This window comes from Poeciliopsis prolifica, unplaced genomic scaffold, assembly GCF_027474105.1.
Source record: "Poeciliopsis prolifica strain line A6 unplaced genomic scaffold, Auburn_PproV2 SCAFFOLD034, whole genome shotgun sequence".
In the NCBI taxonomy this organism is placed as follows: domain Eukaryota; kingdom Metazoa; phylum Chordata; class Actinopteri; order Cyprinodontiformes; family Poeciliidae; genus Poeciliopsis; species Poeciliopsis prolifica.
Window position 1 is genome coordinate 127850 of NW_026562409.1, and position 66584 is coordinate 194433.

Here is a 66584-nt window from a genome sequence, read left to right on the forward strand (position 1 = left end):
CTAAGTAAGTGACCTCCAGCTTTCCTCAGAATCCTGGCGGGAAGCCTGCAGTTACTCATCACACCACTAGGTGGCTCTAAACATATGCATCAATTAAAAATCTCACCACAAATACATATTACTATTATTATTATTATTATTATTTCAGGAAAAATTCAATCATCTTATCAATATATTCGTACACACATCTTCCTCTGTGTTACACCTGCAGCTAACCCTCACATCACAAAACTCCCAAACACAAAAAGCAATCAAGGTTATATTTAGGTGCCCTAAATCAAAGTACCACCAGTTGATTCCTTGCTGAAGCCGTGAGTAAATGTTTCACTGTCCAACAGGTCGTAGGTTTTACGTTCACACGTACTGTCCGACACAATCTTATACAATTTTGCAAGACGTTAAACGTAAGATTTTGAACATCTTAATCTGCAAGATGAACATAAATCCTGCACAAATAATTTTGCAGGATACAAAATATAAGATTTTGAACATTATATGGTGAACATCTTATGTTGAAGATGTTCTTATGTCAAACATCTTCAACATGTCATGGTGAAGGATGTTGCATGAGAGAAGTATTCTCATAATTGACGTCCGAAACAGTATGAAAGAATTAACTGTTGACCTCCAGGTTAGATTCTCCAGATCATCACCTTCCTGTCGGATAAAGTGATTCAAACAGTTTTTGCATTTCATAGATTCGGGTTTTAAAGTTACAGATTCTCTAAAAGTTGGATGGTTTTGTTTAGGACAAGTTATATTTGGTCATAAGATTTTAATTTTTACAACTTTCAAGACAGATTTCCCACTTCAGGATGCGAAGTGACGAGTTTCTAGAAAGATTTATCTTTATGATTTATGAAGTTACATTAAATATATCATGAAATGCAGCGTTGCTGCTTTTTGTTGCTAAGCAACGGGTAACGCTGTGTGTTGACGTGGTAACGTGCCGTGTGAAGTAACAGTGAATTGGTGATTTGATTTCCGGTTAGTTTTACAAAATAAAAGCACTGGTAGAATACTTGGAAAGATCAAGTTTTTCAATCTTTGACGTATTTAAAGCATCTTTGAGTCCAAATCATCTTTGTTACATTTATTTACAGAATATTTTAAAATTAGACTCACTGTTATGAACTGGCTTTTAGTCCATGTTGATCCAAATAATTATAGCTCTTTAACTGATCCTGTTGACTTATTGCCTATTTAAGCACTATGCTATATTTAACTGTACTACAGATTTATTATTAATATTATGATAATCATTTACTTTCTCTCTTCTTCTGCTTTTCTGTTTTATACCCACTATGAATCATAAGCTTTTAATGCAGTTTGACTTGATATTTATTCTTAACTTGTCAAGTTAAATGAAAACAGTGTGAGTCGTTTTAAATGTGCTAAGTAAATTCCAATGACATTAATGACGTCAGAGAAGGAGGGAACGGCCCACTTTAGGATCAGTGAACCCTACAGAACCGGTCCTCTGCCCATCTGGAGCGGTTCTGGAGTACAGAGTGACATTCTGTCTGGAGTTCACGCTCACTTAGAGCTCTATAAAAAAATAATACCAAGAAGAAACAACTAGAATAATTTGTTTTCTGTAACAATAATTTGTTACAGAAATTAACAAATTAGTGTTCAAAGAATGCTTTTCTCTAGATTAATAAACTGAAGTAATTAACCGACACTAAGTAACGCAGGATATTTTTATTTTTAAATCATAAAATTCCCCAGAAACACATCGTGGTTTGACAGGAAGTTTATTTTGAAAGGTTTGTGACGCGTTTCCGCTGAATGCTGCCAGCTTTGCGTGCTGACCTTCTGGATCAGTTTAACGGATCCAGGTTGAATCAAAGTTCCGAGATTTTCACGCAAACGCAGTCCAGAACCGCAGGGCTGCTCACTCGCACCAGAACCGGACCAGAATTACTTCTACGTAGCAGAACCGGCCCGTGTTCCGGTCCCAAAGCCCGGGGAGGTTGAGGTCTTCTCGCCGCCGATGCTAGCGTCTGTTTAACCGTCCAGCCGTTGGTTCCGTTGGTCCAAACATGGAGAGGAATGTCAGCCTGTTCGAGCTGCTCAACCTGTCCATCGGTTCCCCTCACAAAAGTTCGGTGGACTTCAGCGCCCTCCACGCGCTGCTGCTGGAGATGCTGAAGCTGCTGGACCTGCGGGAGGCGACGACCCGCTTTAAGGTCAGCCCTCCCAGGGACCAAGTGGCCGACGCCCCGCCGGGGGCTCCGGGGGAGGTTCTGACCCACCCCACCGTGTCGGACCAGCTGGTTCCGCCCGGTTCCGACCTACACAAACTGACAGACTCGGTCTCTGTTCTGGATGGAACCGGAGGGGACGACTTCCGAACCTCCGGGGACGGAGTGTCACAGGTGAGGAGAACCCGTCCAGGTGAAGCCAGGAGTGATAATAAGTATGATAATAATAATGATGATGATTATAATAATAATAATAATAATAATAATAATGAAAATAATAATGATAATAATAATGATGAAAATAATGATAATAATAATGATGATGATGATTATAATAATAATAATAATAATGATGAAAATAATAATGATAATAATAATGATAAAAATAATAATGATAATAATAATGATTAAAATAATAATGATAATAATAATGATGAAAATAATAATGATAATAATAATGATAATAATGATAATAAGAATGATAATAATAATGATGATGATTATAATAATAATAATAATGATGATGATGATGATTATAATAATAATAATAATAATGATGAAAATAATAATGATAATAATAATGATGAAAATAATAATGATAATAATAATGATAATAATAATGATGATAATAATGATAATAATAATGATGAAAATAATAATAATGATGATAATAATAGTTATTATTATTATTATTGTGTGGATATTAGTTGAAAGTTTACTTTAGTAAAGTTTACTTTTCCACAGCACTGTAGTTGCCATGGTAACGCAGGACGGCCCTCAATGATGTGTCACATCATAATTATTCCCCAGGAAAACGGACGAAGTGTTCCGTGGAGCTCCAGGGGTCAAAGGTCATATTTCTAATGAAGGTCGATGGTGGAGCTGCTTGATTCTGTTCAAGTTCTGCTTACTGGACCAGAACCGGAGCCGGTCTGTTTAGGTGATCTCAGATCCCGGTCCGTCTAGCCACCAGCGGCGGACCGGAACCAGCTGACCCGCCGGGCCCACCCGCCGGGTGACTCGCAGGTTAATGAGTGACGGACCTCTGGAGCCCCGAGCTAACACCAGAACCGGACCGGCTGAATGTTCATCATTTTAAATGAGACATGATTAGACTATCTGGTCTATCAGAACCATCAGCAAGGTCCAGATTGACCCGGTTCTCTGTGTCCCTGCAGGCCTTGAATCTCATCGAGGAGCTGCAGAAGAACAGAGACGAGATGAAGCAAAAGACGGAGCACCTGCAGTCCAAGGTGTGTTCATGTGTTCATTTCAAACATGTTTTGTAGAAACAAATAAGAGGAGAAACAAACATTCATAACTACAACAGATTAATGAGCTTTATGGACATTTATTTTATACCTTTAATTCAATATGATGAAATTTGAGTCTCTGAATTAATCAGAAATGAGTCATTAAAACATTCATGAACCTGTTCAATTCACTGCTAAAGAACCAACAATAAACTATTTTACATCAAAACAAAATACAAAATGACTCATAGCAGGACAAGCAAATTTACCGTCTAAAGATGATGATAATAATAATGACCCTTGTCAGTAACATACAGCATCGGAGTAATGACCAACAACCAGTTGTTTTTCCCAGTACCGCCATCATGGCTGCTGGTTCAAGTTGAGCTAATCAGTCTGAGGAAGTGGTATCTACAGACGGTGAGCTCAATGTGTATGTACACAGCAGTAGCTGTGTACATACACATTTTTATTTGTTACTGAGTTGTTTGAAGTAAAATTAGATATATTTAGATGTAATTTAGCTAGTTTGGCAGTAAGTACTACAGAAAATCTGACTGATATGTGTCTTAGTATTACACAGGGGTGGGTAGAAGGCTCATTTCCCACCTGATGCTGTCTCTGTCCTCCTCTTTGGAGTTTGTTTCACTTCACCACTCCAGCTATAGCCTGGTTGATGCATCTCTGCAGGTCTTGGCTCTTATGATGAGGGAGCTTGGACGAACTCTACACTGGTCCACACTTACTAATGCTTGTAGGAGAACACTACAGGCCCTTCCTGTGGCTCCTGTTTGTCTCTGGACGCCTTGGATCATACAGCTCCAACCTCTCAAACAAGGCAGAAACTATCAGGGCTTCACAGATGTGATCACCAACCAGTTGGCACTTGGGCGGCTGCTGGTTCCTCACGGAAGTCCCCACTTCCTTCTACTTCGTTCATTGACTCCCAGGGTCCAGTTCCAGGTCAGAGATCAGTCCAGAGACCTGCTCCAAGTCATGCAGATTGGGCTGGTGTCCAAACTTCATTCCCCTTTCGGGCTGCACAATCTGGCTGGTGTCCCCACAGGCATTCAAAAGGCCAAGGGGCCTGCAGAGTATATTTCAGTCAATTATTTTACCCGGACAGCTCGGTGGCTGGGTTGCCCAGACTCTGGCCTCGTGAGTGCTGTCCACCATGTCCCAGGGGTACCGTCTTTAATTGTGATGCTAGTCCCCTGTCCCCGACCAGGTCAGGATGATGACCATCCACGACCTGATGAAGGCACTGCAACAGGAAATCTGCAGCTTGGTGGCAGAGGGTGCTATAATGTCTGTAGTATATTAAGTGGATCTATTTACTTCAGCGGAACCACTCTGAGTTTACCTGGAGGTTATCCGCCAGTGCATTGATATGTAACATTGAGACTGAAGTGAAGATCAGTAAAGTCACGTTCATTTGTACCTCTGAGTTGAATCCTTTATTTAATTATACTATGTTGGAGTAAAGACACAAAAAGTTGGCGACGAGTAATCTGGACCCTAAACAACTGCATGAAATGAAAATTTAATCCGGAGGGACGGAGAAAAGGACGAAATAAAGCTGGAGACAAAACGAAACCTAGCAAAGCATCCGTGAGTAACAGTGCATAGCACACAGGGAAAGGACAAACGGACAATATCTGGATTTCATGTCCAAAATGGCTTACATTGGAAAAGTAGAGGAATATGATAGCTGAACTGGAGACTGGGAATCATACATAGAGCGAACGTGGAGTTGTACTGCAACGCTAATGATATCAAGGATGAGAAAAAAAGTCCCTCCTCCTCAGTCTAATGGGAGCTAAAACTTGAAGTCTACTCTGTAACCTTTTGAACCCTGCCAAACCGTTGAGCAAGTCATATAAAGACATTGCTGATACGTTGCAGAAGCACTTGAATCCCGCACCACTAGTCATAGCGGAAAGATGAAAGCATTTCTGAGTATATGGCCGAACTGCGCAAACTCTTGCAGTCACTCTGTGACTTTAAAACGCGACTTGATGATGCCTTGAGAGATCGACTGGTATGTGGCATGCACTGTACAAGCACACAAAAAGGCTACTGTCCAAAAAAGAGCAAGATTTGAAGAAAGCACTCGAACTAGCTATCTCAATGGAAACAGCAGCTAGGGGTGCATCAGAGCTACAGAAGAAAAGCTTAGAAAACAAAGTGCATCAAATGTCTTTGAATGGAAAAAAGCAAAAATGCTACAGGTGCTACACAATGCAAACGACTGCTGGTTCAAAGAAAAGACATGCAGGAAATGCCACAAACAAGGCCACATAGAAAGAGCATGCCAATCAGACCAAACAAATACTCAAAAAGGAAAATCTGAAAAGAACAAAGGTTTTACAACTAAATCAAAGGCCAAAGCAAATGAAATGCACAAAGTTACAGAACATTCTGACAACACAAACAGCAGTGAAGACGATGACCTGTCATGTGCTTAGAGCTGCATAGCATAACCAAAGAATACAGAAAAATAATATGGGTCATGACTACAGAGTCTGGAGTGAAACTAAAGATGGAACTGGACACAGGTTCAGCTTTGTCAGTGATCTCTGAAACCGATTATGACAGGCTGTTCTCCCACTTACCACTGAAAAACACATCAGTGATGTTAAAAACCTACACAGGTGAAAAAGTGTCACCAAAAGGTAAACTTAAAGTGAATGTGGTCTATGGTGACCAAACACACAAGCTAGAGCTCTATGTTCTGAAAACCACAGGCCCAGCTCTACTGGGGCGTGAATGGCTGAGAAGAATTCAGCTTGACTGGCATGCAATAAAAGCCCTGAATATCTCAACAGGCCTCAAGAGCTCCACCCGGAGGCCTGAGCAGAGATTGCCACAGTTATTGGAGGCTAATGCACACGTGTTCGAGAAAGGCATTGGTAAACTAAAACACATAAAAGCAAAAATTGAACTTGACAAAGATGCCAACCCACGATTCCACAAGGCGCGCCCGGTGACGTATGCCCTACGTCCCAAGATAGACGCCGAACTACAAAGCTTGGAGGCATCCGGCATTCTCTCAAAAGTTGACTGGAGTGACTGGGCTACACCCATTGTCCCGGTAATGAAGAAAGGAAAAAGTGAAGTGCGTATATGTGGGGACTTCAAAGTGAGCATCAACCCGGTGCTGCGCACGGTGCAGAACCCCCTGCCACAAATAGAGGACATCTTCTCATCATTGGCTGGTAGGGAGAAGTTTTCAAAGATTGATTTGTCACAAGCCTATCTCCAGATGGAAGTGGAGGAGTCAAGCAAAAAGCTCCTAACCATCAACACTCATAAGGGACTTTACCAATACAATCGTCTTGTGTTTGGTGTTGCTTCAGCCCCAGCCATCTGGCAAAGAGCCATGGATCAGGTGCTCCAGGACATACCTGGAACACAATGCTATGTGGATGATATTATTATAAGAGGAAAAGATGATGGTGATCACTTCCAAAACCTGAGCAAAATACTCACCAGGCTGGATGAGTATGGCCTACGGGCAAAGAGAGAGAAATGTGAGTTTTTCAAAAGTGAAATCTCATACTGCGGACATGTCATTGACAAGCACAGCTTGCACACGTCACAAGAGAAAATTGAAGCAGTGCTGAAAGCACCTAAGCCTGAAAATGTGTACCTGGGTCTTGTCAACTATTACCACAAGTTTCTACCAAACCTTGCCTCAGTGCTGTATCCACTAAATGCACTGCTACAGACAGGAGTGGAATGGCATTGGTCAGAAAAACGTGAAAAGGCATTCACAGAAACAAAAAGACTAATTACATCTGACGAGCTACTTACCCACTACGATCCATCCAGACCTACGATCCACCGGATGCGGAGACGCGTCCGGTGACGCGTATTCCGTACAGCATTGGCGCAGTCCTGTCGCACACAATGGATAATGGACTTGAACGCCCAATTGCATTCGCGTCAAGGTCCCTGTTAGTACCGGCAATTATGCACAGATAGACAGAGAGGCTCTTAGCCTAGTATGGAGTATCAAAAAGTTCCATCATTACCTCCATGGCCTATGGTTTACCTTACTGATGGATAATCAGCCCCAAGTGTCAATATTCAATCCACGAAAAGGAGTTCCAGTGATGTCAGCTGTGCGACTACAGTGATGGGCCCTGTTCTTAGGAGCACACTCGTATGACATCACAGTACAAGGCTGGCCTGCCCATGGGAATCCATGCTTTCCTGAGTTTTCAGCAAGACGTGATCAGCTGTCAGTCTGCCAGGGAACCTTAATGTGTGGATCACGTGTGGTAGTGCCCTCCAAGCTTCGCATCAGAGTGTTGAACAGCCTGCATGAGGGTCATGTAGGTACGGTGAAGATGAAAAGTCTGGCCCGTAGCTATGTATGGTGGCCAGGATAGATAAACAGATTGAGGACATCACCAAAACCTGCCCAGGATGCCTGAGCGTTCAAAATGCAACACCCTCACTTCACACATCCATCAGGCTCCTCCAGTGATTCAGTGACAAAGCTGCAAAAGGTCAGTGGCATACTTCCATAACCTTAGTTTCATCATAAACAAATAAAACAAGGTGGGTGAGAACCTGTGTCAGAATCGGGATTAGAACCTCCCTGTTTGGACCGCAGTTGAGCCGAGTGTTTGTTCTGCAAATAAACCCTCTGCCCTTGCAGGAAATCAAAGCCGTTCTGTTGAAGTGGACTGGTGTCTGATCCGGTTAGACCCAGTTTATCAGAACCATCAAGAAGGACCAGATTGACCTGACGGCTCATGTTCTCCCTGCAGGCCTCGATCATCATTGAAGACCTGCAGAGGAACAGCGCAAACCTGAGGCAGAAGGCAGAGGAGCTGCAGCACAAGGTGAGTCAGAACCGGCTAGAAGCTACCAGAACCAGGGTTAGAACCAACCCACACTCTGTTGATATAGAAACGGTGTCTGAACTGGTTGATCAGCACTATCAGGAAGGTCCAGATTAACCAGAGGGTTCATGTTCTCCTGCAGGCCTTGAAGGTCATTGAGCAGCTGGAGGACAGCAAAGATCTGAAGGAGACTGATGACATGCAGCACAAGGTGAGTCAGCAGTAAGAACCTGAGTCAGAACCAGTCTAATTTGATTTGCTTTGACATTAAATTGTTGAACAATATTCTGTCAAACATGGATACATTTACTGGTTTCAACCAGCTTAAACCAGTAAAACCAGTGGCTGCAGTTTTTTTCATTCCTGTTTATATGAATAAAAATCCAAAATATAATGATTATTCCCAGTCCTCCTTCTGTGTTCAGGGGGTAGCGGAGCAGATGGAGATCCAGGCAGGACTGGAGACGTGCTGCCAACGTCTGGACGTCCTGGACAAGGCAGTGGTGAGTCTGTAGGGCTGCACTCTGTCACGCCCCCACCGGTAGGCAATGACAAAAATGGGAGACAGACGAGCGAAAACATGAAGAACAATCATTTAATCTGTTCAAAACATGATCCAGAGAACTACACAGCCAGTCAGAGAGAAGCGTGGACTAATGCTGCTCGCTCCGGTCTGGTCCGGAGGCCAATCAAGCAGGCCGGTAACTGACTAAATGTCAGTATTTAACAGCCTACTGTTGCGTTCAATTAGCAGCTAATCTTCTGCTTCCTGAAAAGAACAAAAGAATAAACTAATTGTAGATTGGAGACATCTGCTGGACAGGAGGGGATCGTCACAACTCTCACCTGTGAAGGTGCTCTAGACAAAACTTCTGCAGATGGTCTCTGTTTCTGATTTCTACTGGAATCTGGAGGCTATGGTTGCTGAGCTGAGCAGAAACGGAACCATGAACTGGACCCGAAGGAGGTCCGAACTGCTCTCATTCTGCGTTATGGTTCCAACAGGAATCCATCCAGGAACTCTTCCAGATGTATCCAGACCCAGAGGAGCTCAGCGAGTGTGTGACCTGGGTCCAATTGGTTCAGAAGGACATGGAGGTTGAGAAGGTAAGGAGAAGAACCACAGAGTGGAACCAGTTCAGTGAACTGTTCGTCCCAAAGGCATCCATATTCAGAATATCTGAAAACAACAATTTCTGGCAGTCCTGATGACAGATCTGGGAATTAGTCAGGAAGCGATGCACACTTATTGGTTCCATCAGTGGAAGTTACCCTCAGATCTGTGTTTCTGCAGGACCTGGAGACTTCAGAGGTTCTGGACCAGCCCTGGTTGGTAGAACAGACTGGACCTGACCCCTCAGCACTGTCCTCTGGTGTCCCAGTCCCATCAACTGGTGGACCGGTGCTATACTCCGGTGCCGCTGCGCCAACCTCCGATGCCGCTGCACCGACTTCCGGTGCCTCTGCACCAACCTCAGGTGTTGTTGCGCCGACCTCTGGTGCTGCTTTGCCGACCTCCGATGCCGGTGCGCCGACATCCGGTGCCAGTGCGCCGACATCCGGTGCCGGTGCGCCGACCTCTGGTGCCGGTGCGCCGACCTCTGGTGCTGCTTTGCCGACCTCCGATGCCGGTGCGCCAACCTCCAGTGCCGGTGCGCCGACCTCTGGTGCCGGTGCGCCGACCTCTGGTGCCGGTGTGCCGACCTCTGGTGCCGGTGCGCCGACCTCTGGTGCCGGTGTGCCGACCTCTGGTGCCGGTGCGCCAACCTCTGGTGCGCCAACCTCTGGTGCGCCGACCTCTGGTGCGCCAACCTCTGGTGCGCCAACCTCTGGTGCGCCGACCTCTGGTGCGCCGACCTCTGGTGCGCCGACCTCTGGTGCGCCGACCTCTGGTGCACCGACATCCGGTGCTACTGTACCAACCTCTGGTGCGCCAACATCTGGTGCGCCGCCCTCTGGTGCGCCAACATCTGGTGCGCCGCCCTCTGGTGCGCCGACCCCCGGCGTGCCAACCTCTGGTGTTCCAACCTTGGGTACCAGTGCGCCAACTCCCGGTGCCGGTGCGCCAACTCCCGGTGCCGGTGCGCCGAGTGCCAGTGCGCCAACTCCCGGTGCGCCGAAATCCGGTGCCGGTGCGCCGAGCCCCGGTGCCGGTGCGCCGACCCCCAGTGCGCCGAAATCCGGTGCGCCGACCTCGGGTGCGCCGACCTCCGGTGCGCCGACCTCTGGTGCCAGTGCGCCATCCCCCAGTGCGCCGACCTCTGGTGCGCCAACCCCCAGTGCGCCGACCTCGGGTGCGCCGAAATCCGGTGCGCCAAAATCCAGTGCGCCGACCTCCGGTGTACCAGTTCCATCCCCAGGTGCCTCAGCCCCATCCTCCCATCGCTTAGCGCCATCTTCTGGTGCCTCTGCAACATTCGCCGGTACAACTGGGCTGTCACCCAGTGCCTCTGCACCACCTTCTGGTTCCTCTTCACCGGCCTCTGCTGTCTCAATGCCGTCGTCTGGTGGTCCCCTCCACCCAGAAAGCTCCCCCACGTCTGGTGCTCCGTCTTTTCCAAGCATCTCTGCCGAGGATCAGTCCTCGGAAGCAGCAGCAGACTCCACTCAAGCCTCCTCTGATGGGTCTGAAGGCGGGACAATCGCTGGGGACCAGCGCAGGGCCACAGAACCACAACCTGTGAGCTCAGCTGTCCTTCCAGAGTCCACCGCAAAACTGTACCACAACCTGGAGTACAACGTGCTAGGGTGGCTTCCAGCATCTCTCCTGGAGTGCTTCGTGGAGATCTAAAGAGACCCTCTGAATCTTCTGCGAGTCGGCTCCACAGCCAGCAGATGGAGGAGTTTGTGAAGAACATCAGAAAGTTACAAGACAGGGTCACCCAGCTAGAGGCCCAGACAAGGATTCTGGAGGAGGAGAAGGTGGACTGGACCGGGCTGGACCAGTTTCTCAGCTCCAGAGATAATGTCAGAGGTTAGCCGAACATCTCCAGGTCGTACCTGGTCAGGTATTTCACTAGGCACCCTGCCCAGGTGACCAGGTGTTTTCTCCTCAGGTTCTCTTGAAGTCCCTGACAGCACGTCGGATCAGGAGCAGCAGCAGCAAGCTCTGATGGAGAACCTGAAGACTGAACACAAGAAGGTGAGAACCTGCTGCTCCACTCAGCCTCCCATCACTCTGTTCCGGGTCTGGTTGCGGTTCTGGCTCCAGTTCTGGTTCTGGTTCTGACGGATGACATGTCTTCTGAAGCTGGAGCATCTGGAGGACATGTTGGGCAGCCTCATGAGCCAGGAGACGGGCAGCAGCCCAGCAGGAGCGGCAGATCAACCTGATCCAGGGATTAAAGATCTCACTCAGCAGGTTTCTGACCTCAGGTAGAGATAGAGAGGCAGGGCAGAACCTGAAACCTATCCCACCAGGTAGACCAGGTGGTCTTCAGGTAGACCAGATGTTGGTCAAGTGGGCTGCTCTCCTGTGCAGGTCTTCCCTGGTCCAGGTGGAGCAGGAGGTGGAGCTCCTGAAGGAAAAGCAGGCTCAGAGTGAGGAGAGAGCTGCAGACCATCTGCAGGACCAGGTCAGAGGAGAACCTCCTTCCTACCATCCTGCACCCTTCCTCCAGTCTAACCTCTCCCCTTTGCCCTCAGCTGAATGACCTGCGGGGGACGTTGGAGGACACCATTGTGTCTCTGACCTCCCAGCTGTCCAGCAGCCTCCAGCAGGAGGTGGAGCAGGAGACGGAGGAGGCGGAAGAGGAGGAGGAGGAGGAAGAATTCGACAGCTCGGTGGAGGTGGGCCGGAAGCTCAGCCTGCTGTTCCAGAACTATGAGCAGTTGGAAGACACGGTCAACCTGCTGGTCCAGCAGCAGCAGCAGGGCGCAGCTAGGGTCGGCCTGGACGACGACCGAGAAATGGGCAGGGTCAGTCAGGGACAGGGACAGGGACAGTGGCGTGTATGCCACAGGGACGCGGCTGGACTTTATGGACTCTCTGTGTCTGTGTGTGGGTCAGAGCCTGGACCTGGTGTATGACGTCCAGAGGGCCATCCAGGAACTGCAGGCCGAGTGCGAGCGCCTGCAGGAGGCAACCAGGAGCCTGCATGAGGACAACCAGCAGAAGCAGGGACACATCGAGGTAGGCAGGCCATCACCTGGGTACTGACAGACGCTGGACCACGGTGGACTGACGCCTTACTGACTCACGGTCCACATGGAAACACTCAGTGATGCGGCTGCTTCCACAGGAGCTCTACAAGACGGCAGAGGAGCTGCAGGTGAAAAAGGCCGACAAGCTGATGGTGGAGAGCGAGATTGTGAGTTCTGGTTCTGGTTACCTTCGATCTTTAGTTCCAGTGGAGATGCTGTGAGCTGCATCAGGTTTACTGTCCCCTCGTCTGTCCCCTCAGAAAGCGGACAAGTTGGCCCTGGACAGCAAGGTGAGCCGTCTTCAGTTCGACGCGGCGACGGAGCAGCTGACCAGTTCCATGAGCTGCTCAACAAGATGACGGGTCAGGAGCACGACTGGCACCAGCTGGTGGACAAGCTGTCCACCGACATGGAGTGCAAGGTACCGGTCCTCGCTAGAAACCCGGCCCGGTTCTGGTCTGGTGCGGAGGTTCTGATCCGTGTGTGTGCAGCTGAACCGAATTGAGTTGGACTCGGTGAAGCTACAGCTGGAGGAACGCTGGCGCAGCATCCTGAAGAAGCTGCAGACGCAGAGCGCGCCGCTGGAGGACGACGCCGCCGGCATCAGGAAGTGAGTCCGGCCGGTTCCGGTCCAGGTCCGAAGTTCCGTTCATTATGGAACGGTACGATTTGAGCCGACTGTCTGTCTCCCAGGAAGCTGCTGGAGCGGTTCCAGTGCCTGTCCTGTGACCGCGTCATCATGAAGCAGACCCCCGGCCCGTGAGTCGACCCGGAAAGCCCGGTTCTGTTGTCGTGGCATCCTGTCCCTTTAATGTGACATCACAGATCTGTCTCCTTCCCCAGCATTGTGCCGACGCTGCCGACTTTCCCACCTTTCCCCCCGCCGAAGTTCACCCGGCCCTGGACCATAGATCATATCCGCCAGCACTACCGCAGGTGGGTCCGGGACCAGAACCAGAACCAGTCCCACATTCTGTCCCAGCAATAGTTTTCTATCAAGATTGATCTGAAAAGTGCGGCATGCATGTCGGTCTGGCCGACTCCACCACACTTTTCAGATTTTTCTCACTGAATCGTTCAGTCGGTTCTGACCCGGTTTGGGTCGATCTCAATGTCAGAGAAAATGTGAGGTTAGTTTATGGAGGAGGACAGAATAAACAGCAGGTTCTGATGCATTGGACCTTCAGAACCAGCTGTGTGTTGTGATTCCAGTGTGACGCCCGGAACCAGCCAGCGCCGGGTCCAGCTGCAGAAGAACCACGCCGACATGGTGCGGCAGCTAGACAGCATCGAGCGCCAGCGACGCCTCCGCCAGCGGTGAGTCAGGCTGCCGGTTCCGACCCGGTCCATTCCAGGATCCACAGCAGAACCTGCGGTCGGGACCAGCTCTAACCTCCTCCCGGTCTCTGTGCAGCCCCAACCGGGTCGCTGAGTCGCCATCCCGACCAGTAGGAGTACCGCACACCAGCACGTCTGCGGGTCAGCGCCGCAGCAACCTGCAGCACCACCGAATGATGCACCGGGCCGTGGACGAGGACCTGATGCAGGTGCGGTGCTAAATTTATTTTCCGGTTCGTCCACGAAGCAACACTAAGCGTGTTCAGTCTATCCGCTCACCTGTGCTCATGCACCTGCCGCGCTCTTCACTGCGGGAGGACGGCGACTGGCATCGCGCCCGTCATTCAAACGAGGCTTTTTGGTCCCCTGAAAACCCATGAAGAGTTGGACATTAACAACTCAGTGAAATACCAGACTGAACTTGAAAAGTGGACATTATGCTGCTAATGCTTAGCAACAACTCCCAGGTGGAACATGGTGCGCTAAATAACAAAACGTAATTTAACAAATTTGCCCCAAGAGGAGGACCAGCAGGGGGCGCCTCTCTGTGACTGCCCCAGGGCAGCTGTGGCTACTATCCAGTAGCTCCACCATCACTGTTGCTGTGGTTACATGTAACCCAGTGTTAAAAACACAAGTGAAAGTTAATTTGATGTCTTTTTTATCACAAGATTGGAAAGTATAAATAGATTTTGTGTTTTGTTTTACTCAGAAAAATAGATCAAAAAGTGCTGAAAATCTTTAAAAACTGTGAAATAAGCCTTTAATGATTGTTTTACTGATGGATTGGACAGCCAATGGCTGGCGTGGTCTGATATTTCATCAGCCAATGGGGTTGATTGTCCCGCCCCTTTCACTGCTGCCCTGCGATTCTGCTCAGAACCTCAGACGCGTTTGAGAGCTCACAACTGACCGTTGTTTCCGTTAAGAGCCTGAAAGAGACGATAAAATCTGGACAAATGTTTCTTTGAGAGCAGCTGAGAAAAGAAATCTGCGCTACCGTCAGAGCATTGGTCAGGTTTTTTTTTACGGTGCACTTTTGGCCCAGAGATTTCAGGACCCACTTCTTCGGAGAACCCAGTGAACCCAGTGAACCCAAAGAACCCAGTGAATCCAGTGAACCCAGTGAACCCAAAGAACCCAGTGAACCCAGAGAACCCAGTGAACCCAGTGAACCCAGTGAACCCAAAGAACCCAGAGAACCCAGTGAACCCAGTGAACCAAAGAACCCAGAGAACCCAGTGAACCCAGAGAACCCAGTGAACCCAGAGAACCCAAAGAACCCAGTGAACCCAGTGAACCCAAAGAACCCAGTGAACCCAGTGAACCCAAAGAACCCAGTGAACCCAGAGAACCCAGTGAACCCAGAGAACCCAGTGAACCCAGTGAACCCAAAGAACCCAGTGAATCCAGTGAACCCAGTGAACCCAAAGAACCCAGTGAATCCAGTGAACCCAGTGAACCCAAAGAACCCAGTGAACCCAGTGAACCCAGAGAACCCAGAGAACCCAGTGAACCCAGTGAACCCAGTGAACCCAGAGAACCCAAAGAACCCAGAGAACCCAGTGAACCCAGTGAACCCAAAGAACCCAGAGAACCCAGTGAACCCAGTGAACCCAGAGAACCCAAAGAACCCAGTGAATCCAGTGAACCCAGTGAATCCAGTGAACCCAGTGAACCCAAAGAACCCAGTGAACCCAGTGAACCCAGAGAACCCAGTGAACCCAGTGAACCCAAAGAACCCAGAGAACCCAGTGAACCCAGTGAACCAGTGAACCCAAAGAACCCAGTGAACCCAGAGAACCCAGTGAACCCAGTGAACCCAGAGAACCCAGTGAACCCAGAGAACCCAAAGAACCCAGTGAACCCAGTGAACCCAGAGAACCCAGTGACCCAGTGAACCCAAAGAACCCAGTGAACCCAGAGAACCCAGTGAACCCAGTGAACCCAGTGAACCCAAAGAACCCAGTGAACCCAGTGAACCCAGAGAACCCAGTGAACCCAGTGAACCCAAAGAACCCAGAGAACCCAGTGAACCCAGTGAACCCAGTGAACCCAGTGAACCCAGAGAACCCAGTGAACCCAGAGAACCCAGTGAACCCAGTGAACCCAGAGAACCCAGTGAACCCAGAGAACCCAAAGAACCCAGTGAACCCAGAGAACCCAGTGAACCCAGTGAACCCAAAGAACCCAGTGAACCCAGAGAACCCAGTGAACCCAGAGAACCCAGTGAACCCAGAGAACCCAGTGAACCCAAAGAACCCAGTGAATCCAGTGAACCCAGTGAACCCAAAGAACCCAGTGAACCCAGTGAATCCAGTGAACCCAGTGAACCCAGAGAACCCAGTGAACCAAAGAACCCAGTGAATCCAGTGAACCCAGTGAACCCAAAGAACCCAGTGAACCCAGTGAATCCAGTGAACCCAGTGAACCCAGAGAACCCAGTGAACCCAGAGAACCCAGTGAACCCAGAGAACCCAGTGAACCCAGAGAACCCAGTGAACCCAAAGAACCCAGTGAATCCAGTGAACCCAAAGAACCCAAAGAACCCAGTGAACCCAGTGAATCCAGTGAACCCAGTGAACCCAAAGAACCCAGTGAACCCAGTGAATCCAGTGAACCCAGTGAACCCAGAGAACCCAGTGAACCCAGAGAACCCAGTGAACCCAGAGAACCCAGTGAACCCAAAGAACCCAGTGAATCCAGTGAACCCAAAGAACCCAGTGAACCCAGTGACCCAGTGAACCCAAAGAACCCAGTGAACCCAAAGAACCCAGTGAACCCAGTGAATCCAGTGAACCCAGTGAACCCAAAGAACCCAGTGAACCCAAAGAACCCAGTGAATCCAGTGAACCCAGTGAACCCAAAGAACCCAAAGAACCCAGTGAACCCAGTGAATCCAGTGAACCCAGTGAACCCAGTGAACCCAAAGAACCCAGTGAACCCAGTGAACCAAAGAACCCAGAGAACCCAGTGAACCCAAAGAACCCAGTGAATCCAGTGAACCCAGTGAGATGGTAGATAGTGACCCGACTGTTCACTATCCTTGAAATACTGAGAGAATCGACTGACACATTGGAACGACTGTTATTTTATTTTTGTGTGCCATTTTGTTGCAATTGTATATGTGGATCCACAATTGTTCATATTATTGAATTTTACTCTTCCTTATTAACACTTTGTTCACTCCTTGTTGTTATTCACACCTCGGCTCCCGAGAAGTTAGAGTCTTTTGATTAACTGTACTTTCATAGTGTTAGCACTAATCAGAGAAGTACATTGAATTACCTGCCTTTTACTATTATCAGGTGTATTTAACTACCACCACTCTGGTGGTAGTTTAGAGCTCTCTCTCTGAGACGTTTCATCAAAAATCAGTGCAGCTACACAGACTCCAAAACAAGAAGGAACGATTGTCCAAAAAAAGCTAATTTTCCCCCAGGCTTCAGGAACCAAAGTTTCTTACAAACAGTAACAGACCTACCCTGCCTGCCACCTGAGCAACCTTTGACCTCTGGGTTCCAGGAAGCTGACATCATCGGACGAGACGGACGGATCTACAAAGGACGCTTCAGCATCGGCCAGCAGCAGAGCCCAGAAACCAAGTTGCCCAACATCGTCCAAAGATGGTGGGTTTTACCGAGTTCGTCTGGACCCGGGGCTCCGGTCCGTCTGGACCCGGCGCTCCGGTCCGTCTGGACCCGGGGCTCCGGTCCGTCTGGACCCGGCGCTCCGGTCCGTCTGGACCCAGGGCTCCGGTCCGTCTGGACCCGGCGCTCCGGTCCGTCTGGACCCGGCGCTCCGGTCCGTCTGGACCCGGCGCTCCGGTCCGTCTGGACCCGGCGCTCCGGTCCGTCTAGACCCGGCGCTCCGGTCCATCTGGACCCGGCTCCGGTGGTAGTTTAGAGCTCTCTCTCTGATGGCTGCAGGTAAACTGAAGGAGAGAACCAGGGTCACGCCCAAAGCCCCTGCTGTGTCTCCAGAGGCGGAGCCCAGCCCTCTGGCCACGCCCCCGTCTCTCAGCACCAAAAGCCTGCAGCCCAGCCGACCAGGTGAGCCCTGGAGGTCCAGTTCTGGTCCGGTCGGTGTTCACCAACTCTAACACCATGCTGTCTTCTCCTCTGCAGCCTCCAGCGGTTCTGGTCCGGACTGGGGCGCGTCGTCGCCTCTGGGCTCCGTCAGCACGATGTCAGCAGCAGAGAGCGAGCCGCTCGGCCTGTAGGGGGCAGCGCTGTGCTATTATTTTCATATCAGCTCAGGAATAAAGCTCACTGAACACTTCTTCCAGAATTCACCCCCAGCAGAACCTGATGGGTCCAGGAGGTTCTGTTACTTATTACATATTAATCCATGGTGGTTCTGTGGCTGCAGGTTGGTGACCCAGCCGTTGGATCACCAGGGAAAGTTCACGGCTGCAAGCAGCTTTCTGTTGCCAGAAACACCAGGCGGCAAACTGAAAGGGTTTGACTGTGGAAGCCCAGTGCATTCCGGTTCCACTCTGGTTCCACTCCGGTCCATGTCTGAACACAGATCAGATGTTTTAACACTTGCATTTACGATTCGTATCTGTGATTTCTAAATGTGACCCATGTGACATGCGTCGGCGTTCTGCGTGCTGAAATGGGACGATGAGGTTTTATGTTGTTAATGTTCCAACTCTGGTTGGACAACTTCAAAATCTCACAATATGCTCCACTGTTAGCATCCACATTTACTGAGCTCTTCTTTTTCTTTGTGGTGTTTGGCAAAGTACTGAGCACACTCTCTATGTGTGATGTCATGGCGCCCTCTACTGGGCATGCGGTCAGTTTCTCAGGCGATCACAAGTTGCATCTATTTGGAAATATGAGCGACAAAGCAAAAAAATTGGATGTGTGTTCCTTCAGGCTGAAGTGTGAACGTGGCCTAAATTTCTCATTTTTTCATACAGAGAAGCTGAAATCTTTTATTTGGTGATAAATGATTTTGAACTGCTGTTCAGAATCAGGTCTGGGATCTCGCACCAAAGCGGCGTACGCACAGAAAGTGTGCAGCAAGTTGGTATGTATGAAAATGAACGTGGTGTGAAAGTTTGCATAAATATATACAAACTTTTGACCTGCCATGAAAATGTGCTGCAGCCTCGCAAACTTTTTTTATGGACAATAAGAAACTAGATGGCGGCAAAATTTGCCTAAACACATTGAAACACGACTACAGAGTTTATCATGACTCTAATATTTTATTGTTTAAACGATGAAACTGAACCGATTTCTCCTCAGACAATAAGCCAACACAAAATAAATAACATAAAGATGTGTAACATCACAACATGTAAATAAGAATTGAGCTCAGTTTGTCTCATAAAGACAAAACGATTCGTCTGAATGAATCTATGGCTCATTTATTCTCACTGCAGAGAAAACAGGGCTGATCAATAGGTTTGATTACTGCAGGTGATCAATAGGTTTGATTACTGAAGGTGATCAATAGGTTTGATTACTGAAGGTGATCAATAGGTTTGATTACTGAAGGTGATCAATAGGTTTGATTACTGAAGGTGATCAATAGGTTTGATTATTGGAGGTGATCAGGTGTGTATAATCTCAGGTATATCAATAGCTGCCATCTTAGAAACTCCGCTCCTTCATTTTGGCTACAAAAAACGTCAAGCTGCCAAATAGAAAAATAACTGACCAATAAGATTTAAGCTTTGGCCTGCCCTTTGACCCCCACAGACTCAGATGTGCGCTATGTACAAGATGGTTTGATACAGAAAAGCTTTTTTTTCTCAACAATTTTGTTCATAGTAAACAGGGTTTGATAATAAAGATATCAGCAATTATTCTTTTCTTTTTTTACTTCAAGGAAAATCTTAAGGTCGGCAGAGCGATTCTGAACTGTAACCACAGAAAAGAGTGATTCATAAAGCAATTTATTCTAAACATTTTTTTATAATTTGCTTTTTTTTTTTAAATCTAAATATAAACAAATGTTATTACTTCAATGTAAAAACATGCAATTAAATCAATTAACTAACAATTGACTAAATTTTATAGATCTAGTCTGGCTATCAGGATCTATTACAATCTGTACATATTGTAATAGGTTACAATATGTACAGATTAATAAAGTCAAACTGAAACAGTAAAATGCTTTCCTCAAGGCTCAGTAAATTATTTATACTTTATTTTAATGATATTTTTCAGTGTGCAGTATTTTTATGTTTATAATGTTTGATGATACAAATTAATTGTTTTCTGGAAAAAAATTTGATGAAATAATGAAAAGAGTAGAAAACATGGTTAGATTACAGTAAGTTACCAGTAAATGAAAGAAAAACTAAATTCATGTTTTCTCTGGTAATCGGACCCATAATAATGTAAAGTTGAAAGTGATTGAGTTTATGAGACAGTTTTAGGGATTATTATAGACAATAAATTCACCTGGAACCTCATACTGAATATACACTACTGTTCAAAAGTTTGGGGTCTCCCCATTCAGTACTGTAGCTTCTGTGAGGAGCTAAACTGTTTTCAGATGTGTGAACATGATTGCACAAGGGTTTTCTAATCATCAATTAGCCTTCTGAGCCAATGATCAATCACATTGTACCATTAGAACACTGGAGTGATAGTTGCTGGAAGTGGGCCTCTTTACACCTATGTAGATATTGCACCAAAAAGCAGACATTTTTACCTAGAATAGTCATTTACCACATTAGCAATGTATAGAGTGTATTTCTTTAGTTAGGACTGGTTTAGAGTTATCTTCATTGAAAAGTACAGTGCTTTTAATGACATTTCAATGTGACCCCAAACTTTTGAACGGTAGTGTATTGTAAATAAAGTCACCAAAACTATTGGAACGTTGTTTAAAATAAAATATTTAATAAATGCTAAAGGCTTGCAAATTATATTTTCCTCTTCAATTTTGCTTTATTTGTCTCAGAAATCTGAGAGAATGTACGTAAAAAAACATTGATATTTTAGTTAAGTTGCAAAAAAAACTATAAGGTTTATTAATGTGGATATCATGAAACCAACTAACAAATTCTTTATTCAAAGTAATACTCTGAAAGCTAACTACATGCTAGCACTCTGAAAGCTAACTACATGCTAGCACTCTGAAAGCTAACTACATGCTAGCACTCTGAAAGCTAACTACATGCTAGCACTCTGAAAGCTAACTACATGCTAGCACTCTGAAAGCTAACTACATGCTAGCACTCTGAAAGCTAAACTACATGCTAGCACTCTGAAAGCTAACTACATGCTAGCACTCTGAAAGCTAACTACATGCTAGCACTCTGAAAGCTAACTACATGCTAGCACTGAAAGCTAACTACATGCTAGCACTCTGAAAGCTAACTACATGCTAGCACTCTGAAAGCTAACTACATGCTAGCACTCTGAAAGCTAACTACATGCTAGCACTCTGAAAGCTAACTACATGCTAGCACTCTGAAAGCTAACTACATGGCTCCATACATTGTAACCATCGTTATTTCATAGATCCAGCTCAAATGTTTTTAATTTCTAAAACTTTATTGTTAAGTTTTTCTCGTCAGAGATCAAACAGTTTCCTATAAACATTGGAAATTTTAAATCTTATAAAAATCTACCATAAAGTTTCCCTTTGACACTGGAACACACGAGAGAAAAGCCGGCCTGGATGGCTCTGGTTCCGGCTCGGCTGGCTCTTTGGACCAGATCAGAATGTGTTTTATTAAACATATAAATAAAATCCAACAACAGAATTAAACGTACAGAAACTAACCCGACCCGGAAACTAAAACCTGAAAATGTTCATGTTCACCGACCCATAGAACCCCGGCATCATTCAAAGGGCTAAACATCCGGGCCAGGACAGAACCGAACCCTTCTGGTTCTGGATCTTTCTGGTTATTAACTTTCAAGTTTTTTAGATCTGGAAGCAAAGATTAAAAAAAATTCAGATTAATTGATAATCTGCTGATAGTTGATATAGACCCGGTTCTGTGACCCGGTTCTGCAATTTGGCCTCATGTCCAAGGAGAGTCAGGAGATTCTGGGGATTTGCGGGTCGGTTCTGATCTGAGTCCAGTTTGACCCGGAAGTGAAAAATCAACCGGAACAGAAAGGTGCTGTGAAGGAGTGTTCTGGTTCTGGTTCTGGTTCCATGTGCAGCACAGAAAGGACACTCAGAGGTTCAGCGTCTCAGGAACGTTCCTCTGACCTCTGACCTCTGACTCCGTCATGGCCAACATTCAGCATGAAGGAGAACCGGTTCTGAACATCTGGACCCAAACGTCTCCCAGTCATTGAGCGAACAAAGGTTTGGTTCTGAGTCTGACCCAGGTCCAGGACCAGAACTGGGTCAGGTTCTGATGAATCCACTTTCAGAAAGTTTAAAGTTTGGAAAAATAAATGGAAATAAAAATAAATTTGAAGCAGAATCGGGTCGGTTTCCCTCCAGGCAGAACCCGGCCGGACCCAGACCCGGTGCCGGCTATTCGGACCTCATGGCTTTGTGTTCTGAGTCCAGCGGGCCGGGACAGAATCCCCACAGAACCTCCGGACTCTCCATGAATCCGTGGAAGCTAGCATACCGACCCGATCAGAACCGACCCAGTCCTCATCTCGGGCTGTGGAGCGCCGACATGGCGGCCGGCTGCTGGGGGCCGCCCGGCGTGGCGCCGGGGGGCCACAGGGCCACCGGGCGGCGGTGCAGGTGGAGGTGACCTTGATGGTGACCTTGATGGTGACCTGTGGGGGAGGGAGGGGGCAGCCAGGGGGGTTGGTGGGTGGGGGGCGAGGCGGTCCATGTTGGGGGGGGTGCTGGGGGCGAGGCGGCCTGGGGGGGGCAGTCTGACGCCCGTAGCCTGGAGAACATGGCGATGGCGTCTGGGAAGTTGGGGGGCGTGGCCGGCGTGTTCCTGGGCGTCACCGTCTGTGGGGGGAGACAAACCGTTAGATGCTGCTACCCCTCCCCAACCCGCTGCTGCCCCATAACAGATGTGAAAACCAGACCAGCGGATCGACGTCAGGTCTAAAAATCAGCTGCTGGTGCTAGCCCCGCCCACCCGGTTAGCCCCGCCCACACGCTCATGAAACAGTCCTGTCACAGATTGGACATTGAAGTGGCGCCCTCTGCCACCTCATTCTGGTACTGCAGCCTCTGTTCATCACCAGAAGTGAACCACTGTGATAACCCGGTTCGGCTCAGTTGGTTTTGCTGGGACCTGGACCCGACCTGTGAGTCGTGCTCGTTTTAAAGTGATGACAACATCTGGACTTTGGTTCTGTAGAACCAAACTGGTCCAAGTGAAGGTTCTGCTTGTTAGGTACCATGCAAGGTTCTGTTCCAGGTTTCTGATGCTCCAAACAGAACCACCAACTCTGACTGGTTCTGGTCCAATCCTAATGGTTGGGTTTTGGTTCTGGAGGGGATGAAGCAGCTCCTTACCATCTGGTGCTGACCCGGAACATTGGCCTCCTGGAAGAAGGAGCTCAGCGCCGTCTGCAGACACAGCAACACAGCAACATCAAAATGAACCCAGAACTGGGTCAGAACCAGCACAACATTCCCCTTCACATGGGCCCTGACCTCTGACCTCAGGACCAGCAGCTATATCTGAAGGCTCAGAACCTTCTGGTCCATCTGGAGGTCAAAGGTCCTTCAGGTGAGTCACGTGTTCAACCAACAACTGAACTCAGATCCGAACAGTCAGTGAACGGTTCAGTCTAACAACTGAAACGATTCCTCCCCGGTTCCAACTTTCGTTTTGACTGAAGGTGAATCGGTGAGTCTCTCCGGGATGATCCGGTTCTCAGGCGGATCCGGATGTCGAAGAACTGTTCATCCATCACGGAATGACTCGGTTGCAAAATGTAAACAAAGGCAGCCATTGGTGGGACACCGCGTCCTCTCAGTGGCTAATGTTAGCACGAGCAGCAGCGCGATCCGAAGCCGAACCGCAGAACCGATCCCCTGTTAGTCATTCCTGTCGGTCCGCTCCGAAACCCGAACCCACTCCCGCTGGTCCCGCGACAGGAAGCGGGCTTAAAGCCTCCGCGGTCCGGACTCACCTCGAACTGCCAGTGGGCCGCCTGGAGGAGCTGCTTGGCCTGATCGGCGGCGCATCCGGCCGCCAACACGAACTGGTTGATCATCACCTGGTGCCTCAGCTCCTCCATGTTCACCGACATGCCGCTTCCGCCTGTCACAAAGCCAAACTGGAGAACCCGTCGGTGATCCGGGACAAGCACCCCGCAGCGACACCGCAGCTCGCTGGCCGTCCGAGTCCTGTGGCCCGAAGCAGCAACAACAAGGAGCTGCTCGCTGCTGATTGGTCCGGAGCTCAACAAGCTGGAGCAGGGAGGCGCTGATTGGCTGATACAGTAAACCGATTAAACTCTGTGAGTTTGGTTTAGTACACGGGGACTAAATTCATGGGCGGCGTCAACAAATCTGATCGGAATTACGAAGCGACCCGCCCGGTTGGATGAGCCGGTGAAACTACAGAAGGTCCCTCGCTCTGTGACGTCATGCGTGAGTGGATGAAATCATTGAGCTGATTGGCTGCTTTGCCCAAGTCAACCTCGCTGCAGCTAACAGGAAGGCTGTCAGTCTGAGACTGACAGCCATTGCACTCCGGAAGTGAAGGGGGCGCTGTTTCCTATATTTTTCACGGTCTCCCGTTTTTATTTTCTTTTTAAATCTGTGATATATTTTCACCTTTAGTAAGGATTTTCTCTCTCAGCATTTATTTGAACTTCTCTCTTTTATTTACTTGAGTGCAGCTCACAGTGTAGCTTTCTGTGTTTTTCTAAATCTGGGTCTTTTCAGGCCTGATACTGCCCCTAATGGCTAGGGGTGGTAACACAACTAATATAATTACATTACTAAATCAGAATAGCAGAACTTTTGGCAAGATGGCGATGTGGGCGCAAGTGTTTTTCTGAGCTCCATTGTGCAGCCCTCAAGCAGCTAAATAACCCTAACCCTTGATGGGTTAGGCCCTTTACACACCTCTTCATCCCCAAGGTGGACCCGAACATCCATACTTTACACTAAGAAGAAAGAATAAGAGTTTTATAAAAGATGTCGGTCGTTAATGAGAAAGATTTCCCCAGTCTGAAGAGTGCTAACGCTGCTAAGCTAAACACGCATAACTGCGCTGCTGCTGCTAGCGCTGAAACACCGATGGAGACGTCAAATAGCTCCGGTACAAGACGGAAACCAACCAAACCACCTTAAAAACAAGCCACTGAGTCAGAGGCCTCCTTGGCTGCCGTCTTAGCAGCCATTAAAAGTTTGGATAGCAAGGTTGATGACTTTGGCAAACAGCTAAAAGAAAATTCGGACTTGTTTGCCCGCATTACTCTCCAAGTGGAGCAGAACGCACTCGGCGTGGCTGAATGTAAATCTGCAACGGAAAACCTTGAACAGAAGTTTGCCGTAATGAATAAAGAAAACGCTGCTCTGAAAGAAAAACTCCTGGAGGCTGAAAGATACAAGCGTCGATGGAACCTGAGGCTGTCGGGCCTCAAAGAGCAAGAAGGAGAAAACCTCAAAGAAAAGGCAGAACAACTTCTCTCAACTATCTTACCACAATGGGCGGACCAGATAGGAGATGTGATCGATACAATCCATCGATTAGGAAGAAAAGAAGAGGGTCGAACCCGTCAAGTCATCCTGCAGTTCACTAGGAGGCGCCATCGAGACACAATCTGGATTCAGCAGTGTGCAAAGAACAAGGTCTGCGTTTTGCTCAAGATTTTCTGAAGGAAGGCCGGCTGGCAAGAGAAGAACTGCGGCCTAAGATCACCAAGACCAGATCCCAGGGTCAGGTGACCTTTTACAGAGGTCACATCGCAGTGATCAAAGCTTCACCTCCCTTCTGAGACTACAGATTACTCTGTTTATTACATCCTCCCATTATAGGGTTAAACAAAAGTCAGCACAGTTTTTCATTTTAATATTGATTTTTATCTCGAAGTTGCTTGTCATAGTTAAACTGTTGTCTGTGCTCCTCAGGGTATTTTTGTTTTTATTCAAATTAAAAGTTTTAAGTTAAGTTTAGAGAAGGTTGTGGATGCAGGTTGATTTTTCCATGTCATAATGTAAAGGCGTTCTTAAACTTCTCTTTGGTCTTTAGTTCATTCTATCTAAAAACCTTTAAGGTTTATGTCTTTACAAAATTGTTTCTTTTGTTTTCATTTTATGTCTTTAAAAGTTAATCAAGTTTTTGTCGCTAAATGTAAGGGGCTTAAGAGAAAATGTCAAAAGGAAGGCAATGTTTATGTATTGTAGAAATAAGAATCCACATTGTGTTCTTCTTCAAGAAACCCATTCAACGGACTCTGATGAAAAGTTCTGGTCAAATCAGTGGGGAGATCAGATGACTTACTCACATGGTTCATCTAAATCAGCAGGTGTGGCTGTATTACTGAATAACTTTCCAGGGAAGATAATTTATACAAAACATGACAGTGATGCCATTGGTCTCTTTCTGTATTACATATTGAGGACTCGTTAATAATTCTCGGTAATATTTATGGTTACTGTAACATTTCCAAGAATAAAGAGCTTCTTACAATTATTGAAGCAAATATTGAACAACTTAAACAAAGATTTTCTACTAAATATATTTTATTAGGTGGGGATTGGAATATGGTTATGGACGAAGCTCTTGATAGATATCCAAGTAAGTCTGTAAACGTCCATCCAAACCGGACTCTGTCTGATTTCTGTAACAGATTGGAACTTATTGACTTATGGAGAGACAAACATATTAATGAAACTCAGTTCTCCTGGTTTAAATCAGATGCTTCAAGCAGATCTAGAATAGATTTTTGGCTAGGAACAGATGATGTTCTCAAACTAACATCAGACTGTAATATGTCTCCAACCCCTCTCACTGATCATTGCAGCATCAATTTATTAATTAGTCCTCTTCCTGAGAGTTTGAGACATAGAGGGTATTGGAAATTCAATGCAGATCAATTAAAATATGAGCTGTATTGCAGAGAAATCAAAGATCTAGTGAATAAGATTCTGTTAGATGAGTCAATAATAACCTACACCAAAAATGGGAATATCTAAAATATAAGATACGGGCTTTCTCTATCTCGTTTAGCAAAAACCTAAAAACAAACAATGACCTGGAAGAAGTAAGGTTAGTTAAAGAGTTAAACCTATTATACGTTAAACAGATGTTGACTGATGCTGACAAAAATAACCTCCTGATCCTACAAGCTCAATTGGACAACATCTATGAAAGAAATGGCCGAGTGGATAGAAGAGGCAAGTTAAAAATCACATTCAATCCCTTATTATTAACAGCACTGAATGTACAGACCAAATTCTAATTGCAAAAGAAATCAGCAACTTTTATAAAAACCTTTATTGCTCTTCGTTTTCAACCCAAGACTGCGACCTTCTGCTAAACCAAGTCAAAGACTTTGTCCCTCAAATCTCTGAGGATTTTAAGGGAAACTGGGACAAAGATATTAATATCGAGGAATTAGACAGCGCCACCAGGTGTTTGAAACTGGATAAATCTCCTGGCCCGGATGGCCTTACTGCCAATTTCTATAGACACTTCTGGGATTATCTCAGAGAACTTATATTCCATGTTTTTAAAGAGATCTTAAGTAATAATTTACTTCCTCCCACCATGAAGCAGGTTCCTCCGACAGTTTCATCTGGAAAAATCGAGTCCACTACTTAAAGAAAGCAAATATGGTTCAAGACTTTAAAGATGGTGGTTTACAAGCCATAGACTTTAAATGTTTAAACGCCGTCTTAAAGGTAAATTGGTTAAAATCCTTTTTAATGAATGGAATCAGTGTCTGGTTTTGTCTCCCCAAAGGTTTGTTTAAAAAATTGGATGCATGGATTTTGTTCTTAGATGTGACTTTGATGTCAACAGACTTGCTGTTAAGTTATCGGCTTTTCATAAGCAGGTTTAAACTTCTGAACATGAACAGCTTTACTCCTCAGCAAACTCCCAACTGGAACAATAGACAGAAATAAATCTCTATTTGGATCACTGGATGGAAAAAGGTATTTGGTCCATAAGACATTTTCTGAATGACAGTGGAGATTGGTTGTCTTATGATGAATTTTGCTTATTGTATAACTTGGTTTGCTCATGCACTCAGTTTCATATGGTATTAAACTCCTTCCCCTCTGCAGTCAGATATAAACATTAATCAGCTGACCTTCAGTTTCCAGCTCTTCAACTGTTTGGATTTAATGACAAAAGTCATTCTAACAAACGGATGCGTCAGCATCTTACTAATATTATATTTCCTGTCCGACCAAATAAAAACTCCATTTTAAATTCATCTTCTGATTTTGAGGTTAATAAGTGGAGAATTGATTACCTTAAATATCCTCTGAGCCCTAAAGCTGAAGAAGTTCATTTTAAAATTCTCAATAACATTTTTCCATCCAGGAAACTTTTAAGACAAAGATTTAACTTCGACATTTGTACCTTTTGTGATACTGACATTGAAACAACAGATCATCTTTTTTCTATTGTGTGCAAACTGCATCATTTTGGAGAAACTTTCAGGACTGGATCTCAACTAAACTTTCCCTCCATCATCCCTTAAAAACAGAGGATGTAATATTTAGACCCACAAAGACAAAACCCGGCCTGGTTCTGAACCACCTGCTGATCCTCGCCAAATTCTTCATCACTCTGTAAATAGAAAACCAAACTGATCAGCCTTTAAAAACCTTCTGATGGAAAAACGCTTCAGAACCTTAAAACTGATGGAAAACAAGCAGGGAATGAAACTTTTGGACGCTCATAACGACCTGACTTTATTTGACAACTAAAGCCCTTTTGTCTTTTTCTGTTTTTTGTTTTTGTTCTGTAATCCCTGTTTGATGTCTGAGTGGTTTTATTTATTTCACTTCTTTATTTTGTTATTATCTTTTAGTTATATGTGTCTTAAGCCTGTAAAATGTGACTTCTCCATGTATGTATATGCCACGTGATTTTGTATAATTGTTAAGTAATAATAATAAAAAAATGTGTTAAAAACTATGAGCTGCACTGAACTATATCACAGATTTAAAAAGAAAATGAAAACGGGAGGATAATACAGGAAACAGCGCCCGCTTCACTTCCCCTTCGATGCCCCTTCCTGTTTGCTGCAGCGAGGTATTTCTCTTTTTGTCTGGCAAAACACTCCCACGTCTCTGAAGGTTTTTAAAAGATCAAACCTTAGATTTCAGTTTATTCCTCAATGTCAGGTTATGATCACATTATTTTATGTGCAAAAAGTAAAACTGGAACTTTGTATAGCTTAGACTCTTGAACTGACCACTTTCTATAAACACCTCACTAATAATCCATTACTCTGTTGTGGTGGCCAAATTAATGTAAAATAATATTCAGTTACTGTTAAAGCATTTCTTTCATTAGTAATTTAATAAGTGCATTTGTTGCGGTTTAAGTAGCATTATTAGCATAACATGTAGCTAATTTCCTAATGTGTTATTGTGAATGAGTGTTTTATTTTAGGTTATGTGTTTATAGCTTAATTGGCCACTTTGCAATTTATGCAAATGATGTTAATGAAGGATAGATAGAGAAAGTAGCATCTGCAGAGCCATGCGGTTTTTCAACTGTAGTTGATGCATGGATGATGCATCAACTACAGTTAGGGTTAGGGTTGTTTGTGGAGGTTAGCTAATATTCAACTGCTCTTGTAAAAAATAATATGCAAAACTGTGGAATAAATTTTTGTTTGCATCCATATATTGGAGCGCCGTGGAAGTTTTTATTTTCCTCTTCAAACACGCGAGAGAATACAGTGAATAAACACATTTGTTTTATTGGGACAAAATATGATGAGACGCATTTTCCTTTGCCATTTTTCGAAATGGGAAAGACAAAAGAACATTTCATACAAGGAAGCAGATGGAAGCAATCGTTAGCATTAGCAGTTCAAAGAAATGAAAAGTCAGATGGACCAGAATTTATCCTCTAAGTCAAACTGGAAGACGAAATGTCCCAAAACTTTCTGGAAGAGACATAGAGCAAACCTAACACCCTGTCCTACCATCAACAGGAAGGTAGCATACATCACTATGGTTAGCAGGAAGCTAGAATACCATCATTACTGTTAGCAGGAAGCTAGAATACCATCATTAATGTTAGCAGGAAGCTAGAATACCATCATTACTGTTAGCAGGAAGCTAGAATACCATCATTAATGTTAGCAGGAAGCTAGAATACCATCATTAATGTTAGCTAGAAGCTAGAATACCATCATTAATGTTAGGTAGAAGCTAGAATACCATCATTACTGTTAGCAGGAAGCTAGAATACCATCATTAATGTTAGCAGGAAGCTAGAATACCATCATTAATGTTAGCTAGAAGCTAGAATACCATCATTAATGTTAGGTAGAAGCTAGAATACCATCATTACTGTTAGCAGGAAGCTAGAATACCATCATTAATGTTAGCAGGAAGCTAGAATACCATCATTAATGTTAGCAGGAAGCTAGAATACCATCATTAATGTTAGCAGGAAGCTAGAATACCATCATTAATGTTAGCAGGAAGCTAGAATACCATCATTAATGTTAGCAGGAAGCTAGAATACCATCATTAATGTTAGCTAGAAGCTAGAATACCATCATTACTGTTAGCAGGAAGCTAGAATACCATCATTAATGTTAGCAGGAAGCTAGAATACCATCATTAATGTTAGCAGGAAGCTAGAATACCATCATTAATGTTAGCTAGAAGCTAGAATACCATCATTACTGTTAGCAGGAAGCTAGAATACCATCATTAATGTTAGCAGGAAGCTAGAATACCATCATTAATGTTAGCAGGAAGCTAGAATACCATCATTACTGTTAGCAGGAAGCTAGAATACCATCATTAATGTTAGCAGGAAGCTAGAATACCATCATTAATGTTAGCAGGAAGCTAGAATACCATCATTAATGTTAACAGGAAGCTAGAATACCATCATTACTGTTAGCAGGAAGCTAGAATACCATCATTAATGTTAGCAGGAAGCTAGAATACCATCATTACTGTTAGCAGGAAGCTAGAATACCATCATTAATGTTAGCAGGAAGCTAGAATACCATCATTAATGTTAGCAGGAAGCTAGAATACCATCATTAATGTTAGCAGGAAGCTAGAATACCATCATTAATGTTAGCAGGAAGCTAGAATACCATCATTAATGTTAGCTAGAAGCTAGAATACCATCATTACTGTTAGCAGGAAGCTAGAATACCATCATTAATGTTAGCAGGAAGCTAGAATACCATCATTAATGTTAGCAGGAAGCTAGAATACCATCATTAATGTTAGCAGGAAGCTAGAATACCATCATTAATGTTAGCAGGAAGCTAGAATACCATCATTAATGTTAGCAGGAAGCTAGAATACCATCATTAATGTTAGCAGGAAGCTAGAATACCATCATTAATGTTAGCAGGAAGCTAGAATACCATCATTAATGTTAGCAGGAAGCTAGAATACCATCATTAATGTTAGCAGGAAGCTAGAATACCATCATTAATGTTAGCAGGAAGCTAGAATACCATCATTACTGTTAGCAGGAAGCTAGAATACCATCATTAATGTTAGCAGGAAGCTAGAATACCATCATTAATATTAGCAGGAAGCTAGAATACCATCATTAATGTTAGCAGGAAGCTAGAATACCATCATTAATGTTAGCTAGAAGCTAGAATACCATCATTACTGTTAGCAGGAAGCTAGAATACCATCATTAATGTTAGCAGGAAGCTAGAATACCATCATTAATGTTAGCAGGAAGTTAGAATACCATCATTACTGTTAGCAGGAAGCTAGAATACCATCATTAATGTTAGCAGGAAGCTAGAATACCATCATTAATGTTAGCAGGAAGCTAGAATACCATCATTAATGTTAGCAGGAAGCTAGAATACCATCATTAATGTTAGCAGGAAGCTAGAATACCATCATTAATGTTAGCAGGAAGCTAGAATACCATCATTAATGTTAGCAGGAAGCTAGAATACCATCATTACTGTTAGCAGGAAGCTAGAATACCATCATTAATGTTAGCAGGAAGCTAGAATACCATCATTACTGTTAGCAGGAAGCTAGAATACCATCATTAATGTTAGCAGGAAGCTAGAATACCATCATTAATGTCAGCAGGAAGCTAGAATACCATCATTAATGTTAGCAGGAAGCTAGAATACCATCATTAATGTTAGCAGGAAGCTAGAATACCATCATTACTGTTAGCAGGAAGCTAGAATACCATCATTAATGTTAGCAGGAAGCTAGAATACCATCATTAATGTCAGCAGGAAGCTAGAATACCATCATTAATGTTAGCTAGACGCTAGCACACCGTTACTAAAGAGCATAGAGAAGAACAACAACCCAATTAATTTTCAGTGAATTCAGAATCTGTGCGTGGAGAGGCAGTTGGTACGACTGATCCTCCGAGCAACAAGGTGCAGGGGTCAACGTTCAAGTCCTGCCACTGGACCATAAGCCAGGAGTTAAAAGGTTCTGGCCGCTGCCATCTCTGGATGGATTTCAGTAAAGATGGCCGCTGCAGCTCTCCGTTTACAGCAGTAAAGATGGCCGTCGTCTCTGGATTGTAAAGTTGCAGAGAGCAACAGCACCGTCAGCACACAAAGGAAACAAACAAACAAACAGGAAGGTCAGCTGACAGCAACGCCGTTAGTGGACCGTTGGTTGCAGCTTCTGACCCGGTTCTGTTTGGAGTTGGACCAGGAGTGGTGGGTTGGGATGTGATGCGTTCAGTGACTCGGACTGCTTTCAGTTTATTATCATTTGTCTTCTTCTGATGAATTTGCTGCATGGTGATGACGTAACAGTCGGCTAAAATGCGACTCGCCGTTCTGCCTGCAGACACTTTGAAAACTATCGGGTTTCGTTCCACATCTGGAAGAGGAACAGATCTGCTTTATTTTGAGAAAAGATGGGATCTAGTTGCGTTGTGCTTTAGCAGCTGGCGGTTCTCCTCCAAAGTTCTCCAGGTTTCCAAACTGGCATGGCCGTCATGCTGCCTCCAAGCAGCCAATCAGAGCCCAGCTGCTGAGCCAGGCCGCCATGTTGAGCTTTTCCAGCTGAGAAATTAGTTCAAAGCTTTGAAAACTGACAGAAAAGGAGATAATGAATTATTAATCGGTTCTGTCTGGGTTTCTGTTCCCGTCATGCTCTAGTCTCTGTTCCCAGCTGCAGCTGGGCCCCCTGGAGAGGCCCCGGGCCTCAGGTTGGGAACCTCCCCGGTCAGCTGCAGAGTGGTTAGAAACGCAGAACCATGGAAACCGGCCGGCCAATGGGGGAGCGGGAAGCTGTTTACTGGGGGGTGTCCCGTTACCATGGTTCCGGGACAAACCTCCGTCAGCAGGTATTAAACTGGCAACCCTGCGGAGCCCCGAGCCGCGGACACACAGAGGAGCGCAGACTGCAGCGGGACTGGCGCAGACTGCAGCGGGACTGGCGCAGACTGAAGCGGGACTGGCGCAGACTGAAGCGGGACTGGCGCAGACTGAAGCGGGACTGGCGCAGACTGAAGCGGGACTGGCGCAGACTGAAGCGGGACTGGCGCAGACTGCAGGTGTCCGAGTTTAAAGTTCAGCAAACTGTTTTATTTGGGATCTAAAAGTTTCTCTTCAAGGTGAGTTTCTGGATCCATTGGAGGCTTCTGGTTCCGAAGGCCTGAAATATCCAAACTGATACTTTTACTGACTGTTATTCAGAGTCAAAGTGGTCGCATTAATTATTAATGCCATAAAAGTGGCTGCTGGGGAGAGACTGGAGATCAGGACGTAACGGGTAAAATATGAGAAAAACCAAATGAGCGGATAATGCGAGTTCAGTCACATTTGAATATTTCCACCATTTTATTAGTATCATCACAAGTTTCTAGTAGTTTCCAGCCGTTAGCAGCAGAGGAAACGCAGATGTCGCTGCGGCAGCGCAAAGATGTGCGTTAATCTGGTCTGCAGTCATCAAAACTATAAATGTTTCTCTTGTTCACTTTTAGGGGCCAGGTTGCCTCGAGGTTCCAATCGGGTAGCAGAACCGAGCCCTGTGTGGCGCAGGACGGGGAGCCATGCTGTCTCTGAGCCCGGTGGGCCCCGAGGAGCAGCGGAGCTGCGGGAGCTGCGGGGCCCCCTGCAGCTGCGGTCTGGATGACAGCCTGACCAACCTGCAGTGGCTGCAGGAGTTCTCCATCCTGGGGGCCCCGGGGCCGCAGCAGGGCCAGCAGCAGCTGGGCCCCGGCGGCCCGGCCTCGCCCCTGGCCGGGGACCCGGCCTCCTGCAGCGGGTCACCGCTGACTCCCGGGAAGCCCACCTCGGCGGCCTTCAGCCGGATGCGGGCCCCGCCGGGCCTCGCGGCGCGGGGCCACTGCCCGGCCGAGGTGGATTACCGCAGCAACCCGGACATCAAGCCGCCGTTCTCCTACGCCACGCTGATCTGCATGGCCATGCAGGCCAGCCAGCGCAGCAAGCTCACCCTGGCCTCCATCTACCAGTGGATCACCGACAACTTCTGCTACTACCGGCACGCGGACCCCACCTGGCAGGTAGCTGCGTGACGTCACACACACCTCACACAATCCGGACTGTATGCAGAGGACAGGCAGGATGTACCTGGAGGGGGTGGGAGTTTATCTGGAGTCACACAGGAAGCTGATCACAGCGACCCCTGCTGGCCTAGAGGCCTTCAAGATCATAAGAGATAACGATGATGTCACACAGGTTATCATCTTGTCATCATCGTGTCAACAGATAATAACAAATCATAACAGATGATAACAGATGATTATTTAGGGAAAAGAACACGGGTTCAGTGCTAGTCAAAGTCTCTCTGTCATACTTTCTCCATCTGCAGAACGTCCTAGTCAAAGTATTCCCTGGCAGGCAGCAGGTTTCCAGTTAGACTCTGCCTCCCTGGGAATGATTGACGCGCCAGTGGCTCAGCAGCTCTGACATCTTGCAGCGTTTTGTTGTTGTTGGGCAGATAATATTTAACAGAGGTCAGAGGTCGCCTTCCGGGGGTTTTCCTGCTCTGACTCAGAACGTCTCCCTGCAGAACTCCATCCGCCACAACCTGTCGCTCAACAAGTGCTTCATCAAAGTCCCCCGCCGCAAAGACGAGCCTGGCAAGGGCGGCTTCTGGCGCATCGACCCCCCCTACGCCGAGCGCCTGCTCAGCAGCGCCCACCGGATGCGACGCACGCCGCCGCTCCGGGTCCACCTGCCGCCGCCGAACGAGGAGCGCCGGGACCCCCGCTTGTCTGAGGGCGGCCCTCCGGGCCCCCGGCCCCCGGCCCCTGGCCGGCGCGGCCCCAAGAGGAAGTCGGCGCTGGCGTCCCGGAGCGGCGCCTCCGAGGCTACCCGGCACTGCAGCTCCCCGCTGCTCTACGTGGACGAGCAGAGGGACGCCGGGCCCCTGAAGGGCCCCTTCGACTGGGACGGCCTGTTGGACTCGGCCCTCCGGGGGGAGCTCAGTTTGGATGGGGGCGACTCTCTGAGCCCCATCATGGCCTCCGCCGACCCTCCTTCACTCAGGAGTGGCAACGACCTTGACGAGGAGACCTTCCTGGCAACCGCTTTCCTGGAGACGCCCTGGCCGGAGGACGAGGACCGGGGCGACTTCCTGAGCGGCTCCACCGTCAACCTGGACCAACTGTTTGACCTGGGAGAGCCACTAGCCTTGGACGCTAGCAGCCGGATGGAGCCGCTAGCCTTGGACGCTAGCAACTGTCTCATTTGAAGAAAGGGTCAGTAGCTAAAGTGGCAGCATGGACACTTGTCCATGCTGCTTCCTGGAGGAACCAGGAACAGAGGAGACAGAGTCCAACGTTAAGAAACGAAGTGAAGAATATTTCTGTAGTAAATCTGAAGTTTTTAGTGTTGTAGTGAAATTTGTTCTGACATGTTTGTTATCAATTTGTTATGAATGGGTTCATGTTCATAGTTCAATATATTAAAATTTTGAGCTGTTATCAACATGAAATAGTTCTATTCAGTGGCTTATAAACTGTATTTTAATACACATTTATAAATAAAGTCCTTTTAAATAAAGACCTGCTGCTGTCATAAGGAAGCAGAAAAACTCAGGATTTCAGCTGGAAACTCGTTCCTGAAAGATTCCAGGTTTTCCTGCTAGAGTTTCTTGCTAAAGTTTCACAAACAGCTGAGAGACTCTCAGATGAGGACAGACTTGATCTGTGCTGCTGGTCTTTACTTTCAGGGTCAGAGGTCACAGTGTAACAGCCTGACCACGCAGCAGACAATGTTGAAGTTTAATTCACTGACGGATCCTGCGAGGACGCAGGTCAGGTCAGACTGTCTCCATGTGGCAGCAAGCGTTGGCTAAGGTGCTACGCTAGCTATGCTAGTGCTTTGCTAGCTCTGCTAGTGCTTCGCTAGCTATGCTAGTGCTATGCTAGCTCTGCTAGTGCTACGTTAGCTCTGCTAGCATAACACTAGCTAGCATAGTGTTATGCTACGCTAGCTGTGCTAGCATAGTTGTCAGAGGAAACATCCAGAAGTCAGCAAGGTGATGTTTAGCTAGCAGGAATGTTTTCTCGGATTCCAAAGTTTTCCAAAGTTTTCCAGGGTTTTCCAGGGATAACAAAATGATGACAGGAAACTTCCTGATGTCTTCCTGTCATCATGGTGACTCTCTGTCAGCTGCTTCCTCTTCCCTTATTGGCTCAGTGGGGGGTCTCCCACCTCACACCCATCAGTGATGAGGTAACGATGACCTCATAACGCCGTCGTGGTAACCTGAAGCAGGTGTTGCTCTGCAGGTAAGACGATCCTGCAGCTGAAATGCGACGCTGCAAACCGAAAGCTCTGAACGCCTGAGACCAGATGGAGGGAAAATTCTGACCCACCATGATGAACATGTACTGGATCATTCAGAACCTTTTGGGCAAGCAGAGCTCCAGTGGGGTCATACTGGTTCTGGTTCTGGTCCTGGTTCTGGTCTTGGTTCTGGTTCTGGTTCTGGTCCAGGTTCTGGTATTGGTTCTGGTTCTGGTTCTGGTCCTGGTTCTGATCTTGGTCCTGATTCTGGTCCTGGTTCTGGTCTTGGTTCTGGTGCTGGTTCTGGTTCTGGTCCTGGTTCTGGTCTTGGTTATGGTTCTGGTCCTGGTTCTGGTCTTGGTTCTGGTCTTGGTTCTGGTTCTGGTCCTGATTCTGGTCCTGGTTCTGGTCTTGGTTCTGGTTTTGGTCCTGGTTCTGGTCTTGGTTCTGGTTCTGGTCTTGGTTCTGGTCCGTGGTCTGGTTCTGGTCTTGGTCCTGGTTCTGGTCTTGGTTCTGGTTTTGGTCCTGGTTCTGGTCTTGGTTCTGGTTCTGGTCTTGGTTCTGGTTCTGGTCCAGGTTCTGGTCTTGGTCCTGATTCTGGTTCTGGTCTTGGTCCTGATTCTGGTTCTGGTCTTGGTTCTGGTTCTGGTCCTGGTTCTGGTCTTGGTTCTGGTTCTGGTTCTGGTCCTGGTTCTGGTTCTGGTCCTGGTCTTGGTTCTGGTTCTGGTCCTGGTCTTGGTCCTGGTTCTGGTCTTGGTTCTGGTCCTGATTCTGGTTCCTGGTTCTGGTCTTGGTTCTGGTTTTGGTCCTGGTTCTGGTCTTGGTTCTGGTTCTAGTTCTGGTTCTGGTACTGGTACTGGTCCTGGTTCTGGTTCTGGTTCTGGTCTTGGTTCTGGTTCTGGTTCTGGTCTTGGTTCTGGTCCTGATTCTGGTTCCTGGTTCTGGTCTTGGTTCTGGTTTTGGTCCTGGTTCTGGTCTTGGTTCTGGTTCTAGTTCTGGTTCTGGTTCTGGTACTGGTACTGGTCCTGGTTCTGGTTCTGGTTCTGGTCTTGGTTCTGGTCCTGGTTGTGGTTCTGGTCTTGGTTCTGGTCCTGGTTGTGGTTCTGGTCTTGGTTCTGTTTCTGGTCCTGGTTCTGGTTCTGGTCTTGGTTCTGGTTCTGGTCCTGGTTCTGGTCCTGGTTCTGGTCCTGGTTCTGTTTCTGGTCTTGGTTCTGGTTCTGGTTCTGGTCTTGGTTCTGGTTCTGGTTCTGGTCTTGGTTCTGGCTCTGGTCCTGTTCTGGTCCTGGTTCTGGTCTTGGTTCTGGTTCTGGTCCTGGTTCTGGTCTTGGTTCTGGTTCTGGTTCTGGTCCTGGTTCTGGTCTTGGTTCTGGTCCTGGTTGTGGTTCTGGTCTTGGTTCTGGTTCTGGTTCTGGTCTTGGTTCTGGTCTTGGTTTTGTTTCTGGTCCTGGTTCTGGTTCTGGTCTTGGTTCTGGTTCTGGTCCTGGTTCTGGTCTTGGTTCTGGTTCTGGTTCTGGTCCTGGTTCTGTTTCTGGTCCTGGTTCTGGTCTTGGTTCTGGTTCTGGTACTGTTTCTGGTCTTGGTTCTGGTTCTGGTCTTGGTTCTGGTTCTGGTTCTGGTTCTGGTCTTGGTTCTGGTTCTGGTCTTGGTTCTGGTCCTGGTTCTGGTCTTGGTTCTGGTTCTGGTCTTGGTTCTGGTTCTGGTCCTCGTTCTGGTCTTGGTTCTGGTTCTGGTCCTGATTCTGGTCCTGGTTCTGGTCTTGGTCCTGATTCTGGTCCTGGTTCTGGTCTTGGTTCTGGTTCTGGTGCTGGTTCTGGTTCTGGTTCTGGTTCTGGTCCTGGTTCTGGTCTTGGTTATGGTTCTGGTCCTGGTTCTGGTTTGGTCCTGGTTCTGGTTCTGGTCTTGGTTCTGGTTCTGGTCCTGGTTCTGGTCTTGGTTCTGGTTCTGGTCCTGATTCTGGTCCTGGTTCTGGTCTTGGTTCTGGTTTGGGTCCTGATTCTGGTCCTGATTCTGGTCCTGGTTCTGGTCTTGGTTCTGGTTCTGGTTCTGGTCCTGGTTCTGGTCTTGGTTCTGGTCTTGGTCCTGATTCTGGTCCTGGTTCTGGTCTTGGTCCTGATTCTGGTCCTGGTTCTTGTCTTGGTCCTGATTCTGGTCCTGGTTCTGGTCTTGGTTCTGGTTCTGGTTCTGGTGCTGGTTCTGGTCCTGGTTCTGGTCTTGGTCCTGGTTCTGGTCCTGGTTCTGGTTCTGGTCTTGGTTCTGGTTCTGGTCCTCGTTCTGGTCTTGGTTCTGGTTCTGGTCCTGATTCTGGTCCTGGTTCTGGTCCTGGTTCTGGTCTTGGTCCTGATTCTGGTCCTGGTTCTGGTCTTGGTTCTGGTTCTGGTTCTGGTCCTGGTTCTGGTCTTGGTTATGGTTCTGGTCCTGGTTCTGGTTCTGGTCCTGGTTCTGGTTCTGGTCTTGGTTCTGGTTCTGGTCCTGGTTCTGGTCTTGGTTCTGGTTCTGGTCCTGATTCTGGTCCTGATTCTGGTCCTGGTTCTGGTCTTGGTTCTGGTTCTGGTTCTGGTTCTGGTTCTGGTCCTGGTTCTGGTCTTGGTTCTGGTCTTGGTCCTGATTCTGGTCCTGGTTCTTGTCTTGGTCCTGATTCTGGTCCTGGTTCTGGTTCTGGTCTTGGTTCTGGTTCTGTTGCTGGTTCTGGTTCTGGTCCTGGTCCTGGTTCTGGTTCTGGTCTTGGTCCTGATTCTGGTCCTGGTTCTGGTCTTGGTTCTGGTTCTGGTTCTGGTCTTGGTCCTGATTCTGGTCCTGGTTCTGGTCTTGGTTCTGGTTCTGTTGCTGGTTCTGGTTCTGGTCCTGGTCCTGGTTCTGGTTCTGGTCCGTGGTCTGGTTCTGGTCTTGGTTCTGGTTCTGGTCTTGGTTGTGGTTCTGGTCCAGGTTCTGGTCTTGGTCCTGATTCTGGTTCTGGTCTTGGTTCTGGTTCTGGTTCTGGTCCTGGTTCTGGTCTTGGTCCTGATTCTGGTTCTGGTCTTGGTTCTGGTTCTGGTCCTGGTTCTGGTCTTGGTTCTGGTTCTGGTTCTGGTCCTGGTTCTGGTTCTGGTTCTGGTCCTGGTCTTGGTTCTGGTTCTGGTTCTGGTCCTGGTCTTGGTCCTGGTTCTGGTCTTGGTTCTGGTTCTGGTCTTGGTTCTGGTCCTGGTTGTGGTTCTGGTCTTGGTTCTGGTCCTGGTTGTGGTTCTGGTCTTGGTTCTGTTTCTGGTCCTGGTTCTGGTTCTGGTTCTGGTCTTGGTTCTGGTTCTGGTCCTGGTTCTGGTTCTGGTCTTGGTTCTGGTTCTGGTCTTGGTTCTGGTTCTGGTTCTGGTCTTGGTTCTGGCTCTGGTCCTTTTCTGGTCCTGGTTCTGGTCTTGGTTCTGGTTCTGGTCCTGGTTCTGGTCTTGGTTCTGGTTCTGTTTCTGGTCCTGGTTCTGGTTCTGGTTCTGGTCCTGGTTCTGGTCTTGGTTCTGGTCCTGGTTGTGGTTCTGGTCTTGGTTCTGGTTCTGGTTCTGGTCTTGGTTCTGGTCTTGGTTTTGTTTCTGGTCCTGGTTCTGGTTCTGGTCTTGGATCTGGTTCTGGTCCTGGTTCTGGACTTGGTTTTGGTTATGGTCCTGGTTCTGGTCCTGGTTCTGGTTCTGGTCTTGGTTCTGGTTCTGGTCCTGGTTCTGGTCTTGGTTCTGGTTCTGGTCCTGGTTCTGTTTCTGGTCCTGGTTCTGGTTCTGGTCTTGGTTCTGGTTCTGGTTCTGGTCTTGGTTCTGGTTCTGGTCTTGGTTCTGTTTCTGGTCCTGGTTCTGGTTCTGGTCTTGGTTCTGGTTCTGGTCCTGGTTCTGGTTCTGTTTCTGGTCTTGGTTCTGGTTCTGGTCTTGGTTCTGGTTCTGGTTCTGGTCTTGGTTCTGGCTCTGGTCCTTTTCTGGTCCTGGTTCTGGTCTTGGTTCTGGTTCTGGTCCTGGTTCTGGTCTTGGTTCTGGTTCTGTTTCTGGTCCTGGTTCTGGTTCTGGTTCTGGTCCTGGTTCTGGTCTTGGTTCTGGTCCTGGTTGTGGTTCTGGTCTTGGTTCTGGTTCTGGTTCTGGTCTTGGTTCTGGTCTTGGTTTTGTTTCTGGTCCTGGTTCTGGTTCTGGTCTTGGATCTGGTTCTGGTCCTGGTTCTGGACTTGGTTTTGGTTATGGTTCTGGTTCTGGTCCTGGTTCTGGTTCTGGTCTTGGTTCTGGTTCTGGTCCTGGTTCTGGTCTTGGTTCTGGTTCTGGTCCTGGTTCTGTTTCTGGTCCTGGTTCTGGTTCTGGTCTTGGTTCTGGTTCTGGTTCTGGTCTTGGTTCTGGTTCTGGTCTTGGTTCTGGTACTGGTTCTGGTCTTGGTCCTGGTTCTGGTGCTGGTTCTGTTCCTGGTTCTGGTCTTGGTTCTGGTTCTGGTCCTGATTCTGGTTCTGGTTCTGGTCTTGGTTCTGGTCTTGGTCCTAATTCTGGTCCTGGTTCTGGTCTTGGTCCTGATTCTGGTCCTGGTTCTGGTCTTGGTTCTGGTTCTGGTCCTGGTTCTGGTCTTGGTCCTGATTCTGGTTCTGGTCTTGGTTCTGGTTCTGGTTTTGGTTGTGGTTCTGGTTCTGGTTCTGGTCCGTGGTCTGGTTCTGGTTCTGGTCTTGGTCCTGATTCTGGTTCTGGTTCTGGTCTTGGTTCTGGTTCTGGTTCTGGTCCGTGGTCTGGTTCTGGTCTTGGTTCTGGTCCTGGTTCTGGTTCTGGCCTTGGTCCTGATTCTGGTTCTGGTCTTGGTTCTGGTTCTGGTCCTGGTTCTGGTTCTGGTCTTGGTTCTGGTTCTGGTTTTGGTCTGGTTCTGGTCTTGGTCCTGATTCTGGTCCTGGTTCTGGTCTTGGTTCTGGTTCTGGTCTTGGTTCTGGTTCTGGTCTTGGTTCTGGTTCTGGTTCTGGTCCTGGTTCTGGTCTTGGTCCTGATTCTGGTTCTGGTTCTGGTCTTGGTTCTGGTTCTGGTTCTGGTCTTGGTTCTGGTTCTGGTTCTGGTCTTGGTTCTGGCTCTGGTCCTGTTCTGGTCCTGGTTCTGGTCTTGGTTCTGGTTCTGGTCCTGGTTCTGGTCTTGGTTCTGGTTCTGGTTCTGGTCCTGGTTCTGGTTCTGGTCCTGGTCTTGGTCCTGGTTCTGGTCCTGGTTCTGGTTCTGGTTCTGGTTCTGGTCCTGGTTCTGGTCTTGGTGCTGGTCCTGGTTCTGGTTCTGGTCCTGGTCCTGGTTCTGGTTCTGGTCTTGGTTCTGGTTCTGGTCCTGGTTCTGGTCTTGGTTCTGGTTCTGGTCTTGGTTCTTGTTCTGGTCTTGGTCTTGGTTCTGGTTCTGGTCTTGGTTCTGGTCCTGGTTCTGGTTCTGGTCTTGGTTCTGGTTCTGGTCTTGGTCTTGGTCCTGGTTCTGGTCTTGGTTCTGGTCCTGGTTCTGGTCTTGGTCTTGGTCTTGGTTCTGGTCCTCGTTCTGGTCTTGGTTCTGGTTCTGGTCTTGGTTCTTGTTCTGGTCTTGGTCTTGGTTCTGGTTCTGGTCTTGGTTCTGGTCCTGGTTCTGGTTCTGGGTCTTGGTTCCTGGTTCTGGTCTTGGTCCTTGTGGTTCCTGGTTCTGGTCTTGGTTCTGGTCCTGGTTCTGGTCTTGGTCTTGGTCTTGGTTCTGGTCCTGGTTCTGGTTCTGGTCCTGGTTCTGGTCTTGGTTCTGGTCTTGGTTCTGGTCCTGGTTCTGGTCTTGGTCTTGGTCTTGGTTCTGGTCCTCGTTCTGGTTCTGGTTCTGGTCCTGGTTCTGGTCTTGGTTCTGGTCTTGGTTCTGGTCCTGGTTCTGGTCTTGGTTCTGTTTCTGGTGCTGGTCCTGGTCCTGGTTCTGGTCTTGGTCCTGGTTCTAGTTCTGGTCCTGGTTCTGGTCTTGGTTCTGGTTCTGGTTCTGGTTCTGGTTCTGGTCCTGGTTCTGGTCTTGGTTCTGGTCTTGGTTCTGTTTCTGGTGCTGGTGCTGGTTCTGGTTCTGGTCCTGGTTCTGGTCTTGGTTCTGGTCTTGGTTCTGGTCCTGGTTCTGGTCTTGGTTCTGTTTCTGGTGCTGGTGCTGGTTCTGGTTCTGGTCCTGGTCCTGGTTCTGGTCTTGGTCCTGGTTCTGGTTCTGGTTCTGGTCCTGGTTCTGGTCTTGGTTCTGGTGCTGGTTCTGGTTCTGGTCCTGGTTCTGGTCTTGGTTCTGGTCTTGGTTCTGTTTCTGGTGCTGGTGCTGGTTCTGGTTCTGGTTCTGGTCCTGGTCCTGGTCCTGGTTCTGGTCTTGGTTCTGGTCTTGGTCCTGGTTCTGGTTCTGGTCCTGGTTCTGGTCCTGGTCCTGGTTCTGGTCTTGGTTCTGGTCTTGGTCCTGGTTCTGGTTCTGGTCCTGGTTCTGGTCTTGGTTCTGGTTCTGGTGCTGGTTCTGGTCTTGGTCCTGGTTCTGGTTCTGGTTCTGGTCCTGGTCTTGGTCCTGGTTCTGGTCCTGGTTCTGGTTCTGGTTCTGGTTCTGGTTTTGGTCCTGGTTCTGGTTCTGGTCTTGGTTCTGTTTCTGGTCTTGGTTCTGGTTCTGGTTCTCGTTCTGGTCTTGGTTCTGGTTCTGGTTCTGTTCTTGGTTCTGGTTCTGGTTCTGGTCCTGGTTCTGGTTCTGGTCCTGGTTCTGGTCTTGGTTCTGGTTCTGTTTCTGGTCCTGGTTCTGGTTCTGGTTCTGGTCTTGGTTCTGTTTCTGGTCCTGGTTCTGGTTCTGGTTCTGGTTCTGGTCCTGGTTCTGGTCTTGGTTCTGGTCCTGGTTGTGGTTCTGGTCTTGGTTCTGGTTCTGGTTCTGGTCTTGGTTCTGGTCTTGGTTTTGTTTCTGGTCCTGGTTCTGGTCTTGGATCTGGTTCTGGTCCTGGTTCTGGTCTTGGTTTTGGTTCTGGTCCTGGTTCTGGTCCTGGTTCTGGTTCTGGTCTTGGTTCTGGTTCTGGTCCTGGTTCTTGTTCTGGTTCTGTTTCTGGTCTTGGTTCTGGTTCTGGTCTTGGTTCTGGTACTGGTTCTGGTCTTGGTTCTGGTTCTGGTTCTGGTCCTGGTTCTGGTCTTGGTTCTGGTTCTGTTTCTGGTCCTGGTTCTGGTCCTTTTCTGGTCCTGGTTCTGGTCTTGGTTCTGGTTCTGGTCCTGGTTCTGGTCTTGGTTCTGGTTCTGGTTCTGGTTCTTTCTGGTCCTGGTTCTGGTCTTGGTTCTGGTCCTGGTTGTGGTTCTGGTCTTGGTTCTGGTTCTGGTTCTGGTCTTGGTTTTGTTTCTGGTCCTGGTTCTGGTTCTGGTCTTGGATCTGGTTCTGGTCCTGGTTCTGGTCTTGGTTTTGGTTCTGGTCCTGGTTCTGGTTCTGGTCTTGGTTCTGGTTCTGGTCCTGGTTCTGGTCTTGGTTCTGGTTCTGGTCCTGGTTCTGTTTCTGGTCCTGGTTCTGGTCCTGGTCTTTGTTCTGGTTCTGGTACTGTTTCTGGTCTTGGTTCTGGTTCTGGTCTTGGTTCTGGTACTGGTTCTGGTCTTGGTTCTGGTCCTGGTTCTGGTCTTGGTTCTGGTCTTGGTCCTGATTCTGGTCCTGGTTCTGGTCTTGGTCCTGATTCTGGTCCTGGTTCTGGTCTTGGTTCTGGTTCTGGTCCTGGTTCTGTTCTTGGTCCTGATTCTGGTCCTGGTTCTGGTCTTGGTTCTGGTTCTGGTTCTGGTCCTGGTTCTGGTCTTGGTCCTGATTCTGGTTCTGGTCTTGGTTCTGGTGCTGGTTCTGTTCCTGGTTCTGGTCTTGGTTCTGGTTCTGGTCCTGATTCTGGTCCTGGTTCTGGTCTTGGTTCTGGTCTTGGTCCTGATTCTGGTCCTGGTTCTGGTCTTGGTCCTGATTCTGGTCCTGGTTCTGGTCTTGGTTCTGGTTCTGGTTCTGGTCCTGGTTCTGGTCTTGGTCCTGATTCTGGTTCTGGTCTTGGTTCTGGTTCTGGTCCTGGTTCTGGTTCTGGTCTTGGTCCTGATTCTGGTTCTGATTCTGGTCTTGGTTCTGGTCCTGGTTCTGGTTCTGGTCTTGGTCCTGATTCTGGTTCTGGTCTTGGTTCTGGTCCTGGTTCTGGTTCTGGTCTTGGTTCTGGTTCTGATTCTGGTTCTGGTCTTGGTCCTGATTCTGGTTCTGGTCTTGGTTCTGGTTCTGGTTCTGGTTCTGGTCTTGGTCCTGATTCTGGTTCTGGTCTTGGTTCTGGTCCTGGTTCTGGTTCTGGTCTTGGTTCTGGTTCTGGTTCTGGTTCTGGTCTTGGTCCTGATTCTGGTTCTGGTCTTGGTTCTGGTTCTGGTCCTGGTTCTGGTCTTGGTCCTGATTCTGGTTCTGTTTCTGGTCTTGGTTCTGGTTCTGGTTCTGGTCTTGGTTCTGGCTCTGGTCCTGTTCTGGTCCTGGTTCTGGTCTTGGTTCTGGTTCTGGTCCTGGTTCTGGTCTTGGTTCTGGTTCTGGTTCTGTTTCTGGTCTTGGTTCTGGTTCTGGTTCTGGTCTTGGTTCTGGTTCTGGTTCTGGTCTTGGTTCTGGTTCTGGTCCTGGTTCTGGTCTTGGTTCTGGTCTTGGTTCTGGTCTTGGTCCTGATTCTGGTTCTGGTCTTGGTTCTGGTTCTGGTTCTGGTCCTGGTTTTGGTCTTGGTTCTGGTCCTGGTTCTGGTCTTGGTCCTGATTCTGGTCCTGGTTCTGGTCTTGGTTCTGGTTCTGGTTCTGGTCCTGGTTCTGGTCTTGGTCCTGATTCTGGTTCTGGTCTTGGTTCTGGTTCTGGTTCTGGTCCTGGTTCTGGTTCTGGTCTTGGTCCTGATTCTGGTTCTGGTTCTGGTCTTGGTTCTGGTTCTGGTCCGTGGTCTGGTTCTGGTCTTGGTTCTGGTCCTGGTTCTGGTTCTGGTCTTGGTCCTGATTCTGGTTCTGGTCTTGGTTCTGGTCCTGGTTCTGGTTCTGGTCTTGGTTCTGGTTCTGGTTCTGGTTCTGGTCTTGGTCCTGATTCTGGTTCTGGTCTTGGTTCTGGTTCTGGTTCTGGTCCTGGTTCTGGTCTTGGTCCTGATTCTGGTTCTGGTTCTGGTCTTGGTTCTGGTTCTGGTCCTGGTTCTGGTTCTGTTTCTGGTCTTGGTTCTGGTTCTGGTTCTGGTCTTGGTTCTGGCTCTGGTCCTGTTCTGGTCCTGGTTCTGGTCTTGGTTCTGGTTCTGGTCCTGGTTCTGGTCTTGGTTCTGGTTCTGGTTCTGTTTCTGGTCTTGGTTCTGGTTCTGGTTCTGGTCTTGGTTCTGGTTCTGGTTCTGGTCTTGGTTCTGGCTCTGGTCCTGTTCTGGTCCTTGTTCTGGTCTTGGTTCTGGTTCTGGTCCTGGTTCTGGTCTTGGTTCTGGTTCTGGTTCTGTTTCTGGTCTTGGTTCTGGTTCTGGTTCTTGTCCTGGTTCTGGTCTTGGTTCTGGTTCTGGTCCTGGTTCTGGTCTTGGTTCTGGTCTTGGTCCTGATTCTGGTTCTGGTCTTGGTTCTGGTGCTGGTTCTGTTCCTGGTTCTGGTCTTGGTTCTGGTTCTGGTCCTGATTCTGGTCCTGGTTCTGGTCCTGGTTCTGGTCTTGGTCCTGATTCTGGTCCTGGTTCTGGTCTTGGTCCTGATTCTGGTCCTGGTTCTGGTCTTGGTTCTGGTTCTGGTTCTGGTCCTGGTTCTGGTCTTGGTTCTGGTTCTGGTTCTGGTCCTGGTTCTGGTTCTGGTCTTGGTCCTGATTCTGGTTCTGGTTCTGGTCTTGGTTCTGGTTCTGGTTCTGGTTCTGGTCCGTGGTCTGGTTCTGGTCTTGGTTCTGGTCCTGGTTCTGGTTCTGGTCTTGGTCCTGATTCTGGTTCTGGTCCTGGTTCTGGTTCTGGTCTTGGTTCTGGTTCTGGTTTTGGTCCTGGTTCTGGTCTTGGTCCTGATTCTGGTCCTGGTTCTGGTCTTGGTTCTGATTCTGGTTCTGGTCTTAGAATAGAATAGAATAGAATAGAATAGAATAGCATTTATTGTCATTGAACAGGATTCAACGAAATTTCTATTGCAACTCCCGTGCAAAAAGTCAAAACAATATTAAAAAACAAACACACAATAATAATAATAATATATACAACTAAAATTAACTAAAGGCACTCAACCACACTAAAGAAGAAGCAGCAGGTCCAATTATGGTAAAGTGTAGATGATGTGACAGTGCAAGTGCAGAACAATATGGCTGTGTGTGTGTGGGGGGGGTGAGGTTATGATATGTGTGGGAGGGGGCAGCAGGGAGTAATGGCTCTGACGGCTGTGGGGAAGAAACTGTTTCTCAGTCTGTTTGTTGTAGTCCGTATATTCCTGAACCGCTGGCCTGATGGCAGCGGCACAAACAGTCTGTGGCCCGGGTGGCTGGAATCCACGGCTATGGATCCAGCTCTCTTCTTGACCCGGCCTATGTAAATAGAGTCCAGGTCCGGGAGGGGGCATCCCACAATGCCTTGTGCTGTTCTCACCACCCGTGTCAGTTGTTTCCTCTCCAGTGCTGTGCAGCCACTATACCACACAGTCACGTTGAGGCAGAGGACGCTCTCGATCGTCGCCCTGTAAAAGTTCAGGAGCAGCCGTGAGGAAAGTCCAGCCCGTCTCAGTTTCCTGAGGAAGAAGAGCCTTTGTTGTGTGCTTTCTTCACCAGGTGGGAGGTGTTGGTATTCCAGGAGAGGTCAGACGTGATGTGGAGGCCCAGGAACTTGATGTTGTCCACACGCTCCACCTCTTCTCCATCTATGAGAAGGGGAGTGTGACCCGTCCTCCTGGACCTTCTGTAGTCCACAATGACCTCCTTGGTCTTCCTGTGTTCAGCACCAAGTTATTGGCTGAACACCACTGAGTGAGCTGCTGAATTTCCTCTCTGTAGTGGGTCTCGTTGTTGTCTGAAATGAGACCCACTACTGTTGTGTCGTCCGCGAACTTGACGACTGTGTTGGTGGTGGATGGCAACGCAGTCGTGTGTAAACAGGGTGAAGAGAGCTGGGCTGAGAACACAGCCCTGCGGTGTGCCTGTGTTGAGGACCAGTGGGGACGATGTTGAGCCACCTATTCTCACCACCTGAGGCCTGTTGGTGAGGAAGTCTCTGATCCAGTGGCACAGTGAAGCAGGCAGCCCCACCTTGAGTAGCTTCAGCACCAGCTTGTCTGGGATGACGGTGTTAAATGCTGAGCTGAAGTCTACAAATAGCATCCTGACGGTGTTGGGATGCTGCAGATGGGACAGGGCTGTGTGCAGAGTGATGGAGACAGCATCCTCTGTTGACCGGTTCGCTCTGTAGGCGAACTGGAGGCTGTCCAGGTCTGCAGGGATGAAGTGTCTGATGTACCTCAGAAGAATCCTCTCAAAGCACTTCATGATCACCGGGGTTCTGGTTCTGGTTCTGGTCCTGGTTCTGGTCTTGGTCCTGATTCTGGTTCTGGTTCTGGTCTTGGTTCTGGTTCTGGTCCTGGTTCTGGTTCTGTTTCTGGTCTTGGTTCTGGTTCTGGTTCTGGTCTTGGTTCTGGTTCTGGTTCTGGTCTTGGTTCTGGTTCTGGTCCTGGTTCTGGTCTTGGTTCTGGTTCTGGTCTGGTTCTGGTCTTGGTTCTGGTTCTGGTTCTGGTCCTGGTTCTGGTTCTGGTCCTGGTCTTGGTCCTGGTTCTGGTCCTGGTTCTGGTTCTGGTTCTGGTCCTGGTTCTGGTCTTGGTTCTGGTCTGGTTCTGGTTCTGGTCCTGGTCCTGGTTCTGGTTCTGGTCTTGGTTCTGGTTCTGGTCCTGGTTCTGGTCTTGGTTCTGGTTCTGGTCTTGGTTATTGTTCTGTTTCTGGTCCTGGTTCTGGTTCTGGTCTTGGTTCTGGTTCTGGTCTTGGTCCTGGTCTGGTCTTGGTTCTGGTCCTGGTTCTGGTCTTGGTCTTGGTCTTGGTTCTGGTCCTCGTTCTGGTTCTGGTCCTGGTTCTGGTCTTGGTTCTGGTCTTGGTTCTGGTCCTCGTTCTGGTTCTGGTTCTGGTCCTGGTTCTGGTCTTGGTTCTGGTCTTGGTTCTGGTCCTGGTTCTGGTCTTGGTTCTGTTTCTGGTGCTGGTGCTGGTTCTGGTTCTGGTCCTGGTCCTGGTTCTGGTCTTGGTCCTGGTTCTTGTTCTGGTCCTGGTTCTGGTCTTGGTTTCTGGTGCTGGTTCTGGTTCTGGTTCTGGTCCTGGTTCTGGTCTTGGTTCTGGTTGGTTCTGTTTTGGTTCTGGTTCTGGTTCTGGTCTGTCCTGGTCCTGGTAATGTTCTGGTCTTGGTTCTGGTCCTTGGTCTGGTTCTGGTTCTGGTCCTGGTTCTGGTCCTGGTCCTGGTTCTGGTCTTGGTTCTGGTCTTGGTTCTGGTTCTGGTCCTGGTTCTGGTCTTGGTTCTGGTTCTGGTGCTGGTTCTGGTCTTGGTCCTGGTTCTGGTTCTGGTCTTGGTTCTGGTTCTGGTGCTGGTTCTGGTCTTGGTCCTGGTTCTGGTTCTGGTTCTGGTCCTGGTCTTGGTCCTGGTTCTGGTCCTGGTTCTGGTTCTGGTTCTGGTCCTGGTTCTGGTTCTGGTCTTGGTTCTGTTTCTGGTCTTGGTTCTGGTTCTGGTTCTGGTTCTGGTCTTGGTTCTGGTTCTGGTTCTGGTCTTGGTTCTGGTTCTGGTTCTGGTCCTGGTTCTGGTTCTGGTCCTGGTTCTGGTCTTGGTTCTGGTTCTGTTTCTGGTCCTGGTTCTGGTTCTGGTTCTGGTCCTGGTTCTGGTCTTGGTTCTGGTCCTGGTTGTGGTTCTGGTCTTGGTTCTGGTTCTGGTTCTGGTCTTGGTTTTGTTTCTGGTCCTGGTTCTGGTTCTGGTCTTGGATCTGGTTCTGGTCCTGGTTCTGGTCTTGGTTTTGGTTCTGGTCCTGGTTCTGGTTCTGGTCTTGGTTCTGGTTCTGGTCCTGGTTCTGGTCTTGGTTCTGGTTCTGGTCCTGGTTCTGTTTCTGGTCCTGGTTCTGGTCCTGGTCTTTGTTCTGGTTCTGGTACTGTTTCTGGTCTTGGTTCTGGTTCTGGTCTTGGTTCTGGTACTGGTTCTGGTCTTGGTTCTGGTCCTGGTTCTGGTCTTGGTTCTGGTCTTGGTCCTGATTCTGGTCCTGGTTCTGGTCTTGGTCCTGATTCTGGTCCTGGTTCTGGTCTTGGTTCTGGTTCTGGTCCTGGTTCTGGTCTTGGTCCTGATTCTGGTCCTGGTTCTGGTCTTGGTTCTGGTTCTGGTTCTGGTCCTGGTTCTGGTCTTGGTCCTGATTCTGGTTCTGGTCTTGGTTCTGGTGCTGGTTCTGTTCCTGGTTCTGGTCTTGGTTCTGGTTCTGGTCCTGATTCTGGTCCTGGTTCTGGTCTTGGTTCTGGTCTTGGTCCTGATTCTGGTCCTGGTTCTGGTCTTGGTCCTGATTCTGGTCCTGGTTCTGGTCTTGGTTCTGGTTCTGGTTCTGGTCCTGGTTCTGGTCTTGGTCCTGATTCTGGTTCTGGTCTTGGTTCTGGTTCTGGTCCTGGTTCTGGTTCTGGTCTTGGTCCTGATTCTGGTTCTGGTTCTGGTCTTGGTTCTGGTTCTGGTTCTGGTCCGTGGTCTGGTTCTGGTCTTGGTTCTGGTCCTGGTTCTGGTTCTGGTCTTGGTCCTGATTCTGGTTCTGGTCTTGGTTCTGGTTCTGGTCCTGGTTCTGGTTCTGGTCTTGGTTCTGGTTCTGGTTTTGGTCCTGGTTCTGGTCTTGGTCCTGATTCTGGTCCTGGTTCTGGTCTTGGTTCTGGTTCTGGTTCTGGTTCTGGTCTTGGTCCTGATTCTGGTTCTGGTCTTGGTTCTGGTTCTGGTTCTGGTCCTGGTTCTGGTCTTGGTCCTGATTCTGGTTCTGGTTCTGGTCTTGGTTCTGGTTCTGGTCCTGGTTCTGGTTCTGTTTCTGGTCTTGGTTCTGGTTCTGGTTCTGGTCTTGGTTCTGGTTCTGGTTCTGGTCTTGGTTCTGGCTCTGGTCCTGTTCTGGTCCTGGTTCTGGTCTTGGTTCTGGTTCTGGTCCTGGTTCTGGTCTTGGTTCTGGTTCTGGTTCTGGTCCTGGTTCTGGTTCTGGTCCTGGTCTTGGTCCTGGTTCTGGTCTTGGTTCTGGTTCTGGTCCTGGTTCTGGTTCTGGTCCTGGTCCTGGTTCTGGTTCTGGTCTTGGTTCTGGTTCTGGTCCTGGTTCTGGTCTTGGTTCTGGTTCTGGTCTTGGTTCTTGTTCTGTTTCTGGTCCTGGTTCTGGTTCTGGTCTTGGTTCTGGTTCTGGTCTTGGTCCTGGTTCTGGTCTTGGTTCTGGTCCTGGTTCTGGTCTTGGTCTTGGTCTTGGTTCTGGTCCTCGTTCTGGTTCTGGTCCTGGTTCTGGTCTTGGTTCTGGTCTTGGTTCTGGTCCTGGTTCTGGTCTTGGTCTTGGTTCTGGTCCTCGTTCTGGTTCTGGTTCTGGTCCTGGTTCTGGTCTTGGTTCTGGTCTTGGTTCTGGTCCTGGTTCTGGTCTTTTCTGTTTCTGGTGCTGGTGCTGGTTCTGGTTCTGGTCCTGGTCCTGGTTCTGGTCTTGGTCCTGGTTCTGGTTCTGGTCCTGGTTCTGGTCTTGGTTCTGGTGCTGGTTCTGGTTCTGGTTCTGGTCCTGGTTCTGGTCTTGGTTCTGGTCTTGGTTCTGTTTCTGGTGCTGGTGCTGGTTCTGGTTCTGGTTCTGGTCCTGGTTCTGGTCTTGGTTCTGGTCTTGGTCCTGGTTCTGGTTCTGGTCCTGGTTCTGGTCCTGGTCCTGGTTCTGGTCTTGGTTCTGTTTCTGGTCCTGGTTCTGGTCTTGGTTCTGGTTCTGGTGCTGGTTCTGGTCTTGGTCCTGGTTCTGGTTCTGGTTCTGGTTCTGGTTCTGGTCCTGGTCTTGGTCCTGGTTCTGGTCCTGGTTCTGGTTCTGGTTCTGGTCCTGGTTCTGGTTCTGGTCTTGGTTCTGTTTCTGGTCTTGGTTCTGGTTCTGGTTCTGGTTCTGGTTCTGGTCTTGGTTCTGGTTCTGGTTCTGGTCTTGGTTCTGGTTCTGGTTCTGGTCCTGGTTCTGGTTCTGGTCCTGGTTCTGGTCTTGGTTCTGGTTCTGTTTCTGGTCCTGGTTCTGGTTCTGGTTCTGGTCTTGGTTCTGGTTCTGTTTCTGGTCCTGGTTCTGGTTCTGGTTCTGGTCCTGGTTCTGGTCTTGGTTCTGGTCCTGGTTGTGGTTCTGGTCTTGGTTCTGGTTCTGGTTCTGGTCTTGGATCTGGTTCTGGTCCTGGTTCTGGTCTTGGATCTGGTTCTGGTCCTGGTTCTGGTCTTGGTTTTGGTTCTGGTCCTGGTTCTGGTCTTGGTTCTGGTTCTGGTTCTGGTTCTGGTCTTGTTTCTGGTTCTGGTACTGTTTCTGGTCTTGGTTCTGGTTCTGGTCTTGGTTCTGGTACTGGTCTTGGTCTTGGTTCTGGTTCTGGTTCTGGTCCTGGTTCTGGTTCTGGTCCTGGTTCTGGTCTTGGTTCTGGTTCTGTTTCTGGTCCTGGTTCTGGTCCTTTTCTGGTCCTGGTCCTGGTTCTGGTTCTGGTTCTGGTCCTGGTTCTTGTCTTGGTTCTGGTCCTGGTTGTGGTTCTGGTCTTGGTTCTGGTTCTGGTTCTGGTCTTGGTTCTGGTCTTGGTTTTGTTTCTGGTCCTGGTTCTGGTTCTGGTCTTGGATCTGGTTCTGGTCCTGGTTCTGGTCTTGGTTTTGGTTCTGGTCCTGGTTCTGGTTCTGGTTCTGGTCTTGGTTCTGGTTCTGGTCCTGGTTCTGGTCTTGGTTCTGGTTCTGGTCCTGGTTCTGTTTCTGGTCCTGGTTCTGGTCCTGGTCTTTGTTCTGGTTCTGGTACTGTTTCTGGTCTTGGTTCTGGTTCTGGTCTTGGTTCTGGTACTGGTTCTGGTCTTGGTTCTGGTTCTGGTCTTGGTTCTGGTTCTGGTCCTGATTCTGGTCCTGGTTCTGGTCTTGGTTCTGGTCTTGGTCCTGATTCTGGTCCTGGTTCTGGTCTTGGTCCTGATTCTGGTCCTGGTTCTGGTCTTGGTTCTGGTTCTGGTTCTGGTCCTGGTTCTGGTCTTGGTCCTGATTCTGGTTCTGGTCCTGGTTCTGGTCTTGGTTCTGGTTCTGGTCCTGGTTCTGGTTCTGGTTCTGGTCCTGGTTCTGGTCTTGGTCCTGATTCTGGTCCTGGTTCTGGTCTTGGTCCTGATTCTGGTCCTGGTTCTGGTCTTGGTTCTGGTACTGGTTCTGGTCCTTTTCTGGTCCTGGTTCTGGTCTTGGTTCTGGTTCTGGTCCTGGTTCTGGTCTTGGTTCTGGTTTGGTCCTGGTTCTGGTCTTGGTTCTGGTCCTGGTTGTGGTTCTGGTCTTGGTTCTGGTTCTGGTTCTGGTCCTGGTTCTGGTCTTGGTTCTGGTCCTGGTTGTGGTTCTGGTCTTGGTTCTGGTTCTGGTTCTGGTCTTGGTTCTGGTCTTGGTTTTGTTTCTGGTCCTGGTTCTGGTTCTGGTCTTGGATCTGGTTCTGGTCCTGGTTCTGGTCTTGGTTTTGGTTCTGGTCCTGGTTCTGGTTCTGGTCTTGGTTCTGGTTCTTGTTCTGGTCTTGGTTCTGGTTCTGGTCCTGGTTCTGTTTCTGGTCTTGGTTCTGGTTCTGGTCCTGGTTCTGGTCTTGGTTCTGGTTCTGGTCCTGGTTCTGGTCTTGGTTCTGGTTCTGGTCCTGGTTCTGGTCTTGGTTCTGGTCCTGGTCTTTGTTCTGGTTCTGGTCTTGGTTCTGGTACTGGTTCTGGTCTTGGTTCTGGTTCTGGTCTTGGTTCTGGTACTGGTTCTGGTCTTGGTCCTGGTTCTGGTCCTGGTTCTGGTCTTGGTTCTGGTTCTGGTCCTGGTTCTGGTCTTGGTTCTGGTTCTGGTCCTGATTCTGGTCCTGGTTCTGGTCTTGGTTCTGGTCTTGGTCCTGATTCTGGTCCTGGTTCTGGTCTTGGTCCTGATTCTGGTCCTGGTTCTGGTCTTGGTTCTGGTTCTGGTTCTGGTCCTGATTCTGGTTCTGGTCTTGGTTCTGGTTCTGGTTCTGGTCCTGGTTCTGGTCTTGGTCCTGATTCTGGTTCTGGTTCTGGTCCGTGGTCTGGTTCTGGTCTTGGTTCTGGTCCTGGTTCTGGTCTTGGTCCTGATTCTGGTTCTGGTCTTGGTTCTGGTTCTGGTTCTGGTCCTGGTTCTGGTTCTGGTTCTGGTCTTGGTTCTGGTTCTGATTCTGGTCCTGGTTCTGGTCTTGGTTCTGGTTCTGGTTCTGGTCCTGGTTCTGGTTCTGGTCCTGGTCTTGGTCCTGATTCTGGTCCTGGTTCTGGTCTTGGTTCTGGTTCTGGTCCTGGTTCTGGTTCTGTTTCTGGTCTTGGTTCTGGCTCTGGTTCTGGTCTTGGTTCTGGTTCTGGTTCTGGTCTTGGTTCTGGTTCTGGTCTTGGTTCTGGTTCTGGTCCTGGTTCTGGTTCTGGTCCTGGTCTTGGTCCTGGTTCTGGTCCTGGTTCTGGTTCTGGTCCTGGTTCTGGTTCTGGTCTTGGTTCTGGTTCTGGTTTTGGTCCTGGTCTTGGTCCTGGTTCTGGTCCTGGTTCTGGTTCTGTTTCTGGTCTTGGTTCTGGCTCTGGTTCTGGTCTTGGTTCTGGTCCTGGTTCTGGTCTTGGTTCTGGTTCTGGTTCTGGTCTGGTTCTGGTTCTGGTCTTGGTTCTGGTTCTGGTTCTGGTCCTCGTTCTGGTTCTGGTCCTGGTTCTGGTCCTGGTCTTGGTCCTGGTTCTGGTTCTGGTCCTGGTTCTGGTCTTGGTTCTGGTTCTGGTCCTGGTTCTGGTTCTGGTCTTGGTTCTTGTTCTGTTTCTGGTCCTGGTTCTGGTTCTGGTCTTGGTTCTGGTTCTGGTTTTGGTCCTGGTTCTGGTCTTGGTTCTGGTCCTGGTTCTGGTTCTGGTCTTGGTTCTGGTTCTGGTCCTTGTTCTGGTTCTGGTCTTGGTTCTTGTTCTGTTTCTGGTCCTGGTTCTGGTTCTGGTCTTGGTTCTGGTCCTGGTCTTGGTCCTGGTTCTGGTTCTGGTCCTGGTTCTGGTTCTGGTCCTGGTTCTGGTTCTGGTCTTGGTTCTGGTTCTGGTCCTGGTTCTGGTTCTGGTTCTGGTCCTGGTCCTGGTTCTGGTTCTGGTCTTGGTTCTGGTTCTGGTCCTGGTTCTGGTCTTGGTTCTGGTTCTGGTCCTGGTTCTTGTTCTGTTTCTGTTCCTGGTTCTGGTTCTGGTCTTGGTTCTGGTTCTGGTCTTGGTCCTGGTTCTGGTCTTGGTTCTGGTTCTGGTCCTGGTTCTGGTCTTGGTTCTGGTCTTGGTTCTGGTCCTGGTTCTGGTCTTGGTATTGGTCTTGGTTCTGGTCCTCGTTCTGGTTCTGGTTCTGGTCCTGGTTCTGGTCTTGGTTCTGGTCTTGGTTCTGGTCCTGGTTCTGGTCTTGGTTCTGTTTCTGGTGCTGGTGCTGGTTCTGGTTCTGGTCCTGGTCCTGGTTCTGGTCTTGGTTCTGGTGCTGGTTCTGGTTCTGGTCCTGGTTCTGGTCTTGGTTCTGGTCTTGGTCCTGGTTCTGGTTCTGGTTCTGGTCCTGGTTCTGGTCCTGGTTCTGGTCTTGGTTCTGGTCTTGGTCCTGGTTCTGGTTCTGGTCCTGGTTCTGGTCTTGGTTCTGGTTCTGGTGCTGGTTCTGGTCTTGGTCCTGGTTCTGGTCCTGGTTCTGGTTCTGGTTCTGGTTCTGGTCCTGGTTCTGGTTCTGGTCTTGGTTCTGTTTCTGGTCTTGGTTCTGGTTCTGGTTCTGGTCTTGGTTCTGGTTCTGGTCTTGGTTCTGGTTCTGGTTCTGGTCCTGGTTCTGGTCTTGGTTCTGGTTCTGGTCCTGGTTCTGGTTCTGGTTCTGGTCTTGGTTCTGGTTCTGGTTCTGGTTCTGGTCCTGGTTCTGGTTCTGGTTCTGGTCCTGGTTCTGGTCTTGGTTCTTGTTCTGTTTCTGGTCCTGGTTCTGGTTCTGGTCTTGGTTCTGGTTCTGGTTTTGGTCCTGGTTCTGGTCTTGGTTCTGGTTCTGGTTCTGGTCTTGGTTCTGGTTCTGGTCCTGGTTCTGGTCTTGGTTCTGGTTCTGGTCCTGGTTCTGGTCTTGGTTCTGGTTCTGGTCCTGGTTCTGGTTCTGGTCCTGGTCTTGGTCCTGGTTCTGGTCCTGGTTCTGGTTCTGGTTCTGGTTCTGGTCCTGGTTCTGGTTCTGGTCTTGGTTCTGGTTCTGGTCCTGGTTCTGGTTCTGGTCCTGGTCCTGGTTCTGGTTCTGGTCTTGGTTCTGGTTCTGGTCCTGGTTCTGGTCTTGGTTCTGGTTCTGGTCTTGGTTCTTGTTCTGTTTCTGGTCCTGGTTCTGTTTCTGGTTCTGGTCTTGGTTCTGGTTCTGGTCTTGGTCCTGGTTCTGGTCTTGGTTCTGGTCCTGGTTCTGGTCTTGGTCTTGGTCTTGGTCTTGGTTCTGGTCCTCGTTCTGGTTCTGGTCCTGGTTCTGGTCTTGGTTCTGGTCTTGGTTCTGGTCCTGGTTCTGGTCTTGGTATTGGTCTTGGTTCTGGTCCTCGTTCTGGTTCTGGTCCTGGTTCTGGTCTTGGTTCTGGTCTTGGTTCTGGTCCTGGTTCTGGTCTTGGTCTTGGTCTTGGTCTTGGTTCTGGTCCTCGTTCTGGTTCTGGTCCTGGGTCTGGTCTTGGTTCTGGTCTTGGTTCTGGTCCTGGTTCTGGTCTTGGTATTGGTCTTGGTTCTGGTCCTCGTTCTGGTTCTGGTTCTGGTTCTGGTCCTGGTTCTGGTCTTGGTTCTGGTCTTGGTTCTGGTCCTGGTTCTGGTCTTGGTTCTGTTTCTGGTGCTGGTTCTGGTTCTGGTCCTGGTCCTGGTTCTGGTCTTGGTTCTGGTCTTGGTTCTGGTTCTGGTGCTGGTTCTGGTCTTGGTCCTGGTTCTGGTCCTGGTTCTGGTTCTGGTTCTGGTCTTGGTTCTGTTTCTGGTCTTGGTTCTGGTTCTAGTTCTGGTCTTGGTTCTGGTTCTGGTCTTGGTTCTGGATCTTGTTCTGGTCCTGGTTCTGGTCTTGGTTCTGGTTCTGTTTCTGGTCCTGGTTCTGGTTCTGGTTCTGGTCTTGGTTCTGGTTCTGTTTCTGGTCCTGGTTCTGGTTCTGGTCCTGGTTCTGGTCTTGGTTCTGGTCCTGGTTGTGGTTCTGGTCTTGGTTCTGGTTCTGGTTCTGGTCTTGGTTCTGGTCTTGGTTTTGTTTCTGGTCCTGGTTCTGGTCTTGGTTCTGGTTCTGGTCCTGGTTCTGGTCCTGGTTCTGGTTCTGGTCTTGGTTCTGGTCCTGGTTCTGGTTCTGGTCTTGTTTCTGGTTCTGGTACTGTTTCTGGTCTTGGTTCTGGTTCTGGTCTTGGTTCTGGTACTGGTCTTGGTTCTGGTTCTGGTTCTGGTCCTGGTTCTGGTTCTGGTCCTGGTTCTGGTCTTGGTTCTGGTTCTGTTTCTGGTCCTGGTTCTGGTTTTGGTTCTGGTTCTGGTCCTGGTTCTGGTCTTGGTTCTGGTTCTGGTCCTGGTTCTGGTTCTGGTTCTGGTCCTGGTTCTGGTCTTGGTTCTGGTCCTGGTTGTGGTTCTGGTCTTGGTTCTGGTTCTGGTTCTGTCTTGGTTCTGGTCTTGGTTTTGTTTCTGGTCCTGGTTCTGGTTCTGGTCTTGGATCTGGTTCTGGTCCTGGTTCTGGTCTTGGTTCTGGTCTTGGTTTTGTTTCTGGTCCTGGTTCTGGTTCTGGTCTTGGATCTGGTTCTGGTCCTGGTTCTGGTCTTGGTTTTGGTTCTGGTCCTGGTTCTGGTTCTGGTCTTGGTTCTGGTTCTTGTTCTGGTCTTGGTTCTGGTTCTGGTCCTGGTTCTGTTTCTGGTCTTGGTTCTGGTTCTGGTCCTGGTTCTGGTCTTGGTTCTGGTTCTGGTCCTGGTTCTGGTTCTGGTCTTGGTTCTGGTTCTGGTCCTGGTTCTGGTCTTGGTTCTGGTCTTTGTTCTGGTTCTGGTACTGTTTCTGGTTCTGGTCTTGGTTCTGGTACTGGTTCTGGTCTTGGTTCTGGTTCTGGTCTTGGTTCTGGTACTGGTTCTGGTCTTGGTCCTGGTTCTGGTCCTGGTTCTGGTCTTGGTTCTGGTTCTGGTCCTGGTTCTGGTCTTGGTTCTGGTCTTGGTCCTGATTCTGGTCCTGGTTCTGGTCTTGGTCCTGATTCTGGTCCTGGTTCTGGTCTTGGTTCTGGTTCTGGTTCTGGTCCTGATTCTGGTTCTGGTCTTGGTTCTGGTTCTGGTTCTGGTCCTGGTTCTGGTCTTGGTCCTGATTCTGGTTCTGGTTCTGGTCCGTGGTCTGGTTCTGGTCTTGGTTCTGGTCCTGGTTCTGGTCTTGGTCCTGATTCTGGTTCTGGTCTTGGTTCTGGTTCTGGTTCTGGTCCTGGTTCTGGTTCTGGTCTTGGTTCTGGTTCTGATTCTGGTCCTGGTTCTGGTCTTGGTTCTGGTTCTGGTTCTGGTCCTGGTTCTGGTTCTGGTCCTGGTCTTGGTCCTGGTTCTGGTCCTGGTTCTGGTCCTGGTCTTGGTCCTGATTCTGGTCCTGGTTCTGGTCTTGGTCCTGATTCTGGTTCTGGTTCTGGTCTTGGTTCTGGTTCTGGTCCTGGTTCTGGTTCTGTTTCTGGTCTTGGTTCTGGTTCTGGTTCTGGTCTTGGTTCTGGTTCTGGTTCTGGTCTTGGTTCTGGTTCTGGTCTTGGTTCTGGTTCTGGTTCTGGTCTTGGTTCTGGTTCTGGTCTTGGTTCTGGTTCTGGTCCTGGTTCTGGTTCTGGTCCTGGTCTTGGTCCTGGTTCTGGTCCTGGTTCTGGTTCTGGTCCTGGTTCTGGTTCTGGTCTTGGTTCTGGTTCTGGTTTTGGTCCTGGTTCTGGTCTTGGTTCTGGTCTTGGTCCTGGTTCTGGTCCTGGTTCTGGTTCTGGTCTTGGTCCTGATTCTGGTTCTGGTTCTGGTCTTGGTTCTGGTTCTGGTCCTGGTTCTGGTTCTGTTTCTGGTCTTGGTTCTGGCTCTGGTTCTGGTCTTGGTTCTGGTCCTGGTTCTGGTCTTGGTTCTGGTTCTGGTTCTGGTCTTGGTTCTGGTTCTGGTCTTGGTTCTGGTTCTGGTTCTGGTCTTGGTTCTGGTCCTGGTTCTGGTCCTGGTTCTGGTTCTGGTTCTGGTTCTGGTTCTGGTTCTGGTTCTGGTCCTGGTTCTGGTTCTGGTCTTGGTTCTTGTTCTGTTTCTGGTCCTGGTTCTGGTTCTGGTCTTGGTTCTGGTTCTGGTTTTGGTCCTGGTTCTGGTCTTGGTTCTGGTCTTGGTTCTGGTTCTGGTCTTGGTTCTGGTTCTGGTCCTTGTTCTGGTTCTGGTCTTGGTTCTGGTTCTGGTTTTGGTCCTGGTTCTGGTCTTGGTTCTGGTCCTGGTTCTGGTTCTGGTTCTGGTCTTGGTTCTGGTTCTGGTCCTGGTTCTGGTTCTGGTCCTGGTTCTGGTCTTGGTCCTGGTTCTGGTTCTGGTTCTGGCTCAGAGCCCATTCCAGTACTTCTACCTCCGTGTTTGCTTGTAGGTTCTGCTGATAGGATCGGGTCCAGAACCGGGCCTCAGGTCTGTTTTGTCCAACAGGTTGGGTTCAGAGGAAGCATTTGGATCAGAACCTGTGGCTGTAATCGTTGATCCAGTAACCGGCGCTGTGAGAATCATTGACCACAAACCAACCTCCCAGAACCTCCCAGAACCTCCCAGAACCTCTGGGCCCGTCCCGTTGCCGGCGCTGCCTGCTACTTGGACTGGACCGGCAATCATTAACTGGCAGGAATGCAGGGAGGAGACCGGACCCGGCCAGAACCTCCAGCAGGAAGGTTCAGCCAAACACGGCACCGGTTCTGTTAGTGATGGACCCGACCAACCTGCTCCTCCACCAGAACCAACTGAACATGTTGGTTCTGGTTCTGCTGGACCAGCTGCTGCCAGATTCTTCCTCCTGATTGAAGAATCTGGGTTTACTGGGAACACTGGTTTCCATGTGGGCTGGGAGGGGAGGATCCGGTTCGGTTCTGGTTCGGTTCTGGTTATTAAACAGCTGCTTTCAATACATTATTTGTTTTTCAGATAAAATGCCAAATGTGAGGAAAATATTTGTGCTTATGGATCCAGAACAGCAAACATTGGACAGTCTGACTGGGTTCCGGTTCCGGTTCCGGTTCGGGTTCAGCAGCTGAGAGAAGACAGAATCAGGGAGAACATGACGGGTTGGACCCGTCGGACCTTTAGTTCAAAAGATTTCTGACGTCATTAAAACGTCAGCTCTATTTTCTCCAGATCTTCAGCAGGAATTTTTTTTTTTTGAATAGATCTTTATTGAGAAACAGAAGACAAAACAATACAGATACAATAATGACTTCTAGCAGGGGTTATATACATAGACAGTACTTCCCCGTAATATTACATGAACTTTTTTTTTAAACAAGGTAATCACAAACAAATAAGGCAATTACATTAGTGCAATTCTGTATAAGGCATATCTAGTAGAGGCATATTTAAAGTGGAAATATAAAGTAACATTGACAATAAGAGATTATAACAATTAGTAATAGTGTAACAGTAACTAACAAAGGCAGCAAGGGGATTCATAAATTAGGATTAATATACATCAGTGGGCAATTCCATTAATATTTCAGTCAGGGATTCATAAGAGTCAATACAATTCAAGGCTTTCATATATAACTGAAATTCAGATAAAGATGTTAAAGACTGGGGATGATCTCAGCACTCTTTGTTTATGAATAAAGAATTTTGCCAAACAAAATATTAAGTCACAACAAAGTTCCATAGTTTTGTTTATTAATAATACTCCAAAAGTTACCATATCTCTAGAAATAGATTCAGGAAGTGTGAATTTGGAACTGATCCATCTTTCTAAGCAAATCCAAATGTTTTGGTTTGGTTGCATTCATAGAAGATGTGGTCAATCGTTTCAATATCTCGTTCAAAAAGGAGCACTTATTGTCATCAATATTAAATCGATTTTTTAATAATTCTTTTGAAGGGTAAATTGCATTTAAATTTTAAAGTGTGTTTCTTTAGCTTTAGGTTGAATAGGGAGTTAAGATAAAGGGATCTTAACCTCTCAATTGATTTATTATCAAACTTGCAAAGAATGTTATTTCTATTTATTTTCCCAGGGAACAAAGTATTGTTTAGACCAGGGGTTTTCAAACAAATGCCACTACAAAACACCTTCTAATTGCTTTTATTTTAGAACATCTCATCTTTTAAAATGACACTTTATCTGAATGAAATTTAACACATGAACATTTAAAAACATTTCCTCCCATTTTAAGTATTTTATCAGGGCCTTTGGATGGCAAATACGCCCTTTTTTCATTTTTCTAATGACAAGAACCCCAAACTCATTTTTCAACCGTTTTCTCAAACAAACGTTACATCTGAGATTCTGAGTTTAATGTTTGATACCAACAGTGTTTTTGTAACCAAGAATAGAATTCACTCGGGTTCAGATAGCAGTTTTCCATCAACCAGTTAGATTTATTACAAATTACTGGACTGAAACACATTCAACCTCGTCTTATCTCAGTCAGATTACATCAAACACATCAACAGAACAACATTCACTCCCAAACATGAGTGAAGTGCCCACAGTAGAAAACCTTATAAATGTGAAACAAAATAGGACACAATTTATATCTCGGAGAGAAAACCTTTATGGTCCTTGGTAAAAAAATAAATGAAGCTGGCCAGCAAAACAAAAAAAAGATGTTCATATAGAGCTCTATATTTGGGTGTGTGAAAGCAAGGATGGATGCCAGAGATGGTCCTGACTGGGATGGAGACCCAGAATGAAGATGGCAGTCGGCTTAGCATCTTCTCTCTCCTCCTCCACCGGAGCACGAACACCGTCCTAATGTTTCTCCCACCAATATCAGCCACAATAATGTTCTAGCAGGAAAACAGATATGAGGCATAAAGGAGTCAGGCGATGTGCAGAAGCTGGGCAGAAACCGGCAGAGACTGGCAGAGACCGGCAGAGACTGGCAGAAACCGGCAGAGACTGGCAGAGACCGGCAGAGACTGGCAGAGACCGGCAGAAACCGGCAGAGACCGGCAGAGACTGGCAGAAACCGGCAGAGACTGGCAGAGACCGGCAGAGACTGGCAGAGACCGGCAGAGACTGGCAGAGACCGGCAGAGACTGGCAGAAACCGGCAGAGACTGGCAGAAACCGGCAGAGACTGGCAGAAACCGGCAGAGACTGGCAGAAATTTTGCCTCTAAAAGACTGCTCTCTATCGACTGCTTTTAATATTCCTGTAAAATCCAGTGTCAAATATTTGGGTGTGCATATAAATAAAAATAAATCTGATTTAGAAAAACCTAAATATCTGGGAAAAAATTCAAAATTGTAAAACTCATTTAAATAAGTGGACACACAGAGATTTATCTATTCTGGGAAGAATAGCTCTCACCAAAATAGAAAGTATCTCCAGACTGATATATCCTGCATATACATTAGGAATACCCACTTCAGCTATCAAATCCATCAATAGGATGAATTTTGATTTTATATGGAAACAGAAAACTCACTATATCAGGAAAGGTAATTTAATCAAAAGGTTTGAAGATGGAGGACTGCAAGCTATTGAATTTGACAGCATGAACGGTACTTTAAAAATGAATTGGCTTCGGTCTTTCCTAACAAACCAAAGGGCTTTATGGTTCCATATTCCGAGTAAAATATTTCAAATGTGGGTGGAGTTAGTTTTCTTCTTAGATGTGACTTTGACGTTAAAAAACTACCTGTTAAACTTTCCTTCTTTCACCAGCAAGTTTTATTATATTGGAAGTTAATCTATAAACATAACTATAGCCCACACAATACTCCATTGTGGAATTGCCGTTACGTTAAATTAATAATAAATCAATCTTTATAAATAATTGGCTAGAACAAGGTGTTTGGTCTGTCATGCATTTATTAAGTAATGGGAAGGTTATGTCTCTTGAAGAATTCAGTGGTAAATATAACCTACAAATAAATAAAAGTGTATTTCAAAAGATTATTAATGCTATTCCCCCAAATATTTTATCTACAGCTAAATGTTTGTATGAGATCCGATTGCAGAACCGCTGAGCTTCCTGGTCTATTGATTAATGGGCTCAGTATCACAGATAAGAAATTGAAAAACAAAAAACTTCGGGAATGCTTTATTAGTTCTCTATTTCCGTTTATATCCAATCCAAATTTTATATCGCATTTCTTTTCAAAAGATCAGAAGGAAAAAATTAGAACAAATTATTTAAAGCTTCCCATTCCTCCAAAAGCCAAGGAAGTCCACTTCAAAATCTTTTCAGGCGTTTACCCTTCTAAGGAATTCCTTAGACTTCGATTTGCTATTGATGATAACACTTGTTTATTTTGTAATGGTGATATTGAGTCGACTGAACATCTTTTCTATGATTGTGTGTATTGCAAAGCATTGTGGGATGATATTCTCTACTGGCTTTTCCTAAAATCCCGAACTTACCGGACTTTTCCAAGAATGATATTATCTTTGGGACTATGAGAAAAGAAAAGAAATTTGAAACTCTGTTAAATGTCATAATTATTATGGGCAAGTTTTTCATACACAAATGTCGTTTCCTTAAAACCAAACCGTCTTTCCCCTTTTTTCATAAGGATCTCTGCCACCTCTTCTTATCGCTGAAATTCATGAACAAAGATCAAGTTACAGAACTATATGATATGATAATCATCATGAAATTGCTGGAAAACCCCTAATGTATGTCTTTTTGTTTTGTTTTGTTATTTTTGTTCCTCCTTTTTGTCTGTATGGATGCAGCTGAGATCGGCTTCATCATGTTTTTCAGATTTTATGTACATTTGAAGCCGATTACATGTTTAATGTATATGTTGATAATAGTAATAAAGAGTTAAAAAAAAAAAAAAAAAAAACTTTCAGACCGCCATCTTTGATTTCTTTCACCATATGAATCTTCAGCAGGAAATGAGCTCTGAAGCTGAAGCTTCTCTTCCGGTCAGCTGACCTGCAGCTGGGTTCTGTCACATGACTTCCTCTGCTGAGCCCTGCAGCTCCAGTCAGACCAATTCTCACTGGCTCTGCTGTCTCCAGGTCCAGAAGTCCGAACCGGACCACGACCGGACCTGTTTCCGGGGCTGAGTCTGTGCCGAAGGAACCTCCAGGTAAGATGACCCGTGGAGCTCTGAACCGGTTTCTGTGGGAAGGTGAGAAACCGGAGTCAGACCGGATTCTGCCAGAAACGGACTGGTTTTAAACGCAGTCCGGCGCAGAGACGCCACAGTGGCAGAAACAAGTCAGGGGTCAAAGTTCGCATCAGCAGAGAAGCTAAAACAAGAGTCCGCCATGATGGCTGCTTCACGGGAAAAGCTTAATGAAACCAGGAGGTTCTGGATCACACCGGTACCGGTGTTCTGGGTCACACCGGTACCGGTGTGATCTGTGTTCTGGATCAAGTGGCGGCAGCAGGGAGAGACAGGTGTTCGTGTGGGCGTGGCTTTTTAGGACCCCTTTACCGAACCAGGAAGTAAACAAGGCGATGAGTTAAAAATAAACACTTTTTTTTGTAAAAAATACTATCAGATGCTGTAAAACGCCCATTAACATCTCGGTAATAACTAACTAGAAAGACTTTCACTGGTCTAACATGCTATGTTTTGCAAAGTCACCAAACATGAACATTTGTAGGAACTTGTCCTGATTTGCATCAGAGGCTGAAACTCGTCAGAGGAAGTTGGAAACAGAAATTAATCCCTGAAAGCCACATAAATGTTGAAGAGCCATGGGATTAAAAATAAATGTTTAAAAAGATCCACTGGCAGAAACTATAGTGAAATCTTTTTAAACACAGTTTCTGTAACATGTTATAGTTTATTTCCTAGTTCATTAACTAAAGTCATGGCTGCTGCAGATCTATGTGGCATTGTTTTTTATTTGTGATATTTTTCTCGTAATTTAACTGAACATCTTTATTCTTTTCATCAAGTGACTCCAACACTCAACCATAAGAGACAGAAACTATTATAAACTTTGACATCAGAAACAGTTAAAATCTTCACTCACAATGAGATTCTAAAAGTGTCACCAGTTAATCGAGGTTTACCTTTTACAGCAAGAGGTGATCAGGATCAATAACAGGCTCATTGGATCAGGATCAATAACAGGCTCATTGGATCAGGATCAATAACAGGATTATTGGATCAGGATCAATAACAGGCTTATTGGATCAGGATCAATAACAGGTTGTAAGTCCTCTAAATGCTGATATTTTGCTGATATTTCAATATATTCGTCAATTTTCCTTCACATGCTAATAATTATTATTGTTGTTTTGAAAAGATCAAAGACATTTTCTAATCGTTTTGATCAGGAAACGAGTCAGACGCCTAAAGTTTCCAAACAGCAGCGCTGAGGACCCGTTGGGCTCACTGGTTAATGCCAAATCCAAACTGGTTCCCAGTGGAGACTGTAGATATGATCATTGATTATTATAACTTTATTATAACTGATGGACGTTTCTCTGTCAGTAAACACACAGCAGCGCATCAGTGATTTAAAGTTGATTAAATGTGATGACCTCATCATTCAGCGCCACTTCCTGATGAAGATGAAGTTGGTTTCTGATTTGGGAAATGGCTAAAGGGCGATTCCACCTCATTTTTCACTGCCTTCCATTTTTAATCGACTCTCGTTTAAAAACTACAACTAGAAACCTGAACTGGATTCTTCTGCTTTAGTACAGAATATTTTAATCCATGTTTAGGATTCGTGAAACTTTTTCTGATTTGTTAAACTTCACTTATCAAATTGCTGCAGAGGATTTTTCCTTCCAACAAGCATCACCATCTACAATAAAACTTGGAAGAATTAATAAGTTACACCAACGTTTATTTTCCCTTTGGGCTAATAAAGTGGTTTTGAACTAGAATTGATTTTAAATTTGGGAAAAAAAAGTGTGAATAGTAATTGTAAGAGCCAAAAATGTTAGTTTGTGACATTGTTTATTATTGTGAATGCCTTTTGCATATTTAGATATTTTCTTAATACCAAGTTTCCATTTCATTATGTTTTTGTAGAAAAGCGCCAAAAACGTGAAAATACGTAAAAAAAAAAAAGTGCTGTGTCATGTTAGTGCAGAAAGAAAATTGAATGTGTCATGATTCACTGGCTCTTCAGTTTTTTGACTGGTACATGTGAAATGCTGTGTAAGATTAAAGAATCCTTTGCATCATCTGCTCAAAGAAAAGTAAAGTTTGTCGTTCGTCAGACTTTGTGTGGATTTTTGTAAGTAGTTCTTTAATTCCCAAAGAGATGCACAAGGAGAGAAAACTGAACTATATACAATAATGAATGAACAAGCAGCCACTGCAGTAATCTAAACGTTAGCGAAGCTTCATAAATCCCAAACATGGATTAAAATATTAGAGCAGAAGAATTCAGTCCAGATTTGAAGTCCAGTTTTTAAACTACAGTCCATAAAAATGAGGTGGAATCGCCCTTTAGCCGTTTCCCAAATTGGAAGTTGGAATCAGAAACCAACTTGAGCTTCGTCACTTCCTGTGGGAAAGAATAAAGTTCAGAATCTGAGGCAAAAACAGACGTTACACACGCTGTTTGTGACGTAAAGCACTTTGAAATGCCTTGCTGATGAAATGTGCCATACAATAAAATTTGATTAATTGATTACAGAAACTTCAATTCTAAAGTTTTTTTGATGAGGAAAACATTCGAATTGTTTTTCGATCAGGAGGTTTTATTCAGGCTGCTTACAGAAAGCAGGAAGCTTCCACTCAGGTTCACGTCATGCTGTTGATGATTCGCAGTGAATTTATTCAGGTGAACCTGGATCGGATTGTCGTGTTCCTCATTGATCTGGTTCTGATCCAATGCGGGTTTTCGAAACTTGTTTTGAAGCATAATTTTCACATGTAACATTAAATACATATGCGTAAAATATGATTTATAGTAAAGTT

At 47.4% G+C, this 66584-nt stretch overlaps 5 protein-coding genes and 1 long non-coding RNA gene across 11 annotated transcripts in view; 5 read left to right on the forward strand and 1 right to left on the reverse strand.

Moving 5' to 3' along the window:
* Positions 1–1754: 1754 nt before the first annotated feature.
* On the forward strand, positions 1755–11107 carry LOC129373903 (nascent polypeptide-associated complex subunit alpha, muscle-specific form-like). 3 transcript variants are annotated; one of them, XM_055052030.1, is made up of 8 exons: positions 1755–2381; positions 3386–3460; positions 8242–8316; positions 8459–8527; positions 8724–8819; positions 9322–9423; positions 9611–10238; positions 10269–11107. In XM_055052030.1, exons 1-8 carry the CDS (start codon positions 2046–2048, stop codon positions 11105–11107), a joined length of 2220 nt encoding a protein of 739 aa, XP_054908005.1. In that variant the 5' UTR covers positions 1755–2045. The 3 variants fall into 3 exon arrangements, with proteins under 3 accessions (XP_054908005.1, XP_054908003.1, XP_054908004.1); XM_055052028.1 differs by having other exon boundaries at positions 9611–11107; XM_055052029.1 differs by having other exon boundaries at positions 1756–2381; positions 8742–8819; positions 9611–11107.
* Positions 11060–13039, forward strand: LOC129373907 (glutamine-rich protein 2). The gene is made up of 9 exons (XM_055052038.1): positions 11060–11290; positions 11373–11458; positions 11567–11691; positions 11798–11891; positions 11962–12234; positions 12326–12448; positions 12558–12626; positions 12720–12880; positions 12951–13039. Exons 1-8 carry the CDS (start codon positions 11152–11154, stop codon positions 12816–12818), a joined length of 1008 nt encoding a protein of 335 aa, XP_054908013.1. The 5' UTR covers positions 11060–11151; the 3' UTR covers positions 12819–12880; positions 12951–13039.
* Positions 13040–17731: 4692 nt separating this feature from the next.
* On the forward strand, positions 17732–19607 carry LOC129373911 (uncharacterized). The gene is made up of 2 exons (XR_008607414.1): positions 17732–17849; positions 17925–19607. It is a non-coding gene; the product is annotated as an uncharacterized LOC129373911 (long non-coding RNA).
* A 1697-nt stretch (positions 19608–21304) lies between these two features.
* ubald2 (UBA-like domain containing 2) lies at positions 21305–24290 on the reverse strand. The gene is made up of 3 exons (XM_055052039.1): positions 23847–24290; positions 23224–23277; positions 21305–22707 (listed from the first exon to the last, which is right to left on the reverse strand). Exons 1-3 carry the CDS (start codon positions 23964–23966, stop codon positions 22393–22395), a joined length of 489 nt encoding a protein of 162 aa, XP_054908014.1. The 5' UTR covers positions 23967–24290; the 3' UTR covers positions 21305–22392.
* An 8879-nt stretch (positions 24291–33169) lies between these two features.
* foxj1a (forkhead box J1a) lies at positions 33170–35817 on the forward strand. Of its 2 annotated transcripts, none has more exons than XM_055052034.1 (3): positions 33170–33460; positions 33830–34372; positions 34882–35817. In XM_055052034.1, the coding sequence occupies exons 2-3, from the start codon at positions 33899–33901 to the stop codon at positions 35563–35565; spliced, it is 1158 nt and encodes a 385-aa protein (XP_054908009.1). In that variant the 5' UTR covers positions 33170–33460; positions 33830–33898; the 3' UTR covers positions 35566–35817. The 2 variants fall into 2 exon arrangements, with proteins under 2 accessions (XP_054908009.1, XP_054908012.1); XM_055052037.1 differs by having other exon boundaries at positions 33170–33400.
* A 27815-nt stretch (positions 35818–63632) lies between these two features.
* The window catches only part of amdhd2 (amidohydrolase domain containing 2), a 7385-nt gene continuing 4433 nt past the window's right edge, over positions 63633–66584 (forward strand). For 2 of the 3 annotated variants that reach the window (XR_008607439.1, XM_055052159.1), the window contains exon 1: positions 63633–63776. The gene's annotated coding sequence lies outside the window, so the exon portion shown is untranslated. The remainder of the gene's footprint in view (positions 63777–66584) is intronic. The other variant, XM_055052158.1, reaches the window with a different exon arrangement.

What these genes read in the sequence shown, in the direction of transcription:
- LOC129373907 (XM_055052038.1), top strand. Translation starts at nt 11,152, where the DNA reads ATGGAGGAGTTTGTGAAGAACATCAGAAAGTTACAAGACAGGGTCACC. An exon ending in ACGACCGAGAAATGGGCAGG is followed by an intron (nt 12,235 to 12,325) that starts GTCAGTCAGGGA and finishes TGTGTGGGTCAG; the next exon opens with AGCCTGGACCTGGTGTATGA. An exon ending in AGAAGCAGGGACACATCGAG is followed by an intron (nt 12,449 to 12,557) that starts GTAGGCAGGCCA and finishes CTGCTTCCACAG; the next exon opens with GAGCTCTACAAGACGGCAGA.
- LOC129373903 (XM_055052028.1), top strand. Translation starts at nt 2,046, where the DNA reads ATGGAGAGGAATGTCAGCCTGTTCGAGCTGCTCAACCTGTCCATCGGT. An exon ending in CCGGGGACGGAGTGTCACAG is followed by an intron (nt 2,382 to 3,385) that starts GTGAGGAGAACC and finishes GTGTCCCTGCAG; the next exon opens with GCCTTGAATCTCATCGAGGA. An exon ending in AGGACATGGAGGTTGAGAAG is followed by an intron (nt 9,424 to 9,610) that starts GTAAGGAGAAGA and finishes GTGTTTCTGCAG; the next exon opens with GACCTGGAGACTTCAGAGGT.
- ubald2 (XM_055052039.1), bottom strand. Translation starts at nt 23,966, where the DNA reads ATGTCGGTGAACATGGAGGAGCTGAGGCACCAGGTGATGATCAACCAG. An exon ending in CGGCCCACTGGCAGTTCGAG is followed by an intron (nt 23,278 to 23,846) that starts GTGAGTCCGGAC and finishes CTGTGTCTGCAG; the next exon opens with ACGGCGCTGAGCTCCTTCTT. An exon ending in TTCCGGGTCAGCACCAGATG is followed by an intron (nt 22,708 to 23,223) that starts GTAAGGAGCTGC and finishes CTCCCCCCACAG; the next exon opens with ACGGTGACGCCCAGGAACAC.
- foxj1a (XM_055052034.1), top strand. Translation starts at nt 33,899, where the DNA reads ATGCTGTCTCTGAGCCCGGTGGGCCCCGAGGAGCAGCGGAGCTGCGGG. An exon ending in ACGCGGACCCCACCTGGCAG is followed by an intron (nt 34,373 to 34,881) that starts GTAGCTGCGTGA and finishes GTCTCCCTGCAG; the next exon opens with AACTCCATCCGCCACAACCT.